Source organism: Panulirus ornatus, chromosome 17 (genome assembly GCF_036320965.1).
Source record: "Panulirus ornatus isolate Po-2019 chromosome 17, ASM3632096v1, whole genome shotgun sequence".
In the NCBI taxonomy this organism is placed as follows: domain Eukaryota; kingdom Metazoa; phylum Arthropoda; class Malacostraca; order Decapoda; family Palinuridae; genus Panulirus; species Panulirus ornatus.
In genome coordinates this window covers 19,096,947-19,157,894 of record NC_092240.1, presented here as the reverse complement: position 1 = coordinate 19,157,894, position 60,948 = coordinate 19,096,947, and the positions used below count along the sequence as shown (strand labels likewise).

Sequence of the window (60,948 nt, the reverse complement as noted above, 5' to 3'; positions counted from 1 at the left end):
CCACCTCTGGCCAAATTAACAATTGTTTCTAGTTAAACCAGCTTCTTTCTACAGAAAATGGAAAAGATTTACCCTCTTTATGCAATATCTAGCAAGGAATCTATAAATATACTTACACATGAGTCAAGATGTACACGCAGCAGGCAGAAATCACCAGAACCAAATAGCGTGATAACAGGCTACGTACAATACCAACCATAAACATTAAAGATACTGCCTTAGGCAAGTCGCAAGAATCGTCCTGGAATGTAGCTAAAAATATTACGAATACGCAAGTGCTTACATACTGAACCACAAGCTGAACTACTAAACACAATGTCCAACTTCGACGACGCCGAATGCGAGGCATTCTTTTTGTCAGCGATATTGGTCACAATGCGGGGATTTATTTCTTGGTGGGACAGCGGGAAACAGCTGATTGCGTTGTCCCCCGCCCAATGCCGGAGATATGTGGCATGTGTATAAGGTCGTAAGTTGTCGGTGTAGTGTGTATACGATAAGGACTTCATATTTGTGTTCGTTTTTTTTTTTTCTTACAAAATAATGAAATATTTTCCAAGGTTCACCCGTCAATCTGCACAAGAAATGAACATTCATCTGCATATGCAGTACATTCTCTCTCTCTCTCTCTCTCTCTCTCTCTCTCTCTCTCTCTCTCTCTCTCTCTATATATATATATATATATATATATATATATATATATATATATATATATATATATATATATTGTTACGAATCCTACTGGGAAGGGCCGTCAATTATATTTATTACGCACACTGGATAACGCTATCTTAACGTTACGGGATGAAAGCAAATACCAGGGTTAAATCTACATATAAAACAAGACCTAAAAATACAAGATAACAAAGCCCATAAATCGGGTACGGACACTTTCGTTAACACTTAACATTCAATATTCCACACTCTACAGTCCAGGTAAGATTTCAGACCAGATCTCTTTTCTTTATTACAAGTTGAATATAAAAGCATGATACAAGAAACTTATTCGTTGGGCAATTCTATGACAAGTTATGATACATCGTTACACTCAGACCTGACATGACACAGTATAACATCTTACAATCTAGGGCAGCGATGCTACGGGGTTCGAAACAAGGAAAGCCTACATTACCTTTCTGGGCACGGGTCTGCTGAAGGAATAGCAAGGCAGGAACAGCTAGCCATGCCTTGACCCGCCACCTATGACTACGATAGGCCGCAATGACCACAACTGCCCTTGATTGGTCAAAAGACTTATTGTCACGCCCTCATCCAGACGTGATTCGCTGGAGAAGGCCTAAGGTCCGGCCCTCATACTGTCTAACGTCCCAGCGTTGCAACTCTGATGACACAACCAGTATGGGTGGACGAACTTTCCCAGGCATGACCTGGTGTCACTAGACTATGAGACCTGAGAAGTAATTAGCTGTTGCTTGCGACATGACCTCCCAGGTCACCACGTGGCTTAAATAAGCATACAATCTCTATCATAGACGGAAATTACCCGTTTAAGATACTATTTTTATTCGGCAGCATTGGTTCTTCCCCTTCCATTTCTACACAAGCCAGCTTTGCCTGCTTCTCTGTATATGAAGAATTAGTTGACTCTGTAATCTGAAGTTTCAATGTACTTTAATCACATCACAACTCAGTAGCTGTTAATTATACTTATTTTCATCATCAAACAGTTGCCATCTGGCCCTGTCGCTGGCATTAAAGAATATACCACGCAAGAACTCTCATTCCACTTCGCACTTTTTTATTCCTCAGTGATCACAGTAGTTTCGTTCTATATGAAATGTCGCTCCCCAAAACTGTAATTTGTAAAATCTGATTTGTTGTAACTATCAGAACTGTTTGAAATTTTGAAATGGTTATTATCAAGTCTCACAAATCAGCCCATGGCATCATATTTTGCGCACTTGCCCAGATAAGCGGTTTAGTAAGCTGAATTCGATACCTGGGCGAAAAATTATGCAAGTTCCTACTTTTCCTTTAACTTGGAAAATGCGGAGTTAGGAACATCTGCAAACTAGCCTTCCCCATGACAAAAAAAGGCAGTTGATTATCTAACACGTTTAAAAAGGATGAATGTTGAGGAAGTTTTTAACTGTATGTAATTACCTCCTAGGTGATCTACAGTACTGTTTTCAACTCGCTTGGAACCATCTCTGGAACATAATCATAATAGATAATGTTCAAGAGATAATGATTATCATACAGCTTCATTAATCTGTGTGTGCTGTCTACGTTTACAATATCATTGTAGTACATTCATCCACCACTCTTTGTAAAAGTACATTTCTCCATCTCCCTTAATAAGGTTCTTGCTTAATTTCATACAATGTCCTCTGGTTGTCATATACATATATATATATATATATATATATATATATATATATATATATATATATATATATATATACTTACCACGTACCCCCTGCATGTCGTAGGCGATTAAAATAGGAGGGAGCGGAGGGCTGGAAATCCTCCTCTCACGTTTTTAATTTTCCAAAAGAAAGAATAGGGGGTCAAGTGAGGATATACCCTCCAAGGCTCAGCCCTCTGTTCTTAACGCTACCTTTGTATGGCGTGCAAGGGATAGAGTGAATTAGAACGATGTGATATACCTGAGTCTAAGTGCTGTAAATGGATTGAACCAGGGCATGTGAAGCGTCTAGGGTAAACCATGGAAAGGCCTGTGGGGCCTGGATGTGGAAACGGAGCTGTGGTTTCAGTGCATTACACATGACAGCTAGAGACTGAGTGTGAACTAATGTGGCCGTTTTTTCTTTTCCTGGCGCTACCTCGCTGGAAGGTGGGGGGATGTCATTTCATTTAAGGCGGGATGGCGACGAGAATGGATGAAGGCAGCAAGTATGAATATGTACATGTGTATATATGTATATGTCTGTGTATGTATATGTATGCATACGTTGAAATGTATATGTATATATATGTGCGTGTATGGGTGTTTACGTATATACATGTGTATGTGGGTGGGTTGGGCCATTCCTCGTCTGTTTCCTAACGCTACCTCGCTGACGCGGGAGACGGCGATTAATCATAATATATATATATATATATATATATATATATATATATATGTGTGTGTGTGTGTGTGTGTGTGTGTGTGTGTGATCGTTGCTGGCTTTAGGGGTTTGTGGTAAGTTTAACATACAAGCTTAAACCCTAGCATACAATGGCACACACTTTCCTCCTATCATTTCACTAAAATGCCCTGCAAAAAGTCTGTACTCTCTGCTTCGATATAGATTTCGGACAATAAACCTGCATCCGGATACACCCCTCACCTCACTCCCCACTTTTTTTGTGTGTGTGTCAAGCGGATATCCTAGAGAAAAAACGGAGTAGTTTAATCCGTGAAAAACAAATGCAAAAAAAAAAAGCCAAAAAAGTGCCTGGGACTCGAGTCTGTAACCTGATTACCTTGGATAATCTGAGAAGGGCAGGACTCATGTTTACAAAGATCCTTAAAACCAGAATCATGTCTAAGGTACGCTTTTTCTTCTTCTTCGTCCTCTTCTGTTAGGATATATGAAATCTTTAAATAGATCTTAACGAATGCGAAAGGTGTAACGCAGGTATTGTGGCTGGTCCAGTTCTAGCAATCCTCTTTTTGTCATGCTGTAAAGCGACTGTGCAAGATTTAAATTAAAAATGAAAAATCCCGTGAATGAACACTTATAGTTTCCTCATATATTACTCCCCATCGTTGAGGCTAAACTCTGAATAACTGCTTCCTGGTTATCATTCAGTTACCAGTCAAGACAAGATCTGTGTTAGGCTTCATCTCTGAAGAAAAAAATTCTAGACAAGTTTTTGACGTTATAACAAAAATTTGGTCTTTTTTTTTATCCCAATACAAGTGTTTTACATGATTACGTGACAAAATCACAAAAGTATATATCTTATCATTGACAAGAATCAATGATAAAAACATTTCGGAAATGAAGTTTGAGGCCTTGTAACAAAATGATAGATACATGCATTTGACTCGACTGAGGATGGATGACTTCTAAGAATAATATCTTAGAATGATAATTCGTAGTAATAGATCGCAATAAAGGTCCAGAAATGCAACTTTAGAATTACCAGAAATGCAGAAAACAAAGGGTCATCACCAGCTTTTCGTTACCAGCGATATTTGGCTTTATTATATTTTAAAACTATGTAAACTACTGCTAGAAGACTATGATCCCTCACTCCCTGGCTTAGGCCCTATACTTGGATACTTCAACACGTACAACAAACATGATTGAAATTCCGTTATTTGCTCTAGATTTGTGCTTGGCAGCCGGCGGGCTGGGTGTGGAGTTAGTAACTTTTTTTTTATTTAGTAACGGAGGGGAAAACGCGAGCGCACTTTGCCACAGCTCGCCGGCAGGTACTCAGAGAGAGAGAGAGAGAGAGAGAGAGAGAGAGAGAGAGAGAGAGATTCGGCTTTTGTGCCTTGCCAAGGCTCACTGACAGGTGCGTACTGACGGATGATAGGTCAGGCGCACGTTGTCAAGGCTGCGCAACAAGTACTAGCGGATGGTACCCCAGGCCACTTTGTCAAAGTTCAGCGACGTGTAGTGAGGGCGAGAGGGTAGGCTAATCGCATTTTGCCAAGGCCTAGCTCCAGGAAAATTACTAAACATTCCACCAATTGTTAATACCAATAAACACTCGTGTCTTCATATATCAACATTTTACCCGGTTTTCCGCCCAATACATCGTTACACCCCTGCCTTTGGACCTAAAGCTTTTTGTGTTATATGTCAAATATTCTTTTTTGTATGATACTCCCTCATGTGTGAAGTTAACATATGAATATCGATGGACTTGATATCATTTTCAACACCTGAACCTAATGTTACGACCGTTGGCCGTGACCAGCCGCACATCATGCCAGCCTTGATCTTTATCTCAATGTAATGGTATCTTACGGATTATGACCACGTCATTTCCCGTCTGTCATTCTTCTTTTTTACCTCCACCAACACTAATTTCAGAAGTGTCGCTAAGCATGTCTGTCCCCATCTGCCAGTCATTTGCAGGGCGTTTCAACAACCTCCAGTCTATGCTTCTAGTGCCACATCCTTCACATGCAGTGCATCATGACACAATTCTTATATTCTAGTTCAGTCACGTCTATTCAAAAATATCATTTACTGTTCTGATTTCCACGCTCTTAATACTCTACATCAGCACATCCCCAACAGTCGCTTCTAATAACCAGTCACCAGTCACTTTCAGATACATCTCCAACCTCTCATTCCAGCTTTAACTTTCACAGTTGCTTCTAATTTTTCTTTTTCTTCCGCTTAACACTGTCAACTCGTCATCACGTCAGTTCCAGTTTTCATTAACAATACTCAATTCATTACGAACACAGGTGACTTGCAGTCTCCTGGGTGTAGTCACTTTGCACATGACTAACACAAGCCAATCACGGACGAATCAAATTACCCATTTGAACCGGCGAGGGAGTTCTATATTTACGGCGCCGCAGTTCTTGAACTCTCTGCCTACTATCATGTAACCTTTTACACTTTTGTATAATGTCAGCATTTAATTCATCTACCACACCGATGTTGTAAAAGTATTTATTTACGTCTAAGAGGTTCTTTAAACAATTTCATGTTAGAGCCTCTGGTTGTACTATTTTCGGAGAACTATTCACATTATCAAACATTTAAAAACTAAAAGGCTGTGATAAACTCCCCTTACTATTCTCTCTTACACAGTGAGCAAATACATGGGATCATCCATAAGCAAATTAAATAAGTCATGGTGACCAACCTTCATCTCGAACCATTCACTCTCCTCTCTTCTACTAGTACATATGCCTTACACTCAGAAAACCTATCATAGGCTTTCGTCAGATCCGCAAATGCCATATATAAAATCTTTCTCTTTCAAGTATTTCTCACACACATCATTTCAAGCAAACACGTGATCCAAACATCCTCTACAACTCTTAAAACCATACTGTTCTTCCCCCAATCTGATGTTTTGTACATGCCTTCACCCTCTCAGTCAAAATACTCTTCTATGCAACTTACCTGAGCGTCCGAGGAGGATGAGCACTGCCCATTTGGCTCCTTCTGTTTAATCTTTAAGAAATTGAGATACAAGAAGGGGGGAGTCAGCCCCCCCCCTCCCATTCCCACCCTATCTAGTCGCCTTCTAAGACAAACGGGGAATACAGAGGAAGAATTCTTCCTCTCCTACGACACGAAGTGGAACACATGCTGTTCGTGGCCATTAACAAAGGATCCTTACAACATTTGCACTGCATACTATCTAGGGAGTGAAACGTGTCTAAAGAGAGTAACATAAAATAGTCACACAGAAATATCCAGGAACAATATAAAAAATATGGCAAAATAAAGAATTGGACAGCTTTGCTTGCATAAAGTGAATACAGACTGATAGGCGCAAAATGGTGTTGCCCGATTGGGAATAATTATATCTACATTCGCGAAGGTCGCCCCCAAGACACCACAGTTTGATTGACTATCTTACGGAACTAAGAAAAAAAATGAGTAGAAATATGGGGATCAGTCAAGTTCGACGAGAGATTATTAACCCAATGACTGTGGTTGCTCTAAACATTAACTATAACTCCAAAGCAACATTTTCCAAAAAAGTGGTATCAAAGAATTCTACTGTCATTTGCTTTACTATTCGAAAGATTTTTTCAAAGCAATGCAATAAAACTTTACTTACCTATGTGGAGAACTATTCTGTGCCTCTGCCAGCCGTATGATGAATCCCTCCTGAAACCGTTAACTAGCCACATTTCACTAAGCAATATTCCAATTTTCAGTGAAAAATGTTCCACGTTTTACGAGTATTAGTAATATATATATATATATATATATATATATATATATATATATATATATATATATATATATATATATATATATATATCTTCCTTTGCTGCTCTGGCAACGCACACATGAAGTACCACTCACCTCTGCACTGATATGAACACTGAGCAGCCCAGCGGGGAAAATACGAGGAGAGAATACGGAAATGTAGTTTGAGTTGGCAATAACTCTTTTCGGACTGATCACTCGAATACGTACAGCAAGTGTCATACATGCGGTGAGAGCGTGTGCAGTCTCTGAATTATCTTAAGATCAAAAGAATGTATTTCAAATTATTTCGATTGGTGTTTCTAGAATGACGTTGTCGGCTTTAAAGACTACGGCATTCGATACGCCTAAACCGAGAGAACCAACCAATCAACAGCGCCCGAGATCTTGCGCTACTTCATAGTACACTCGCAGTTAATTGTCGAGAGGCACAGAGTACCACAAAAGTCATATCACCAGTCTCTGGGGTAAGAAAGTGTTAGGGTACATAGTAAGTGCTACTCGTCCAAATGCATTGAAATCCCTTGTAGACAGCTCTCTTTTCCAATCTTAAGAGCCCCAATCTGGATTACATGGTATAGAATAAGGTAATTCTGGGCTTCATAACTGTTGCAACTGATTGCCTGCAGTTGCTAATCCTTACTGCTGTTCCTTACTCTCTACAGTAAATTCTGGGATCAACAAGAGATATGATCTAGAAATTCACTCTAATCCTAAGTAGCGTGGAGATGGATGGGGATAAAATAGAGTTGGGATTCAACGTACAGTAACATGGCACGATGATCATTTTGCTCGTTACAAATGTTATATTTGTTAGTGTTTGAATATACTAATGATCCAGGTACCAGGTCTTGATAAGCACTTTGATCAAACGTGTTCAGAAACTACGACACAATATTGGCTTCACCATCAGCACCATGGGAGCACTGCTTTTTCCGTATTTGCTATTTCACCAACGAGAAGACTGCCACTTTTTAAGAGCCTAGTTATGAAAAAGACAAATACTAAGATTTTCCTCATCTGTACATCCATTCGTTTTAATTCCCTGCGATGAGTTAATCGTGGTTATGTATGGCTACTTGTTCCAAGTGATATACCAGTTACATAGTTACGCAATAGTTATCAATGATACCTCTTTTAGATTTGTTTCATAAATAGTTATTCTATGTTCATCAAACCATGTTCTGATGCAATCACATGGATAAAAATGCCCGATCATAATGTAATTGGAAATGTATTTAATTAGATTCTCAAAGTTATGAATTCTACATTCAATTACGTTCGTTTTTGGCTTACTGTAATGTGTATTCAATTACAATCCTCACTACTATTTAGTATCTAAATATATTCACAAGTAAGTATACCCATAGCTGATGAAATTATGTGGTGTCAGCGAGTGGTACACAGCCAACGACCAAGGAGTTTTGGTGCGGATTGAGGCGGCGTTAGTCACGGACCGCTTGTTTTTTCATCACCCATATGTGGATTGTAGGTCTTCGTCCCCAAATCCCACAACCTCCTATTCTCATATACAACACATGACTACACATAACTCACATATATCTTTATTTTCTTAACTTATTCGCTCAAGATCTATGGCAGCACACCCTACCGATTTCTCCAGCGCCAATTAAGAGCGGCGCCATCATTCGAGAGCGGATAGCGAATTCCAGACCCCAATTGACCGCCAACATGCGACACCGATCTATCCCACTTCCATAGATATAGCCCCAGGACATTTCTATCCATTTCGGTAACATTCGCGGCCTAAATTCAAACCTTCCCATTGTTGAATACCACCAACAATCATTCCAGCTAGAAAAAAAAAGACTGACTTCTTTCCTCGAATTTCTGCTTCCTCCACACCCTCACACTGAGATCCTCTATGCAAGATATTTCAATGTAACACTTTAAGTATTGGTTAGGCTCTATCTGGGACGATCCTGGTGGTGCTGAGGCATTTCCTCTTTCCTCCTTCACTATTTGAAAAATTAACACCAAACCAACCCGTTCCCAACAGCCACTCTTTTAACGCACGACCTTTTTTTTTCTACCTTTGACCATTTTTACTCCCAAATGATTTTTTTGGCTAAAATCTTATTTCTGTTACTTCTAATTAAGCACACCCACCCACCTTCCCCCATTAAGACATTTATGGCACACTGTCTCCATAGTGCTTAACCATTCTCCTTATGTACTTTCTCTATTAACTTTTTCTGGGATGCATACTTCTTTGGCGGCTGGAAAGCCTTGTTTTGTGATGAACACAGCATATGTTGCCATGGCTAGGATGGAGTCCTACATCCCACCTTCTAAATCTCTTTTCCTCTCTCTCTCTGGCCTGACATAGTTTGATTAAACCTGATTTGATGCCTGTGACATCAAGGACAGTGCATACCAGGCCATGATATTCTTCTCTACCCCTGAAACCAACTCCATCTCAGTGGAGAAGCTGTAACCTGATTATATTTAATAATGCAGTAACTCAATATCTTCCAATATCCATCTAAGATTTATTAATTTCCCACAGTTCAATTTTAATAAATCAAGATTCAACCATAGGCACAAACATATCCTCCAATGTACCATGATAATCCTACAAATTCAATAACATATTATGGGTGCCGTAATCATTTTTCTTGTCACGAGCTATTTCATACTTACAGGGGTGTTCTGACATGGTTTGTACATATGGAGAGAATGAGTGAGGAGAGGTTGACAATGAGGGTATAAGTGTCAAAAGTGGAAGAGACAAGGAAAGGAGAAAGACCAAACTAGAGGTGGATGAATACAGTGAAAAAGATTTTGAGTGCTCAGGGCCTGAGCATGCAAGAGCAACAAGGTCATCCATGGGATAGAGTGACTTGGAGCATCATGGTATAGAGGGGGCAACATGCTGTCGGTGGGCTGAATGGGACATACGAAACAGTTAGGGGAGACCACGGAAAGGTACATGATGCCTGGCTGTGAATATGGGACAGAGGTTTCATTCATTACATATGACAGCTAGAGAATGGATGTAAGTGAACGAGGACTATTCTTCATCTGTTCCTGGCACTACCTCACGAACATGGGGAATAGTGAACCAGTATGAAAAAATATATGTATATGGATGAGGCACTGGCTTTTGCAAAAATGTAAAGAGGAGGGTGGAAGAGTTGGAAATTAAAAAGAGACAATAGATGATGGCATGAGGAGGGTTGACTGAACAAGAAGTGATATGGAAAGAGAGAGGTGTGGGAGTATGAGGAGTATGTATGCGAGAGCTGAAAATAGTGTGCTGAAACTGTTTGGACATATGGAGAAGATAATCAAGAGGGTATATTTGTTAGAAATGGAGGGAAAAAGGAAAAGGGGGAAACTGTAGAGGAGCTGGAGGATGGAGTGAAAGATACTTTGAAGGTTCAAAAACATGAACATACTGAAGGATGTGAGGTAAGCAAGGGATAAAGTGAATTAGAGCAAGGGTTAGCATGCTGTCAGTGGGCTGAACCAGGGCACATGAAGCAATCAGGGGAAACTAATGAAAGGTCTGTAGGGTATGGTTGTAGATAGTGGTTTTGGTTTCAGTGCATTATACATGAGAGCTAGTATGTTCATTTTTCTCCAGATATACTCATATATGAGGACAGATGTTATTTCAAACACATTGTGTTAAAGACTAATTCACGTTTGTTGTATTTACTAAATAATAAGTTTAGTTTTGAATAAGTGTACTGCTTACAACAGTGTATTGATTTATACTCATACTTTGTACTGTGTTATACTGGCTGATAATGAGATATGTATCTTGAAAAATACAAAATTATCAAGAATGAATAACCATGGAAAATAAAACTGGAAGCTAAAGTTAGAATCTTTCAGTGTCTGTGAAAACCACTATAAGGAAAAGAGAAAAAACAATCAAAAGCTAGTAAATACCATGCATGCTTCTTTTTTAACAGAACATTTATGTTTTTTGTGTATATTACAAAAATTTTCCATTCAGGATCTTTTACTTTCACTAATGAATTTGAAAATTAATGTACAAACACTTTCTCTTAGAATATCTCAGTGCTGAAGTGCAACTGTGATCTCTAAACCTTATGGTCAGCCACAGTTCTGTGTATCACAGATCAGCAGGGTAAGGCACTGCTGAGAGGGTGGTTGTTAGTAATGCTAGTGTATAATGACACTGTACATTCACATTAACTTGGTATGCAATTAGCACAATATTAATGGCTAGCCGCTGATGAGGTGATCACTCTGTAGGTAGTTCTGACATAGTGTTCAGTAAAGTCTATTTTATTTTTTGGAAGACAGGTCTAACAGGACTGGTCTGCAAGGTTCACTTTATAACAAAAAAAATGTAGATCTATCTATTAAACATTAGAATAGAATAACATACAGCTTTATAACAGCACAGCACCATACTATTAAACTAGGACAGTTGTCTGTATAAATCCACAACTTCTGGTGGTAGTTCACTTCGATCAGCTCCAGTGATCTGTTGGGGTAAGAATACAAAAACTAATAACCATGTTCATCAAATACATAATCAGCCTATTTTCATCAATCTACAACAATTTTTCCTCTCCTGCATTTACAATAGGATGAAGTATGCACAACCTTTCCATGATAATTTAGCCATAACACTGAACTTACGGCACTTTTCTCCAAGGTATTAAAACAAATAGTTTATGAAAGTCTAACTCACTTTTTTCATTATATAAATACAAAATATTTATATACAATGGCTGGGAGAAAACTCGAAATAATCCACAATGTTCTAATTGTAAAATAAAAGAACTTGACTAAAGGAAGATAAATACCAGATGCCATACCTTGATAGATGCCAAGTCAGGTGTGGGTGCAATAATTCTTACAGATGATTGCTGATGCGCCAGTGCCAACCATATGTGATGTGGATGACTTTTTGCTATCTGCTTCACAAGGGTGATTCCTTCACTGCAGAGCTCAACTGGTTGTCTTGTGTCCAAGTACAGCATCAGCACATTCACAAGTTCTGCCATTTCCACTACACCCAGCACTAATGATGGAACTAAGCTTGTAAATTTCCTAAGTATTACATTTTGGGCACGATATGCAGCTGTCATGTAGTATCCACTCCTCTTTGTTTTCCCTAAGCTTGTATGGCTTTGATTTTTGAGAAAGGACAAGAGAGGTGGGAACACCTGACTCAAAGTGCGATGACGAAGAAACTCACCACTGGTAACAAGCATTGTTGACAAAACTTCTAAGGAACGGATCATTACCACAAAATCAGAATCTTTCAACCTCAGAGTTAATGGTTTCCATAACTTGTGCAGTACTGGGAGTCTTTGATCTTCCCAATGAGTTAAGGCTTCACAACCTGCTTTAACTATTTCCATGATTAACAACTTAATTTTTCTGTCATGGGAATACAATAAATGGGAGCATCTTTCTAGGATATCAACAACAAGTTCAATGTATTTAGGTATCTCTTTCTTCTCTTCACTTTTCTCAGTGATGTCATCAACTGCACTATCAGTGTCTTGCTGATTCACAGGTGTCTCGGAATTTTCTTTACCACTGGCTTCCTCAGGTTCTATCAAATCACCCCCTTCAAGTCCTAGTTTGACATTTGTGATGTTTTTATGGTAGTTCTCTAAAAACCGAGCAATCTCTCCATGATCATTATACAATGCATCATAATCAAATTCACCTTCCTGTCTTATTTCACTTTTTCCTCCATCATTCTTGTCATCTAAACATTCATCATTATCATTACCTGCATTGGTAACCTCTTTTGACACTTTAGTTTCTGACTCATACCTGATAACTGCTGTGACATATACCAGTAATACTCTTAACAAAGGCAAAGCTTGGTCACTGTGATAAGTATCAAGGCATGCCAGTACATCTTCTACCAATTCCTCTGTGAAAGCCAAAACATCAATGTTGGTATATTCAAGAGAAACTTGAAGAACTAATGGTGCTGTGGGATACTGGGGTAATCTTTTCAATCTCATGGAAAGAGGATACCAAAACTGAGGAACACTTTTTTCTATCAATTCACTAACACTTTTATATTCACAAGATTCTGCAATTTCAATTAAAGTGTTCTTGGCAGTATGACCAACTAACACATTAGACTCACCAGCTTTTTCCATAACTGAACACAGAACTTTACTAAGAAACATCTTAAAATCAGTTGCCATCATTCGAGCACATGCACTGATCAACCTCAGAGTATTAGCAACAAGCACTACATTACTTTTCACTAAGTCAACAGAAATATTTTCCTGTTTTTTCACAGGAACTACAGACATAAACAAATCTTCGGTGTTACTGGTAGAATCTTGAGTGACAATACAGACTTGAGCATTAAAAACTTCTTGACATATGATAATATCCAGCACATTCTGCACCACTTGTTCATTCTCTTCAGGTGGAATGTTACTTCTGTCTTTCTCTTTCAATTTTCTTTGATCTCTTCCTACAAAAAAGAAACATTCAATGTAAATATAAATAAATAGACAAAAATATCAAATAAAGCTACTATATACTATAAAGTGTGGGGAAAAGCTGCTGGAAGCAGGGGAGAAGTTTTTATCAAGGGTGTAAAGGAATGTGCATGAGTAGGAAGAGAGTGAATGGTTCCATGTGAAGTTTGGTCTGAGGGGGGGATGTGTGATGTCATCAGGGTGGTTTAATTTGTTTATGGATAAGGTGGTGTATGTAAATGCAAGTCTTGGAGAGAGGGGCAAGTATGCAGTTTGTAAAGGATGAGAGGGCCAGGGAAGTGAGTCAGTTGTTTGCTAATGATACAGCACTCATAGTATATTTGAGTGAGAAACTGCAGCAGTCAGTGACTGAATTTATAAGAATATGTGAAAGGAAGTTGAGGGTAATTGTGAATAAAAGCAAAGTTATTTAGCATAGCAGGGCTGAGGGACAGGTTAGTTGGGGTGCACATTTGAATGGAGAAAACTTGGAGGAAGTGAAGTATTTTAGATACATGGGAGTGGACATGACAGCGAATGGAACTATGGAAGTGGAAGTGAGTCATAAGGTGGGTGAGGAGGTGAAGGATCTAGGAGTGCTGAAGAATGTGTGGAAAGAGAGATTGTCATCTGGAAGGGCAAAAATGGGTATGTTTGAAAGTATAGCAGTCCCAACAATATTGAATTGATGTGAGGCATGGAATATGGATAAAGCTGTACAGAAAAGGGTGGGTGTATTTGAAATGAAATGTCTGAGGACAGTATGAGGTGTGAAATAGTTTGATCAAGCAGTAATGAAAAGGCAAGAGAGAGAGAGGTTTCATAATAAAGAGTGCAATAGAGAGCTGAAGAGTGTGGTCTGGATATATGGAGGAAATGAGTGAGGAAAGGTTAACAAAGAAGATATATGTGTCAAAAGTGAACATGGTGAATGGATGGACTAAACTGGAGATGGAAGGATGGAGTGACACAACTTTCAAGTGACAGGGGCCAGCATCTGGGGTAATCCATGGAAAGATCTGTGGGGCCCAGCTGTGGATAGGGAGCTGTGGCTTTAGTACATAATTTATGACAGCTAGAGAATGGATGTGAGCGGATGTGGCTTTTCTTTGTCTAATCCTGGTGCTACCTTGCTAATGTACGAAACAGCAATCAACTATGAAAAAAGAAATAATCATTTTGATTAAGTAATCATTAATCACACAAGTTTTTCACCATAATAATAATTAATCAATGTATTGTACCATAACAGAGTCTGTAACTAAAAACATTATTGCTTTTATAATACTAGCTTAACCTATTCACTGCCACAGAACTTCTGTAATCAAGAAATTCATCATCTTCCTGTGGTGCATTTGGCTTTTGCAATGTTTTTCTTCCACTAAGCCTCACACATCCCTCTCTTCTAGCTAACTAAAGAAACAGGCTCATCCACCTTACTATAATCACTCATTATGCACAATGTAAAGATGTTAAATAACTATAAATCATTAAAATAATACACCACAACAAGTATTACTTACAGCATAGGCATAAAGCAAAAACAAACTGCTATTCATCATGGCTGCATAGTTAGCAGGAAAGAATGCTCTGCACAAACTGGTTTGTGAAAAATGTCTTAAAGGCAGCCAGTGATTGACAGGTGCAGAACTTGCCTAAGCGGTATGCAAGGTATCATGTGGCTGGCAAACTGCCTCTTATTGGTGCTGAAAAATATACCTATTTTTTGCAGAGCATCAGAGTATTTTCACTCATGCAAGCAACTATGTCAAAATAGCTAAACATTTTTAACAGAACACTTTCAGTTTATAACACAACTTGATAACTACCCTATCCAAACCTTGCACCCTCCTACATGTTTAGACCTAAGGCACTCAAAACCTTTTTCACTCCATCCTCCCAACTTCAATTCTGTCTACCCCTTTTCCTTGTCCCCTCTACTTCTGAAACATATACCCTCTTAGACAACTTCTCACTCATTTTCTCCATATGTCTAAACCATTTTAGAACACCCTCTTCAGTTCTCTCAAACATGCTTTTCTTTTCATCACACATCTCTTTTACCCTGTCATTTCTTAATCAACCCTCTTCACGCCACGTACTGTCCTCAAAAATTTAATTTCTAACAATTTCGCACTCATATAAATTTTCATCGATAACCCACGTCGCATTCAAACAACACCAAATGGAATACTGTGCCTTCAAACATGCTCATCTTTCCCCTCCCAAATAATGACCTCTCTTTCCACACATTCTTCAACATTCCTAGGACCTTTGCCCCCTCATCCACCGTATGACTCATTTCAGTTCCCAAGGCTCCTTTTGCTGCAATGTCCACTCCCAGGTATCTAGAACATTTGACTTACTCCAAGTTTTCTCTCAAACTCGAACCCCAACTAACTTTTCTTACGTTTGATATTATTTCACATCTTTGAATATATTCCACACAGACAAATTGCAATCATAAATCTAAAATGTCTATACTTGATTAATCCTAGAATGAATACAAAACATTTGTTTTAAAAAGTTTTCTAACCTTGAATGATAAAGGTGAGCATAATAAGCATTTCTTTTTGATGATGAGTTGTTTGTTGCAAAAGGTCTATGCACAGGTCTGTCAGTACCATTATGCTGCCATGGTACCCTATCAGTTGACAGACAGATCCCAGAGCTTCCAAGATTCGAACGTCTTGGAAATATCTAAAGCACCTCCCCAGTGATGGCTTGACAGTTAGCACTTCAAATGGATCTGAAAGGTATAAGTACTTTGTTAACTTGATTACTTTTCCATAGAATTATATGAGCAGTGCTACACTTTTAATAACATTTCTATCCCTCCACTCAAAAGAAAAATCAATATGAAATATGACTGCATCCTTTCTTCCTTACAGTACTTGTGGTTATGATGATTATATCAGTCCTTCCATAGAAAAGCAAGCCGGACAAAAATATGATGGCAAGAGAATAACTGGAAATAATCCAAGCAAGTGAATTAACAGTCTCGCTGTTGCTGGTAAAAATCAAGTCACCATAACATACCCCATACTATCAAGCCATATATCTAGGTACATGCAAATAAAGCTATTCAATTTTCAGACTTGCCATGAAAAACCTGCTTTCATACTGAGAATATCTTCCCAAGATTTTATATATCTCTCTTATTTTGTGAACTGCAAGTTTCAAGCAAGTCAAAGTCCAACATGACATAACAGGAGAGAGAGAGAGAGAGAGAGAGAGAGAGAGAGAGAGAGAGAGAGAGATTACTTTTGTAACTATGACAAGATTTAGCCATACTGACACAGTAAAGGCGGGCATGAAGCACTCACCAAACATTTTGTTTGATGAACAAGACTTCTTAACTGCCACCTCTATTACTTAATTATCTATTCTTTGTTCATCTGGGACTGATTTCAACCAAATGTCATGTCTCTTTTTAAATGTTTTTTTTTTTTTTTTTTCATACTATTCGCCATTTCCCGCGATAGCGAGGTAGCGTTAAGAACAGCGGACTGGACCTTTGAGGGAATATCCTCACCTGGCCCCCTTCTCTGTTCCTTCTTTTGGAAAATTAAAAAAAAAACGAGAGGGGAGGATTTCCAGCCCCCCGCTCCCTTCCCTTTTAGTCGCCTTCTACAACACGCAGGGAATACGTGGGAAGTATTCTTTCTCCCCTATCCCCAGGGATAATGTGTCTGTAGTTATTCCTAGCAGACCATTATATAATCACTCTAGCTTCCTGATTAGGCTGCTGTGTGCTTTAGTCTTCCTTCTAGTTGCAGTTCTTTCAGCCTTTCATGGTTGTCCATCTGTTTCATCCCTTCGATTCTGCTCATGGAGTGCTTCTGAATTCTCTCTAAAATGTGTTCAGCTATTGCTTTGTTGAGACCATAGAACATGGCTTTGCAACTGTTGTTTCTATATTTTACAGGAATATGGATGGGATTCCATCTAGTCCTAGAGCCAAATTTTCTTCGAGATGATTCATCACACTGATAATATCATCTTCCAATACTTCAATATCCGTGAGTGAATTTTCATATTAGGTAAACAATACTGTTCAATTTTTCCTCACATTTTGAGCTGAATACTAATTTACATTGCTCAATCAACATGTGACACATTCCCTTAGGGTAATTTTTGTCTTCATCTCCTATCTTAAAGTGTCCAACCTCTTTTCCTGTTTCTGATTTGTTCAAGTATTGAATAACATCTTTCTATATTAATTCGTTTTCTTTTCTCTCCATTGGGATTTTTTTATCTATACACTGCTCTATTCCCATTTCTACTAGAATTTTCCTTATTTGGTTCTCTAACAAAAAGAATTCCATTGGTCTACTGGGTTTCCTGCTAATGTTCCTGCTGACTACTTCCACCTACTACTTCTATCTAATGTTTATACCTAATGTTCCTATCTAAATGTTCCTGTGTACTCTTGTACCAACTGCTCCTACAATTTTGCCAAAAGGTAAGGCTAGCACACAGTGCTCATTGCGAGAAAATCTGGAATTCATAAAAATGAGCTGTGTGAGTTAAGTGTTGTCATGTGCAATGTAAAAGAAGGAGAGATTGTAAGTCTGGGGACATAATACTATTAGTCCATGTAAGGATGAGGCAGAAAGAAAGACAGCCACCTGGGTCAAAGGAGTGCAACTTGACAACCAGTGAAGTGCTGGCTCACTACACAGCCGTCACTAACCCTCCCGAATCACAGGTGGGTAGTATTGGTAATATACACCCTTGGTTGCTGGCTGCCTACCAGATATAAATATGATTGGATGGACGGACTTTCCATATCTTATTCTGTAGCAGTCATAATCTAAGCAGTAACGGCTCAAGTTCTCATTTCATCTTTTTCACCTGTTTTGATTTCTCCTGTGTGTCATGTTCTTGCCAATAATGATCATATCATCATACCATTCTGCTTTTAGGATATACGGTGATATGTATTTTCCATTATCACATTTTCACCTTTCTTGACTTCATTTTTGCATTGCAAGTCTACTGATTTCTCTATTTCTCAAATTGTTTTTTGGCCTGCAACTACTGTAGTATTTTCATCTCTAGCATTCATTAAATGGTCTCCATCTCTGTTTAAATCCTTCTGTACATCTATCACCATTATTATACATTTATTATTTCATTTTATATCATACATAATTGCTGTTTCCCAAGTTGGTGAGGTAGCACCAGGAAACAGAAGAATGGCCCATCCACTCATATACACATATGAATACATATACTCCCACATATGCACATATATATATATAGACACACATATATATATACACATACACAGACATGACAAACATACACATGTACATATTCATACTTGCTTGCCTTCAGTCCATTCCTGTCGCTACCCCATCCCACAGGAAAACAGCATCGCTATCCCCTACTTCAGCGAGGCAGCTTCAGGAATACAGGAATACATTCATTCACACTCAGTCTCTAGCTGTCATGTGTAATGCTCTGAAACAGCAACTTCCTATCCACATCTGGCTCCACAGACCTTTCCATGGTTTACCCCAGATGCTTCACATGCCCTGGTTCAGTCCACTAACAACACGTCAACCATGGTATATCACAACATTCCAATTCACTCCATTCCTTGCACGCCTCTCATCCTCCTGTATGTTCAGGCCCCGATTGATTTATCACTATATCTATGGTAATTACCATTTCCTTTCCATCTTGCATTTTCATTGTTTCCATACTTTTTCTAAACCAGATCTTGAATACTTGAATTTTCATCATATTCCACTGCTACTGGGTGTTTAAGTCTACATTTATTCTTCTTCTTACACCCCTGATTGTTCACAGAATAAAAGCTAGGCATTATGGGTGCTGGACCAATTTTCATCTCCATATTTGCAAACTGTCTAAGAAATCTGTCATACTCAAATTAGATTTCTAAGTGTGAGTATTATCATTTTCATTTATAATTACATACTTTAGCATCAAATGATCCAAAAAGGAGTGCTGTCATACACATTTTGGGGTAATTATAATCACATTTGTCAGTATGTCTGCACCTGCCTCTTAAACAATACCTGCATATAAACTGCCTTTCGTCCTACTCAACGGTGTTTTTTGTTTGTTTATCAGTTTCCTCCAATTCTTTGAATAAATTCCTGTGTTTTTACTTCTTACATCAGTCTGATCTGTATACTTTTTTGGATTTCATCTGACTCATTAACATTTTCTCCATAATTCTCCTGTATAGTGTTAAATATCACTTAAACATTCTTCCTCTAAATCAGTTTCATCATACCTTCTTTTTTGTCTAAAGCTTACTCCTTGTCTATCTTTTTCTGCGTGCATGAATCAGTGCCACTGCATTCATCAATGAAAAAGGGAAGACCCAACTGGATACAGAAGGATGAAGTGATTGAATTTTGTGTGATCAGGGTCTGAACATGTAGGAGGGTGTCAGATGTGCACGAGATAGAGTGAAATCGGTTAATGTGGTATACATGGGGCATCGTACTGAAAGCACTGATCCAATGATTGGAGAAAACTAGAGAGGGCTCTGTAAGACCTGGTTGTGGATTGGGGTCTGTGGTTTCAATGCATAGTACATGATAGCTCCAGAGTGGATATGAGCAAATTAAACCATTTCTTCACCTGTTCCTGGAACAATATCACCAACACAACAACAGCAAACAAGTCTGAATTAAAATCTTAAATCCTAAATACCAGTAGGAAAAGGATTACGAAGGTAATTACTTACCCTCAGAATTAGTTCTCTCTAACAAAAGGTCTGGGTCTGTTGTATCTTGGGTAATGGCAAAGGAAAGAGCTTGCAGGAGACGATGAGAGTGACTAGGCCATGTCACTAGTTGTGCTATCCTTTCTCCTAACACTTCTAAACAGCCCAAAAGCTGCCGCACACTTGCCAAAGTCTTAGCATCATCTGAAAGGAATTGAGAAATAAAACAAGTTGAAGAGTGTTCATAAGGAGTAATTTCAAGCAAAAGTATGGGATTTTTATCTGATATGTAGAAAGTAGGATGAGTGCTTATGAGATATGGAAATGAGTGGCAAGATGAAGAACTTAACCCCTTAACTCTCCTAGACAGATATTTACTCAACTCCTGTGGAAGTATATTCATGTGAGCTGAGCAACTCCTAAACATCAATTTACATTCTGAGTTTTGTGCCTCTACAGTATTTCAAGGCTGCCTGCTGAGTCTGGGTGGTTGCCAAAGTGGCAGTGTGCAATAATTTTTTGCCACGCTCAGCCATCCTCCAACCACACCAATGAAAACACATCCTTGTGAGTTTTCTGGGAAGGAAAATGATTGAGTTTTAGAAAGTTTTAGAGGACCTATCAGATAATCCTGAATCACTACATCAGACTGTGTGGATAGTGATTTCAGGACACTGACTCTTCCAACATAAAGTTGTCCAATACAAGACAAGAGGTATTTTTAGCACAAAAGGAAGCAGCACCGCAAGCACATGCCTGACCTTGAGAATATTGTGAATGACTGCTGTAGCTGGCAATTTAACACTCTTATAATTTCCTTGCGCTACCTCGCAAACGCGGGAGACAGCGACAAAGCAAAATAAATAAAATAAATAATAATTCTATATGAAAAATCATCAATGAATTATACTAATTATAACATGAAAAGATTCACCACGTCATATAAAACATAATGATAATTAGTATTAAATTTTTTGTTGTGGGTAAAGATTTGATAAATCATGCACAGTGGCAACTCATGAGACACTCAAGCCTTACTACTACACTATTTAATGCAATGTGCTGAAACATCAATTAAACTTCTATACATTGCCAATGAAAGTGAATTTTTTTACTGCATGAACATCTCTGAAACTGTAAGATTCAATACATCTTTGAAATAATTTGAAAACTGATATTCAATGGGTTGCAAAGGAAATACTAGTGAGGAGCTAAGATGTTAAACTGATTTTAAAAGAAAAACAAGATGGATAGTAAATGCAGGGAAGAGCTGCAAATGATTGGGAAGTGTACATGAGAAAGTGGCAGTAGGTTAAGATAAAGACACATGAGCTGGAGGAGGAGATATATGAGAGATGCAGTGAAAAAGAGTATCAATGAGCATCAGAGAGAATGAAAAAAAAATATTTTGGAGGTGAGAATTTTGAGAAAAACAAGAGAAAAAATGGGAGGGACAGTGAGAAGAAGCAGATGGGAAATGATAAAAGGTACAGATGAAAAAAAGACTATTTCTAAGACTGCTAAAAGTGTTATATTTGATGAGAGTGGTAAATGTGATGTGTTTAGTATGAGGTGGAATGGGGAGTAAGAGTCATGGTTAATGGTACAGTGAAAAGGGGGGAGGTAGAGAAAACCTAGTGTAAGATGAAGTATGGCAAAGAGGCAGGAGGATAAGACTCAAGCTTGAAACACTCAGGATAAATGCAGATCTGGTGAAGCTGTGACATTCCCTGAAGCTAATGAATCTGCAGGCAACATTTTTTGGGTACTTTTGAAATGTGCTAGTAAATTTTTGATAACTGGGGCAAAAATAAGGAAAATACTGATAACCTATTCATGGCTTATGATCACTCTTCATTTCATAAAAATGGAATGTAACAATAAATCTTCCATATCAAATCACAGTAACTTTCTGCTTGTCCATACCTGACATACTATCTTAAAAGATAAGTGGGAGTGAAAATCCAGCTAATCTGCTACCTGCAAATGAGTGTGCTACCGAGTACGGAGAGGTTAAACAATAATGAGCTGACCTTTTTTTTTTTTTTTGCCGCTGTCTCCCGCATTTGCGAGGTAGCGCAAGGAAACAGACGAAAGAAATGGTCCAACCCACCCCCATACACATGTATATACATACACGTCCACACACGCAAATATACATACCTACACAGCTTTCCATGGTTTACCCCAGACGCTTCACATGTCCTGATTCAATCCACTGACAGCACGTCAACCCCGGGAAACCACATCGATCCAATTCACTCTATTCCTTGCCTTCCTTTCACCCCCCTGCATGTTCAGGCCCCGATCACACAAAATCTTTTTCACTCCATCTTTCCACCTCCAATTTGGTCACCCACTTCTCCTCGTTCCCTCCACCTCCGACACATATATCCTCTTGGTCAATCTTTCCTCACTCATTCTCTCCATGTGCCCAAACCATTTCAAAACACCCTCTTCTGCTCTCTCAACCACACTCTTTTTATTTCCACACATCTCTCTTACCCTTACGTTACTAACTCGATCAAACCACCTCACACCACACATTGTCCTCAAACATCTCATTTCCAGCACATCCACCCTCCTGCGCACAACTCTATCCATATCCACGCCTCGCAACCATACAACATTGTTGAAACCACTATTCCTTCAAACATACCCATTTTTGCTTTCCGAGATAATGTTCTCGACTTCCACACATTCTTCAAGGCTCCCAGGATTTTCGTCCCCTCCCCCACCCTATGATCCACTTCCGCTTCCATGGTTCAATCCGCTGCCAGATCCACTCTCAGATATCTAAAACACTTTACTTCCTCCAGTTTTTCTCCATTCAAACTTACCTCCCAACTGACTTGACCCTCAACCCTACTGTACCTAATAACCTTGCTCTTATTCACATTTACTCTTAACTTTCTTCTTTCACACACTTTACCAAACTCAGTCACCAGCTTCTGCAGTTTCTCACATGAATCAGCCACCAGCGCTGTATCATCAGCGAACAACAACTGACTCACTTCCCAAGCTCTCTCATCCACAACAGACTTCATACTTGCCCCCTTTCCAAAACTCTTGCATTCACCTCCCTAACAACCCCATCCATAAACAAATTAAACAACCTGAAATTAAACAAGCTGAACTGGTGGACTGAAATCACTTAGCCTGTCATTAACATGCACTTAATGACTGAGTGTTGAGGAGGTGTCACTCTTCAGGTAATACAACTTTCAAATTCATTCTACATAATGGGAAAGCAGTTCATAGGTAAATGTCTCCTAGGAATAGTGTCCATAATAAAAAGCTTGTTGTGATGTACACAATATTGAAAGTGATCTACAAGCAAAATCCAATCCTGTTGGTTTTGGTGCTCTACCCAGGATTATGTCAGGACTTCTTTTGCAGTAGAGGTAGATTACCTTGTTGCCTGCAGTGTGTGGGCAGCTTTGTAGAAAGAGCAAATACACGTTCCTCAAGCATTTCTAGTAAGCTTTGTTTAGATTGTGTGTGCTGACCATTCCTTTCAAGAATTTGAGTAACTGCCAGCAGAGCATACTGTGCAGATGATCCCACATCAGCAACATCATCACTACGAAGTGTCACTATAACTTCAACTGCCATAACCACAGCTCCTGATAAAGACCTGTTATACGGGTACATTATTTATTTATCACTTTGAATAATGTTGACAAAACAGTTTTTACAAACTGCACATCTTACGACCTCAACATATGCAAAGATATAACCAAATTGTGATGAACTGTCACAATAATGTTGAAAAATATACTATGAAGAAAATTTAAGCACAGGAAGAAATTGTGAAATTTATTACTCCTACAGGCATTCCACATATGTACACCTGTCAAACATATCAAACTGGATTAAAAATAGTTATGAGATACATGACACTAAATATCTTAGTTATACATATGAGAGATATATGAAAAAATGAGGCACATGTCTATACATCAAAACATCTAAGAGAACCAAGTCAGTAAAGTGCTGAAAAATATTCTTCAAGTAAAAAGATCAAATAAGCAATGGAGAACAGTGTTTGCAATAATATCTATGAATGGGGAAGTGTTAACAAGCAGTGATGAGGTAAAGAGGAGATGGAATGAGTACTCTGAAGGATTGCTGAATGTGTTTGATGATGGGATGGCGCATGAAAGTTTTTAGGTCAGGGAAGTATGTGAAGTAAGAGAGTCATGGCAAGTGGTTTGGTGAAGAGAGAAGAGGTGGTGAAAGCCTTGCATACGATGAAATGTGGCAAGGCAGCTTATGTGGATGGTACTGCAGATGGTATTGTTGACTGTTTCATTAGGATTTTCAGTGTATGTATAGATCAAGAGGAAACAGAAGAGGGAGCCAAGCAGGGAGTGCTCATTCTTCTCAAAGGCTCAGACTGTGATGTCTGAATGGGTGTGCATGTAACCATGATGAGAAGATAAGAGAGAGAGAGAGGGGCCCATAGCAAAAGTGCATGCAAGAATATAAATTGAGAGAGTAATGGAAATGATTGAATGCAGAATAAATGAAGAGCAAGGGAGTTTTAGGAAAGGTAGGGATGTGTGGATCAGATTTTTGTAATAAACATGACTGTGGAAAAGTATTTAGCGAAAGGTAAGGAGTTGTATGCAGTTTTTATGGATCTGGAGAAAGATTATGACAGTCGAGTGGAATGCTTTATAGGATTTGTTAAGGATATATGGTACAGGGGACAACTGCTAGATGATGTAAGAGTGGATGGAGAGCTGAGTAAAAGTTTTGGGATACATGTAGGTGTGATGCTGGGCTGTGTGATGTCACCATGGCTTTTTAATATATATATTATGGGAGTGATAAGAGAGACAAAAGCAAAACTAGTGAAAAGGGGTGCAGAGATGGAGTGTGGTCATGAGGTATGGTGGCTAGTGGTAAGCGTGTTTGTGGATAATACTGTGTTGTATACGGAGAGTGAAAAGGAGTTGCAGAGGGTTGTAAGTGTGATTCATGATGTGTAAGCGTACGAGATTGAAGGTAAATGCAAGTAAAAGTAAAGTAATGGTGTCTAAAAGGAAACAGAGTGAAAGTATAGATTTTGTTAAACCATACAGAGTGGAAGAAGAAAGTGTACTAAACTGTGCTGTGAATATGGGAGGAAAAAGACTGGAAAAAGTGAAGGGATTTAAGAATCTGGGAGCTGTCTTGGGTAAGTGTGGTGATATGGAAGGAGAGATAAGGGAGAGAGCAGTACAGGGTAGAAGAGTCATTGGGTCCCTTAATAGAATAATGAAGGGTAGAGGTTTAAGTTTGGAAGTGAAGAGAGGATCAAGGTACAGCATAGTCCTCCCAACCCTGACCTATACAGCTGACACATGGATGTGGAAAAAGGCACAGAGGTCAAGAATCCAGGCTGTGGAAATGAACTACTTGAGAAGAGCATGTGGTGTGACTAAATGGAATGAAGAAAGAAAAGAAAAGTTGTATGCAAGATGTAGTATGGCAAAGAATGGAAAGGGAGTGAATTGTGGAGTGGTAGAATGAGTAACACAATATTTTGAGGTGGTTTGGGCGTGTGGAAAGAATCCAAGACTCAGAGTTCACAAGGAGAGTGTATGATATTACAATCAAAGGGGCTGTTGTGAGTGGAAGACCACCTGTAACATGAGAAAATATGGTGGAGGAATACTGGAGGGAGAGAAACAGAGGGAGAATGCGAAAAATGGTGTATGAGAGGGAGGTATGAAAGGACAGGGATAAGTGGAGACTCTTTTTCCATGGCCATCCTTTGATGGGAGTTTCTGAAGGGAGCAGGTGTCAGATATATAAATAGATGGGTAGTATCTTTGAGGAAAGAAACCTGGATGACCTGGCTTGAGTGAAACAAGGCTCAAGGGTAAGGGGAACACAGGGTTTGGAAATGGCTTAGGAGTAAAGTCAGAGGTTGGTGAGAGGACAAGGGATAAGGAAGAAGAAGCACTACCCTAGAGCAGGAGTTGTGGGAGTGTGTGATAAAATGTAAGGAAGTAAATCCGAGAATGATGTCGGTAAAACTGAAGGTGGATGATGAGAGATGGGTGATTAATGGTGCTTAAGCACCTGGCCATGAGAATAAAGTTCATAAGAGGAAAATATTTTGAGAACATCTGAGAGAGTGAGTATGCAGTTTTGATGTAAAAGACTGGGTATTAGTAATGAGTGATCTAAATACATAGGTATGTAATATGACAGTTGAGAGTATAAATGGGGTGCATGGGATATTCAGTGTTATGAATGGAAATGGTGAAGAGCTTGTGGAGTTGTTACTGAAAATGACTGGTGATTGGGAATACCTGACTCAAAAAGAGGAATAAACTTATGTATACATATGTGAGTAGTATGGTCACTGGACATTATTAGATTAAATATTCATTGATAAATAAGTAAAAAGGAGACTTTTAGGTGTAAGTGCTGAGAGGGACAGATGGTGGGAAGTCTGATTCTGATCACCATCTTGTGGAGGCGAGGGTGAAGGTTTGTAGATGTTTTCAAAAAAGAGGAAACAATGTCAAGGAGAAGAGAGTGGTGAGGGAAAGTGAGCTTGGAAAGGAGATTTGTGTCAAGAAATTCCAGGAGAGATTGAGCATAGAATGGCAAAAGGTGACAGTAAATGAAGCAAGTGGGCACACTGTTCAGTGGTCAGCCAACAGGACAATGAAATCATCTCTGGGAGGGTAATGCTATTTGCTAGATGACAGACCTGCTGTGAATTAAGCCACTACTGTTGAATGGATGGTTAGTGAAGGATGGAGGATTATCAACGTCATCAGCAGGAAAGGGGTTAGAAGATTATGAACCCTGGGGATCAAGAGATCTCTCCACTTGTGGGACAGACAGACCCTAGGGAGAAACATGTAATCATGAAAAAGGTAAAAGTACACACGTTTAGTACAAAAAAATCGAAACATATAAAGAACTATACTTTATATCATTATGTACAGGTAATATCATCTACCTGCAACAACTGGAAATTAGTTGTTGTGCCCACTGTACAAGACTAAGTCGTACCCTCCAGTGTGAGTGAGTAACCAGCTTGGTTATTGACTGTACCAATAGTAAGAGGTTGTCTCCCGTTTTTTGTGCCCACTCTTCAGTGATCTGTATATTTGGCATCTTTGGAGGTATGGCCTGTAAAATGAAAGAATGATATTAAGAAAAAAATTTCAACTATGAAAAACAAAAAACAAAAAGGTACATAACATCATTAATGCTTCCCATGGCACAATATTACAATAAAGCCATGGTCCTCTGAAAGGGAAAATATCACTGTTAAGCAAGTAGATATCTCAAGAGAGAAGAGAGACATATCATAAAAAAATGCTGGTGATCTAAGCGGAGGATCAGAAACAGAAACAGACGCATTTAAGTTCTGGTATGATCCATTCAAAGGTTCTATATGTAATGTTTCTACAAAACTGGTTTGTACACTTTCTTCCACATCAAAAGTTAATGAAAGGCGGACTGGGTGTCAGGAATCCATCCTGGTTTTTCTTATATGCTATTATGTTGACTTTGTGTAGATACACTGTTCATGCATCTTTCCAGAAACATATCTGTGCATACTGGGGTAAAGGTGTCCCCCCCCCAAGAAAAAAAATTAAGTATCTATAGTACACAATAAACCTCATGGAGCAGTTTAGGATAAAAGAATTTCATCAAAACTTCTCATACCTCTTGTTCCAGTTCATTTTGTTGAGATGACTGCTTCCTTTTCTTGCTACCTTCAAGGGCTTCTTCACCAAACAACTGTTTCTGAAGCTGGATTTCTGTCTTGCTTTCCCCAAGTCCAAATGTATGCTCCTCTAGAAAGTTATCTCGCATCACCAACATAACAAAGTAACTCCAGGTATCAATAGCAGCCTGTAAATAGTTAAAGCAAGAAGCAATAGCACACAGTGAGCTCAGTAACATAAAAACAAGACAACTGTCTCTACAATATATGGTGTTTGAAAGAAAGACACTTCATTTACCTCCATCAGTTTATCAAGAGTCACCATTTCCATTAATATTACTGAATGGCCCATGACTGCTCCCCATTATACCCACAACAACCACATTACTTACCTTCACATTTAAATTACCCATAACTAATGCCCAGTCTCTTACATCAAAACAGATGACACTCATTCAGCTGCTCCCAAAACACTCGCCTCTCATCATCTTTCTTCTCATGGCCTGGTGCCATCCACTTCCAGTTTTACCCACATTAATCTAGAATTTACTTCCTTACACTCTTTCATACACTTACATAACTCCTGCTTCAGGATTAGTACTAATCTCTCCTTTGCTCCTGTCTTCTCACCAACCCTTTACTTTACTTGAGACATTTCCAAACCATTACTCTTTCGACCCATGAGCTTTGTTTTGCTCAAAACCAAAACATTTACGTTTCTTTCCACAAACATACTACTTATCTCTCCTCTCTTCTCATCTTGGTTACATCCACACACATTTAGAAATGCCACCCCGATCCTTTACACACAAAATAGGCACAAGTAGGTAAAATAGGTAATTCCACGAAGCAAACTGTATACAAAACTGCATTGAAAAAAGTACAATAAAAAAGAAATATGTTCTTCTCAGGGCAGAGAAGCCGCAATTCTATGCTGCAAAACTCGGTCGGTATGTGCTTCTTTAAGTAATTCGCCAAATTTTCACTGCACTTATGGGTGCAGCCAAGCTTTATGCATTCATTGCACTGTTACTAGTTACATTTAATGTTCAGAATTGACTGTCACTTCCCTATATCATCCACTGAATTGTTAAAGATCATACACAAATTTACATTTGGCTTATGTAACCAAGCAGGTAAGCCAAACAATTGAAAACAATCTTCCCATGTCATGTAACCATAACGATGAACAGCTGGGTTGTGGCATTATAGACAGCAAGTATAACCAAGATGATTGTCTAGAGTGACTACAAGGTACTGATGACAATGTAGACTCTTGTAGCTTTAAACATAGGATTTGAAGTTGTTTGCCTTATCGTATGTTGTACCTATGATGACTGGAACTGAGGCCACTAGCACTGAAGTCTTATGCCATTATGACAGCTGGAACTAAATCTGTTAGCACTGTTCTCTAATTTAGTTATGATTGAAACTAAAGCAGCTGGTGTTTTGATCTACTGTAGCCATAATGACTGGAACTGAAGCCACTGGTACTGTAGCCATGATGACAGGAACTGAAGTCACAGGCACTGTCTGGTAGGTTAAAAGTCATTCTGCTGAAATACTAGGTGATCCATTGGGTTAAAAGACTGAAACAGTTATTGGTCTACAAGATGATGTTATCCATAGGGTTAGAAGATAAGAATAACTATTAGACTTGAAAACTATTGTTTGAGGGAAGCACAGCTATATAGTAAAGCTGGGAACAGTCAGCCAATAGTATATTGAGCTGGCTTTCAAGAAAACAAATTGCATTGATGTGATGAAACAGTGAAGTAATTGTGAGTGACTGGCATGGCAGCTGGCTATGAAATTGGCCAACCGCTTTTTCTCATTGCTGTGGAGGGTAGTGTCAAGCATCTTTTGGGTAAAATTATGTAGAGGACATTGTCAAATGCTTTGTTGATGTCTATTGCCACTAGTATTGTGCAGGATGGGGGTTGTGATTGGTTGAAACCATCTGTGTTGTTAGATGTCAGTGTGTGGTAGAGTGGTGGTGGAGTGGTTGGGTCTACAGCCATGTTGTGTTGGTGAGAGGGGAATATTTTTGCCTGTTTCTCTTGTGGATCCGTGTTCCACAGAGGAGGGATACTGAATATAGAAACAATGTAGGGTATCAGGGGAATGTGGAGTTGGTGTGTTTGGGCACTTAAAAATTGGCATTAAGATAAGAGTGGTTGAAAATGTATGTTAGTGCCTGAATTGCAACTGGTCCAAAGAAAGTTTGATGTATTGTCAGGGCCTGTTGCAGGAGAGTTTCTTCAAGGTTTTAATTCCACTGCTTGTATCAGTGATGGTGGGTGTGTACTAATTTCTCGATGGATTATGCGTAGGTTTTCCATGACTTCCCTATTTAGGAATGAGGTTGGTTTGTGGATGATTTTGATTACTATTTCATGAGTATGTTTGTGTGTTCTTTGGGAGTAGAAACTTCACTGGAATGGGTAAGAATTGCTTCAAGAGTTGGGACTGGATTAGTACAGTTAAGGTGGATCTTCTTTAACCCTTCTGTTGCATAGTTTGGCTATAGCTTAACAAACATTTACACCAACTGAATACAAAATTCAGATTTACCTCAAGGCTACAGAAATAAGATTCCCTATACAGCAACACTTGGGAATATCCATGTACTTGAAACACCTGCGAAATCTGCATGCATGTTGCCATCTGTGCTCTATTCTGTGAAACCTGGATTTTGTATGCCCAAAGTGAATGACCTCACTTTATACAGTTTGAAAAATATACATATCTCAGGAAAATTGTTGAGCAGTATTTTACAATTTGTACAGTACTTTGGATATGACTACCACACAAAAATGTGCAGTGAATGATTAGCTATAAAATAAAAATCAAGTGAAAATAAAAACTTATTTTTCTTTAAAGAATTGCCAATTTTGCAGGTACATACAGAGAATCTATATAAACACAACTTTTTTTATATCTCAGATATTCTTATCTTAGATACATGAGAGTGAATATGGCAACTACAGAACATTGGATACAGAAGTGAATCATAGGGTGGGTGAGGGGAGTGAAGGTTTTGGGAACACTGAAGACTGTGTGGAGAAAACTATCTAGGAAGGCAAAAAAATGGGTATGTTTGAGGGAATAGTAGTCCCATCAGCATTACATGGCTGTGAAGCATGGGCTATAGATAAAGCTATGCAGAGGATGGATATGTTAGAGTTGGAAATGAAAAGTTTGAGATCAATGTGTTGTGTGAGGTGGTTTGATCAAGAACATAATGAAAGGGTAGGAGAGAAGTGTGGTAATAAAAAGAGTGAGGTTGTGTGAGCTGAAAATGGTGTGCTGAAATGGTTTGGACATACGGAGAGAATGAGAGAGGAAAGGGTGACTAAGATGATAAATGAGTCAGAAGTGGAGTGAACAAGGAGAATGGGAAGACAAACGTGGAGATGGAAGGATGGAGTGAAAAAGATATTGAGCAATCGAAGCCTAAACATGCAGGAGGGTGAAAGGCATGCACAGGATAGAGTGAATTACCCAATGCCGCAATGTTGGTTTCATATCCCTCTTGTATAGGTATTACTTTGATTTTTCCTCTCAAGAGCTGGATGCTTGTATGCTCCCACTGCTAGCTAGACCATGCAATACTCTGCAAGCTGTTGCATCATGTAATTACTGTGTGGCAGTTGGCAACTCAAGGATGGGCCATTTTGACAACTCTTTCTTTCCATACACCTTAAAGATTTGGAACTCTCTACTTTCTCATGTCTTACCCAATAACTATGACCTAGCATATTTCAAAAGATAGGTTTTTCACTTCCTCCAAAATTTGTAAATACTTTCTGTCATATCTACTTTTTTCCTTTCATAATCCTCTCTATAAGTCAATTAAGGCCCAGCCTTGATGTGGACTTTTGTCCGAGACTGGAGCCTCCAACGTAAGAAAAAAAGAAATACTGGGGTCAATGAACTGTCAATGGATTAAACCTGCTCAATAGGAGTAACAAATGAAGAAAAGTAGAACAGTAAGTAACAGAAGAATAGAATCAAATGAAAGTAGCAACACTGGGAAGAGCAATGATCGTAATTATGTGATTTGAAAACACATCAATGTGACAGACTGCTAAATTTCTCTTATCATTACCCAAGTCATTCATAAATGGGAGTAAGAAGTAAATTATCTAATAAGATGTGAATATTTAGCAGGAAAATTGATGAAAGTAAGGCAGCAGCACATGAGTGATGTATCTGTGAAACACAGCTTAGTGGATGTAATACTCCAAACATTACAGTTTCTACTAAGTAATGTTGCTGATACTCACTGCAGTAACCTTGTGACCCTGTTTTTCATCAGCAGTGGCAACTTTTGTTAAACCAATGACAATGCCAGGCAGGAAATTGGCAAATGTACAACTAAGGATATTCTGCTGCTCTGCGGTGAGGGTGCTAAATGATTTCTGTAGGCCCAAGGCTGACAAAGTTTCCAAGGCTTGTAATCTGAAACAACAATAATTAGCAAATTATTGCTGCATAAATTCTAGAAAGTATCAAAACAAGAAAGGTGTATAGTAGCAAATCACTTCTTTATCATATCACATTGCTCATGGGAGAAACCAAAGACATTAGTTTTTTTCCCTTGAACTAAGAGATATAGTATGATTTAGATTTCATGGCAATATGTTGACAGAAGGCAACTCAGTACAAACATTTCAGATAATGAAGTTATCTAAATTTTCCTTCCCTTTATCATGATAGTGGACACTGGTAGATAATTTCAAAATAACTTCATAATTAGATGTCAGGGTACTCTGCACAGTGAGAACCTTATGATGTTGCAATGGCTTGGCAAGTATTAGTCAGTAATTTGGACAGTGTGTTGGATGTGTAATAGAAAGCAGAGAAAAATAAAGATTTTTATGATGTGATCATCTAATCATAATGTTATGATCATTGAAAGGTTAGCTCTTTACATGTGCGCATCTGTTGTAAATATCTATATTCATTGTCATTCCAAAGGTAATGAGACATGTTATTGACAAAATGGATCAGAGGGTTGCTGCTAAGACCTAATGTAATTCTTTGATATATCTAAGTCCATTTATTGATTATGGAAATAAAATGATCAGTATATAATAACACTGGAACATGGGAATAGTTAACAATCATGTAAGAGCAAGCAAGTTCAAGTCATGATCCACAAAATTCACTTCTAATGTATGAAAGCTATTTTTACAGTCAAAAGAGAAGTAACTTTTCTGTTTTCTGGTTCAAGAATATGTTTGAATACAAGGTTACAGCTCTCATATTTCATCTATACCCAAGTCCTCAGTATGAATAATTCCCAGATTCTCCTGAAATTCATACAGTCAAACTCCATTTACTATATTGTAGAAGCAATCATGGCCTGAACATGCAGGAGGGTGAAAAGCGTGCAAGGAATAGAGGGAATTGGAATGATGTGGTATACTGGGGTCGGCGTGCTGTCAGTGGATTGAACCATGGCATGTGAAGCGTCTGGGGTAAACCATGGAAAGTTTTGTGGGGCCTGGATGTGGAGAAGAAGCTGTGATTTCAGTGCATTAGACATGACAGCTAAAGACTGAGTGTGAAAAAATTGGCCTTTTGTCTTTTCCTAATGGAACCTTGCATGCACGAGGGGAAGGGGGGGGTACCATTTCACGTGTGGCGGAGTGGTGACAGGAATGGTTGACGGCACCAAGTATGAATATGTACATGTGTATATATGTATGTCTGTGTATGTATACGTTGTAATGTATAGGTATGTATATGTGCGTGTGGGCGTTTATGTATTATACATGTGTATTGGGGTGGTTTGGGCCATTCTTTCATCTGTTTCCTTTTGCTACCTCACTAATGTGGGAGACAGCAACAAAGTATATAAAAAAAAATCTTGGTTAGCACTGTTTTATTTAATAGTTTCATTGTAACATTCTCTCCTGTCAGCATTTTTTCTTTTTTTCTACAAAACAACAAATCAAAATTATCAAAAGCCATCAAGTAATTCAAAAGTCCCACCCAGGAACACACAACCTGCATTAATTTCTTCAGCTTTGAGCACTCTCCTCTTGGTCAGGTGTACAACAGCCTTAAGGATTTATTTCTTGTACTTCTACTTACATTTGTGCAAGACACCCCTAGTATCTAGAAAAAACGTGCACACATTAGCGCTGGTAATGCAGACATTAGCTTGGATATGAAAAAGCAGGTTATAAGGTATAATAAGGCTCTTTAAATTCATGTTCAAACCACCATGGTAGGTTTATTTCTCATATTTTTACTTTTTTATGTGCACAACTGACCCACAATATTTGGTAAAAGACCTGCAAGTGCTTTCGCATACTGTGAGCTGTATTCAAGGAATGTAGTTGGCAGTAGTTGGGAGGCAGCCATCGAACAGGAAGGTATATTACTGGTACTACCCACCTAGGTATCAGGAGAGTTAGTGACAAATGCATAGTGAGCCAGCACTGTACAGGTTGTCAAGTTGCACTCCTCTGACCCACTTAGCTATCTTTTCTTTCTGCCTCACCTATATGTGGACTGCTGGCATTCTGTCCACAAACATGCAATCTCTCCTAGTAACATGTATAACTTTACAACACTTAACTCACACAACTCATTCTTCATAAGTCTAGATTTTCCTGCAGTAAGCACTATATGCTAACCCTGTCTTTTGGCAAACAAAGTAGGATAAAATAGATAAAAGTTGTAGGAAGGAACATTAGACAGGAGCATTAAGTAAAAGTAGTAGGTAGGAACATTTATGCGTGAGCATTAGGCAGAAGTAGTACAATGAAACATTAGGTAGAAGTGCTCGACAGGAACATAATGTAAGATCCTCTGCAAATACTGCGCAGGAGTTGCCTTCTTCCTGATGCCCTGTTATGGGTGAGGCACTAAAAGACTTAGAAGCAGTCCACCAATTATGGAGACTCTTGCCATGGTCATCCCCTTGAGGGAGTTCCTGAAGGCAAAGGGCATCAGAGATACAGATGAATAGATAGCACTTAAGGAAAAGTATCAGGTTGGATGTGGAAATACAGTTCATAAGGTGTACAGACAGTGCTTACCTTATCCTGCTCTGATCTAATACAGTATTAGTGAGTACTGTACCACAGTGAAGATCTCATATATAACTTATAGGTGAGCAATGGTGCTATCTGTGTGCATCTCCATTGGAGCCATTATAACTGCCTTGTTTAGTGCTCATTCTGACTTGTGTGCTAATAAAGCTATTTCTGTACTGTCTTGCTCTTACTAAGGATGGCTGGCTGGCTGGTTGGTGAGAGGAACTTCAAACAAAAGGAACCAAAATAGATTTTTATATTATACACAGAGGCAGCATGAATGTATTCCCTTGCTAAAGAATACTGTGCACTTGTTTGGCTAATCATAAGGGTCAACACCACAGGACAACAGTGAATCTTGGCCTGGAGTAACCATATCCTTGTTCATGGTAGCTGCTGTACCAGGTATGTAATATTTTGCCGTTACTAATGGTCCACACATCTTAACAAAATGTCATGGATGCTTCCACTTTCATCATTCCAACTTTTGTTGATAAATTTGGTTATAAAATTCAAAACATAGAAAATCAAGTCAAAGAAAAACACACAACACAAACAAAAAATAGCTTTGCTAACCAAAAAAAATCCCTATCAAAGCTGGTTATGATAGTTGACCTGTCTCCAGGCATGGCATTCCATAAAAAAATAACAAAGGTATAGTCAGTTTGTGTCCAGTAAACCAAGAACAAAGGAAAATAACACTGAACAGACAATGAGATGGGCATAAACCAAAAAGGGGACATTATCAAACATGTCATTTCATTGTCAACCAAACAAAGGGGACATTATCAAACATGTCATTTCATTGTCAACCAAACAAGTGAAATAAATGATGATGGCTTGCTACACCCGCCTTGTCACCCTCGCTCAGTAACATTATAGGCCTAGGATTGTTACTGTAAGGCCATTTAGCCACTATGAATGAACATCAGCCAACCATTTATATATTACGGTGGTTGTTGTGGGTCAATTCTCATTAAATATCTTTTTTTCGGGTGGGGCTTAAATTGCGTTTTAACTCCCTATGAGCAAGCGCTACAAATACTGTACATGGTTCTGCCCAAACGGGAGAAATCAGCAGAACTCGGGCTTAATATGTGTAATTTTATAATCGGTTATTTCAACAATGAAAAATTGAATAAAGGGAATGAATTACAGTTATCACATACAAGAACAATAAAAGTAGGTAGTAGCTGGTAGGCAACCACCCATCAGGAAGACATATTACCAGTACTACTTGCCTAGGTATTGGGAGGGTTAATGATGGCTGTGTAGTTAGCCACCACTTCAGTGGTGGCCAAGTTGCACTCCTCTGACCCACATAACAGTCTTTTCTTTCCACCTCACCTGCACATGACTGCTGGTATTCTGTCCACAAGCATATAATCTCTCCTAGTCACAAATAACACTTGACAACACATAACTCACACAATTAATTCATTGCAACTCTAGATTTTTCTGCTGTCAGTGCTTTACTTTACCCATGCCTTTTGGCAAAATGGAAGGAGCAATAGACAAAATTAGCAGGTAGGAACATTAAACGGGAGCTTTAAATAATAACATTGGGTAAAAGTAGTAGATAGGAGCATTAGCTGGGAGTACTAAGGAGTAGTAGTAGGTTGTAACACTAAACAGGAACAGTAGGTAGACACATTTGGTAGGAGCCTATGAAAACATTGCACTTGAGTTGCCCTCTACCAGAGGCCTGTTAAGGGCAAGGCATTAAAGGCTTAAAAGCAGCACTAGAGTTCAACAGATATGGAGACTCTTTAGCCATGAACATCCCCAAGAGGGAGTTCCAAAAGGGAACTGGCATTAGAGATATAGACATAAAAGAAAAATAAAGTAATCTGAACATAATCATTATCAATTTGTTACCATTATCATCAACAACATTATCATTATCATATAACAATAGACACATATTCTTTTTCAAAAACAAACTACGATCCAACCTCACCAAAGGTGACTTTTCACTTGTGGTGTAACCTCAAACAAGAAGAGTTCTGCAAACCCTGAACATATTGATAATGATTTGAAAAAATCTTAAAATCATGAAGATACTTGATCTCTAATGACCTTGACCCATTGGGTCTTACATGGGGCTACTTACTTCAAACTGCGATTCTTTTCCTCCTGTGACAGTTTAAGACACAAGAAGACTGCATGACCAAGTTGTGGCCTAAAAGCATCCCCACACATTTTCTCCTTAACAGAATTTGCACTATTCTTGGCCAGTAAAGACACTGCTTCTAAGGCTGTCTGCTTGCATTCCTCACTTGAATCACCCACTTTAAAAAGACAAATTTTGAAAGTTTTAATATACAAATAAAGATTTTCAGTCTAATGATATAAAGTCAAGAGTTTATCCTCACATTCAGGCTAAAACTTTACAAAACTGTAGCCCTTCCCAGCAAAATTTTCATAAAGTAAGGGTAAGTACCCAACTTGTCTATGACTTAGCAAAGTCTATTTTGTGAAGTGTTCTGTGTAATGAGAAACTAAGGGTATGATAGATAAAAAGCAGCAAGTTTGGTTGAGACACTTGCTTTTCCTTAATAAGGTGAGCATAAGCTATATCAGCTATCACATCATGTTTTGATATCAAACTGATTCTAAAGTACAAAGTAAGCGAAAAAGTCAACAAAAAAGTTACCCAAAAATCATCCAAAATTTCTTAAAACTGATGGTTGACATAAGAATTACACATAAAAAGATTCTCCCTGTTACCTAAGCTCACTATGTGGCTGCAGTTCACATTACTGTTTATCAGGAGTCTGGGTATACTTCTCCAGAATAAACAAAACAAAGAGGTAGGTCATATGGCAATGTCTTCCCTAACTATGAGGCATAGAAAAGTATTTCAGTATAAAAGTTATTCTAGGCTGAGAAGCATGATAAGGGCAGCATCTTTCTTAAATGGTGAATCACCCTCAAATAGCCACTCACGCACCATCCTTCCAGATACTGTTCAGCAAAGGTTATTGATTTCAGAACAGAGACTAAATGTTGCCTGTCTCTAGGATAATCTCTTCATTCAATTCTTGGTTTGATCACTCCTGTTCTGAGGCTATTTGGGAAAGAGACCAAGTATAACAGGGTTGGAAAACTTTCCTTCCTCTATCCCTCATTCAACTTTCATCTCTGCTTGAAATCACAGCAAATGAGTCATTCACAAAGGGAGGTATTTTATCAAAAGGAAGAGTTTTAACTTATATTCTTCCCTTTCATTTCTGACTAAAAGATCTCTCACAACTTCAAGCAATTTTCACTTATCAGCCTTTTCTAAGGTGACATTATATCATTTATTTTATCATGCTTAATCGCCGTCTCCTGTGTTGGCGAGGTAGCGCAAGGAAACAGACGAAAGAAATGGTCCAACCCACCCACATACACATGTATATACATAAACACACACACACACACACACACACACACACACACACACACACACACACACACACACATACCTATACATTTCAACATATACATACACAGACATATATATATATATATATATATATATATATATATATATATATATATATATATATATATATATATATATATATGTCTGTGTATGTATATATATATATATATATACACATGTACATATTCATACTTGCTGCCTTCATCCATTCCTGTTGCCATGCCGCCACACATGAAATAGCGAGGCACATGCCTTGCAACCATATAACATTGCTGGAACCACTATTCCTTCAAACATACCCAATGTTGCTTTCTGAGATAACATTCTCGCCTTCCACACATTCTTTAACGATTCCAGAACCTTTGCCCCCTCTTCCACCCTGTGACTCACTTCCACGGTTCCATTCACTGCTAAATCCACTCCCAGATATCTAAAACACTTCCCTTACTCCAGTTTTTCTCCATTCAAACTTACCTCCCGATTAACTTGTCCCTCATCCCACTGAACTTAATAACCTTGCTCTTATTCACATTTACTCTCAGCTTTCTTCTTTCACACACTTTACCAAACTCAGTCACCAACTTCTGCAGTTTCTCACCCGAATCAGCCACCAGCGCTGTATCATCAGCGAACAACAACTGACTCACTTTCCAGCCCTCTCATCCACAACAGATGCATACTTGCCCCTCTCCAAAACTCTTGCATTCACCTCCTTAGCAACCCCATCCATAAACAAATTAAACAACCATGGAGACATCACGCACCCCTGCCACAAACCGACATTCACTGGGAACCAATCACCTTCCTCTCTTCCTACTTGTACACATGCCTTACATCCTCGATAAAAACTTTTCACTGCTTCTAGTAACTTACCTACCACACCATATACTATTAATACCTTCCACAAAGCATCTCTATCAACCCTATCATATGCCTTCTCCAGATCCATAAATACTACATACAAATCCATCTGTTTTTCTAAGTATTTCTCACATACATTTTTCAAAGCAAACACCTGATCCACACATCCTCTACCACTTCTAAAACCACACTGCTCTTCCCCAATTTGATGCTCTGTACATGCCTTTACCCTCTCAATCAATACCCTCCCATATAATTTCCCAGGGATACGCAACAAACTTATACCTCTGTAATTTGAACAATCACCTTTTTCTCCTTTGCCTTTGAAAATGGCACTATGCATGCATTCCACCAATCCTCAGGCACTTCACCATGAACCATATATATATGAATATCCTTACCAACCAATGAACAACACAGTCACCCCCTTTTTTTATAAATTCCACTGCAATACCATCCAAACCCACTGCCTTGCCGGCTTTCATCTTCCGCAAAGCTTTCAATACCTCTTCTCTGTTTACCAAACCATTCTCCCTGACCCTCTCACTTTACGCACCATCTCAACCAAAACACCCTATAGCTGCCACTCTATCATCAAAGACATTCAACAAACCTTCAAATTACTCACTCCATCTCCCTCTCCCCACTACTTGTTATTACCCCCCATTAGCCCCCTTCACCGATGTTCCCAGTTGTTCTCTTGTCTTACGCACTTTATTTACCTCCTTCCAAAACATCTTTTTATCCTCCCTATTATATAATGATACTCTCTCACCTCAACTCTCATTTGCACTCATGCACTTTTCTCTTGACCTCTTGCCTCTTTCTTTTATACATCTCCCAGCCATTTGCACTACTTCCGTGCAAAAATTGTCCAAATGCCTCTCTGTTCTGTTTCAATAACAATCTTACTTTTTCAACCCTATACTCACTACACTTTCTAATCTGCCCACCTCCCACCTATTTTTCTAGCTGATTAAGTCACTGTTCCAGGTAGCCTTATTTCCTCTAACTCCAGCATGGATGCATCAAACATTCTTCTGCCCCTACTAGCCTGCTAACTAATCTTTTGTCCCATCTTATCCTTCCAGTAATATCTTTCCACACTGTCCAAAAAGTACTCTTTCTTTGGACACATGCAAGGCCTTTGGGCCAGTTGGTGTCCTTTCTCATGTTATGAAGGAATGTCCTCCACAGGAGCCCATCCTTGTTAAACTGGTTATCTTTTGCCTAAAAATCAGCACTTTTCCTAGAACTTAAAAACAAGCAATGGTACAGCCTAATGCAAAAATATGAGTGTTAAAGAATGAAACTGTTTCTCTCATGCCCAGTGTGTCATGAGACATGAGAGAATCTTCATAATCTCAGGGATTTAAAAGACTCTAACTCCCTATTTTCTGGTAAAGGTAATACCTTTTAACTTCACAAAAAACACTCAGTTCAGAGGAAGTGGCTACAGCTCACTCCAGGTATGCTCCGAGCAATCAGCTGTCGCTTTCCAGTATTGAAGTGTTCATTCCACAGGCTAACCACCTAATAATTCTTTGGAACAAGGATGTTGCCCTATTGATGACTATGATCAGTAAATAAAACAACTTCTCAAAAGAGGATGGATGATAAAGTGCAAAAGAATGACTGGAAAAGTTCAGGGAACAATGTCCCAAAGAAAACAGATTTTCATTCTTTGAAACCCATTACTCACTTCAGGGTCATTTGAACCCACATGTCTGTAAGGTCATTTGCAAATGACATGACTTTCACACTGCAGTATTCAGAGGTAATGAAGGGTCATGTAGGAAGAGACAGAAGAGATTTTGAGAAGAGCTGCTCCTTGAGAATGCAATTGTAAAGCTTGACCCCTTTACTCCTCTCGACACTTATGTGAGCCAGGTGACTCATCTAGATGAACATTTCTGCATCAAGATTCTACCTATATTTCAAGGCTGTGTATCAAGCCTAGGTGATGGCTGACATGGCAGTGTTCAAAAATTTCTTCCCACAGTCAGTCACCATTTAGCCATGCCAATGACAGCATATTTTCATCATTTTTCTACAAAGAAAACTGACCAGCTTATAGCTTGATCTAGAGGACCAGGCAGAAAATTACTCTGAATTACTAGATGATGATCCGTCTTCAGCTCATGTGAAGTGTGATTTCTTTGGACACTAGCTCTTCCAGCATGGAAAACTGATCTATATGAAGCACGAGAGAGTGTTTTAGAAAGAAGTGGAGGCAGTGCTGTCAGCAAACACCTAACCTTGACAAGACTGCCTCAGACTGGTGTGGCTAGTAATTTTACATACTTTTGTTATTTTGCTGTTATGAAAAAAAATCATCAACAAGTCAGATTTCATTTGAGAATCTTATAACTGGTTCTCACAGTCTTCTGTGATACAAATGAGATTGTCAGAATACTGAATCAGTGGACTGAACTCACTCATGTTGAGCATGCCAGGAGAGAACAATGTTATGCTGCAGAACTTCTCCATTCAATGCTATCTGATAAGAAAAACTGTTCTATTATTTCTAAAACAATTCTAGATGTTCAGTTTTCTTGCTCTCTGGTGATCATCTCTCATAAACATGATGATGTAATCACTTTAGATTATGAAAATGCACTAGCACTATTTTTTAACAAATTACAATGAGGTTATAATGCCATTACCTTGGAAAGTCTTTGATAACAATCTTAGACTATCTGTCTGATATCCAAAAATATTAGAATTATCTTATATAAAATAAGAGAAATTAATTCATAATATACAATATATTCTTTTCATTTATTCAATAAACATTTATCAAAACAAATATCAATGCTAATATCGTTAAAATATTACATATACAACAGCAATTTTCATCTTTAAACAACATTATTCACATTTTAGTGACTAATCAGAGACAGGAGATTATTTGTGAAGAATTACAAGTGCAGTGTACATTAGAACAATTGAACAGGAAGTCAAAAGGTACTGAGAAGTATTGCTGATGAGGTTAAAAGGTCAATTACTGAGATCGTTTGGAAAGGCAGGAGAGTATAGGTGAGGACAACGACAAAAACAATATACTTTAGTGAAGCAGGGGTGAGCAGGTATATAAAAGTTTAAAGGTATAATGTTAGAGGGAAGCCTCAATCTCCAATGTGACTGAATCATGGTGAATGAACAAGGTTCACTGAAGACCATATGACTAAGAGTATCTATGGGATACCAAGATGAAAAAATTTATATATGTATGCATTTCATGATTTCATTACCTTTCTGAGGGTTTGTTTTGTCTGTAAGAATAAGAAAGAGCCTCAAAAAGAGTTCTTGGAAGAGCGTAAAGTCTTCAATGATGGAGCATCTAAGGACAACATGCAACACTCCAACTAATTCCTCCTGCAGAGTCCATGAACTGAAAAGAAAAGAGTGAGAGAAATCAAAATCACTTATTGAAAGACTTAAAATATCAAGGTTGCACTATGTCCTTACTCCCTTACACTTCTTTCCCACTCACTCTACCCCTCACTTACTAGCTCTTTCAGTCTGTGGGCTACTTCTATTCCTGATCTATGCAAATGACTTGCTAGGAGAATTTGAATCATACTACATTAGGTATGCAAATAATGTTAAATGGACAAGAGAAATAAGAGGTGCTAAGGGCTGTGACAACCTACAAGGAAATAATGACAGATATCTGTTTGTAAAAGGGAATTATGAGCTGACATCCAGCCACTCACCAGAAAACAACAGAGAGGTAAACTGTATACTGGTCAGTATCAATATTTACATACTTGGGAGCAAGATTAATTAAGATAGCACTGTCGTAGGAGACAAACTGGGTATAAAATGAATACTAGGATGAAAGGAGAGAACTGAGGAGCAAATTGTGCAATGAGCTTGTCTGATGGCATACTCATCCCAACTCTGAAGTAAAATAAATTCTAGCTTATGTAGACCAAGATAGATGAAGAATAAGAGCAATACTGATGAATAACAATATGCTGTAGAGCTGAAATTAGCAGACCACATAATGAAGATGAAAGGATATTAGATGTATAAAAACGATCAAAAAAGCACACAGATGGAAGCCTTTGAAGATATCACGTCATAAACAATGTATGATGGTCAAAAGATAAACAGAAGTGCAGTGAAAATACAATAGAAAAAGTCTGAATGTAGGAAGAATGTATGGATGTAGTGCGGGAAATAATTTGGGGACAGAAATGTTTCATATAAAGAAGAATGATTTGTGATTGGGGTGCAAGGAAACTGGTTTGTTTTTGGAGTAAATGGAAACTTCAGTCTTGAGTGATGAATCAACAAATGTTATGTAAAGACGTGTGAAGAGCTTATGTTAGCTTGAAAGAGCATGGTTCACTTAACACACAATACAAAGTTTTAAGATGAGGACATGAGGAGAGGCTGTATGTACCTAAACCACCCTGTATAAATAGGAATGGATTCAAAACTTTAATCAGACCTCTTTTAGGTCTATATTGATCAGTAATGTGAAGCTTGTGTAGATGTACAATCCATGCTTTTGCACCAGTAATCGAATTTCAGCTGATCTTTGATAGGACCTGTATACAACAATTACACAAGTTCTTCATTAACCCTTCAGCCATGGCGTCTAGAAGATATCATGGTATACAGAAGAGTGCAAATGAAATTCAGCAGTATTTGTAATGTAGCAAAGGGAGGGGGGGGGGGGGGGTTCAGCAATATAGTTGATGATCTATTTCAAAATAACACATATGGAACTGATATTGGAAAAGTGGAGATGGCACAATCGTGTAATGATTCTTGAAGCTGTGTTATTCTTAAAAGAGATATCACTGATGAAAACCCTTACTTATCATATTCATTTATACCATAAACACCTCTAAAAATGTCACATCTCTCAAAAGGTATGCCTGAAAAATTACTCCTGAAGTAGCTACCTCATATGCCTGATAGCTGGGCTGTATAAGTGAACAGGGTGCACAGTAAACTTAAATGATATTTCACCAGCTTAAGTTGTACAGAATATCATAGCATTCAAAAAAATGTATTCTAGGTAATAATTATAATGGTCAAGTTGTACAGAATAACATAACATTTTAAAAAGTGCATTCTAGGTAATAATAATACTATACTTATGGATATTCTTAGAATATCTGAGTATGTGTTGCACACAAACAATACCTTGGATATTAGGACTGCTTCAGTGAAAGGGTTAATCCAAACTTATCTCTGATCATCATACATTTCTAACCCATAAATGATATTTCACCAGTTTAAGTTGTACAGAATATCATAGCATTTAAAAAAATGTATTCTAGGTAATAATTATAATGGTCAAGTTGTACAGAATAACATAACATTTTAAAAAGTGCATTCTAGTTAATAATAATACTATACTTATGGATATTCTTAGAATATTTGAGTATGTGTTGCACACAAATAATACCTTGGATATTAGGACTGCTTCAGTGAAAGGGTTAATCCAAATTTATCTCTGATCATCATACATTTCTAACCCATACTTCCTATGACCTTAATATCCCTCCCCACTGATGACTTATTTGACACCAAAATATGCATCAAAACCAGATTTGGAAAATGGCTATTTATGTTTGAAATTCTTTATCTTCATGGTGATTACACAACTAATTATAGAGGACGAATCTATATTATCTTTTGAGCTTAATATCAAATCAGGGAAAATAAGGGGTTAATTAATGTGAAAGTAATACATCTTTACTGAAAAAATATGAAAACCACCTAACCTCCAGAACACTCAAGATTTATCTTGATCTTTAACATTCTAATCGAAACGTACCACTTAGACCCAGTTCTACCACGAAAAAGGCGTCAGATGTCAAAACACACATGATGTCAAGTGAACATGCACATGCAAACCCCAGCAGCAGAAAAATTTAATAAAATTGAATAGAAGCAGTGAGTAAACAGATGTTTTAGACTTCTCCTAAAGGAGATTAGTTAGGTCAATTAAAGTATGTTAAACTAGTGAGGTCAGGTTGGACTAGTTTAGAAATTTATATAAATAAAATATAAAAAGCAATATGTTCAAATGCTCTACTGGTCTGCAGGCACTTATTCAGTACTTACCAAATTAATGACCTTTGTATTTCACCATCATTTCGTTAACTAGGTGAGGTTCTTCTCAGTTCTGTTAATTTCTAAACATTAATCAACTCAACATTTCCTATAATATACATAACCATCCCTACTATCACCATCTTTAACACCATTCTATAAAATATAATGCTCAGATTCATGCTCTGCAACTGCATTCTCTACATGGTAAAATCATCATTTCGCATATCCACTAGTATGATAGAATTGAAAGTCAGAACTGTTCAAAAGATATCAAAAATCATTGGAAAAAATTTAACCAAACCAAACCTAACCTAACCTAGCAATTCTCTAGATATTTGACACGGTAATAATAACCTTTACAAAATACATTAACACAGCAAAACAAAACCATTCAATATCCAAAGCAAATAATGTAGTAGAGTTAACCTAAACTCACAACTACAAACTAATGTCCCGCATGTCGCTCCACCTACACCAATAATATTAAGTGTAAGGAATACCTTTATTTCGGTTTACAGTAATTCTACAAAGAAAAGGGAAAAAAAGGAGGACAAACTCCATACCTTGCTTTTCCACTTTTAAGGAGCAGGGTAACAGGAAATAAGAGGTACTCCTTCAGGTCATTGATGGAGCTAGTGCAGCAGTCTCCACCAGAACTGTCCTCCTTAGCAATCACCCTCTCTACCTCCTGTCTCAGTGCCCTCACACTCTCCACACTTCCTTCTTTCGCCAGACGCACACTGGCGGGCTGGAGCAGAGCAAATGCCTCTTGACGATCCATTTCTGACCAGTCAGGACACAGTTGCTCTTGCCCCAACTAACACTAACATTTGTTTGGACTCACAACCAGGTTTGTTTACCTCGTCAGCTGATGTCATCCGGCGCGATTTTTCGAACCCCACTGGTGGGTGGCATCCTGCAGTACTATGATAGTGCAGAATGAATGGTTTATAATTACAGCAGGATAGAACATTGTATATAATGGGTATAACTGTTCGTTGTCTCTTACCTTAGCACCAGGAATAGAGGAGAATTTGGCCTCGTTGGTTCACATCCACTCTTTAGATGTCATGTATTGTAATGTAACGCACCTAAACCGAAGACACCTATTCCTAACCAGGCCCTGCAGGTCTTTCTTGGATTCCTCTAACTGCTTCAGATGCTATGGTTCAGTCCATTTACATCACATCGACTCCCGCACACATCTTTCCAATCTACTATCCCGTGTATACGTTGTATGAGAGATAAGTGCAGATTCACTAGACAGACTTCTTGAAATATTGTTCAAGATGTCTCTGGGTTAGGGTGCTAATGGAATGTAAAAGGAAAGTCATAACCACATATGGGGAAGGAGACAGGAAAGAGGCACTGAACTGCAGACGAGTATGTTTTGTAAGGTATTGGAAGACAGAGAGCAAATTGATATTTCTCTACAGAGGCTGGATCACCCAAGTTACATAGAGTTACGTAGACACACAGACCCAAGGTCCAAGCTAAGTGGTCTGGTCTTAACACTACTTAGAAATAAAGATAAAATGCAGTCACTTGTAAAGCATTAAAAGAAAATAACAGCAAAGCAAAGGCTCTCTCCCTACCCTCCACTCCCTACGTCAACATGCTGGACAGAATAAGACAGATAGAAAAAATACCTTGCAGGATTAATATACCCGAGGAAGATTTTCACAGGAAAGTCATAAAGTAGAACTAACATGAGTATGTCTTTAATTCCATCACCAACGAAATGTTTCTCTTCACTTTTGTAATAAAGACAATAGTAAGGATAAACTTGAACCCCAGCGTCTCGACTTACTATGTCTATATTATTCCTGATGTTGAAGGACGATACAGCAAATTTTACTCTAGAAGCGGGTGACACGGGTTATCAATGTTATGCTACCGCTGCATGGCCAAGGAGAGCTCAGTGGTTCAGAAGGCAGCATAATACCACTACGTTACGATTACATGATTAAATGAATTATTCAATATCGGGGAGTGACAAATGATGATCAAGCCTAATTTTGAAGATATTAAGGGTGTTACTCTGAACAACATTTTTTAGGAGTTTATTCCACTCGCCAGTAATGGTGCTGGTAAATATTTCGTACACCCAGATTTACTGGATGACCCCCAAGTTTTGTCCATTTCTTCTTGTTGGTAGGTGCTGTCACTGCTTTAAAGAAATTTTCAGCGTCGATGTTGTTGTTATTCAAATATTTCAAAACATCTTATTGGTTTGCCTAGGAGACGCCTCTTACTTATGGAGAACACGTTGATTCTCGCATTCTGTACACATATGGTTTGTTACGCAAGGAAGGATTCAGTCTAGTTGTCCTTCGCTGCACTGCTTGAGTGAGAAGTAACACGGTTTTACGCACAGAAAGTCATATGTAACGAACCTCTCAGATTGCTGTAAGAGACTGAGATCTATTTTATATAAAGGAGAAGGCTGGGTGGATTGTCCTTAGCGGAACGTGGATTGCATTAGTGAAGCGTTGTTGGCTGAGCAGTGGATAAGCAAACTCACTAGTGGAGCGTGGTTGGCTGGTTAGTGAACAGGAAAACTCACGTTAGTGATGTACGGTTGACTAGGCAGTGAACAAAGTCATACTAGTGGAATATGGATGGCTGGACGGTGAACAGACAACCTTACGCCAGAGCGTGGATGGCTGGGAAGTGGACAGGTAAACTCGCACTAGTGGAGCGTGGATGGGTGGGAAGTGGACAAGTAAACTCGCACTAGTGGAACATGGGTGTCTTGGGAGTGGACAGGCAGTCACACTAGTGGAAATTCGTTGGCTGGGCAGAAGACAGGCAAACTTACACTGGTGGAGAGCGGTTCACTGGGCAGTGGACAAGCAAACTCGCACTAGTAAAGCGTGGGTGGCTGGTTATTGAATAAGCGTCATACTAGTGGGGCATAGTTGGCTGAGCAGTGTACAGGCAAACACACTAGCGGAGCAGTGGTTGGCTGGTCAGGGATCAGGCAAACCACAACGCGAGTATTCTCACGGCAACTTCCATGCTTGACCTAAGCTCATCCTTTGAACCCCTCTTGAGCAATATTACTGACAGGGTTACGTGGGGGTATCTATAGGCTAGACTAATCCATCTTAAAGGAGTAGGTCATGGTGCATAAGGTGTTAAGTCACGTTACTCAATGGCGTAAGTCACCGTACTCAAGGGTGTACGACACTTTACTAAAGGGTTTAAGACACAGTATCAGTTGGGTTGTCACCGTGTTCATGGGGTTTCTCTTCGTCGGTATACACTCAAGGCTTCAAGCACTGGATTCACACATGGAAGTACGACGTTACAACGTATTTTCTTTTTCCTTGATGGTGGAAGTTGCAAAGATAATCTGACTGGTGAATGAGTGACGTTTATAATGACCCTCAGCCTGTTCCTGTAATAGCTGTGAGAAGGACGTGTACCTTGAGAGAAAGTGAACTAGAAAAGCTGTTATACAAGATTCAGCACACACACACACACAGACAGGAGAAGCAAAGACCTTGGAGAACGATAGTGTGACGTTATCTGGTAGTATATCAACGGTCAGGCAGACACATGGCAGGTAGGACGATATAATGTGATACGCTGGTCCATCCTTTAAACAACCTTGGTATACATCTGGCAGGTTCAACAAGAAAGGAAAAGAATAAGTCAACGGAGTATTGCCACTCATTTTGACGGGTGTTCCCATCATCTAACACGTCTGATGGGGCTTCGTACACATGCGCAGTTTGGCTGGACACTCCATCCAGTCACATTTGGGTAAACTATCCTTTCCTGCCTACAATATACTATTATTCTAGTTTTTTCACTGAAAGATACTCTGATGAACATACTGTAGGTTTCCCCTCTAGAGTCCTCTTCTGTTAGCCACATCTCATCTTCAGTAATGGTTACTTGGTCGATGAGATTGATAATTTTCTATTTATAGGCATATTGGTTAGTCTGAATGCCTAGAAATGTATTTAGTGTTTTTTCTTTAAGGATTTTGTAGTTGGTGTAACAACTAAAGGGCATTCCATACTTCAGCTGATCTTTGTGGGAAAGAATATTTCTTGACATTCAATCTTTTTAATGTTTTGTATACCTTGAAATAAGATGAGGACCACGGGTGCTGGAATAATCTTTCGTAGATATGAAATCAGAAGCATAATCGTATTTACCAGCAAGGACTTCATACAACTCTTTCATAGCCTCCCTTGATGTTCTGCAAGTAAATGTTCATAATTTCAGCTTTTATTAATGCTCTTCCTATGGCAGTGTCGATAGCTCTAACATTTGTAGCTTGAATTCCTTATACACATTGCGGTTTTACTTTAACTCCAAGAGAAGTTGCACAGGTTGCGAACATGAAATGAATTATTAGCTGTGCTTCACTTCCATATATTTATCAAGCCACCGGACCTGCCAAGTGGCCGAGAACTTATAGAAAAAATATAGAAACTGCAGTGCTTGTTGACTTTTGAAATGAAATAGTATTGTCCTATGAGGAAGAAAACCTGAGCGCACACACATTCACACAAAAGTGTGTTACAAAACAAAATTCTTAGGGTAAATGTGTGAAAGAAATCATAACACCTGCCAGATACAGTTGGCAAGAGTGAGGGAGAAGGGTAAGAGGACCAGTGCGCCACGGGCCTGCTCACACTGAGTACAGCCTAACCCACTATCCACCCCAACAGGGTGAAGCGGCTGTCTTTAGGTAATACAGGTGTCGCGAAACTTCCCTGGAAACTCATCGCGACCTCCGACAACCTTTCTTGCAAGAAACGGAAAAAGACAATCTGGAAAGAGAGGGTCGAAATACAACTATTAATAATCCCACTTTTGAAAATGTTGAGGTTGGTGACATGTGGAAGTGTTCCGTGTTGCCAAATTCACTCTTCAGCAATTACACTCAGTAGGTTGGTGTAGTAAGGTGAATCAACAGTATGAAGTCTAAATGTATTAAATTTCATGATCGTATAGGCCCATATATTTAAGACAGTCATGTTTTTCATCCTTGAAAATTATTTCTACACATATGTAGATAAAATCAATGCGTCCGTTGTTCAAATTCCAGCTGATCTGTAATCCTCTGCGACTTTAAATCACAAATTGTGACGCAAGTGCACTGCAAGACGCTGTTGGTTCTGTTATCTACTCCATGCTTATTGAAGCCTACAGTTAGGCCCTAGATGTCCTATTTCTAAGGATACCGTCGCGTGTTTGACATGAGCGTTATGGTCATGCTGACAACATTGTTAATGATGCTTGTGTGCTCTCAGGTCCTTCCACTAAAGCTGGTCTTATTGGAGCCCTACTCTGCAGTCTTCATCGCCATGGCTCGCGAGGACTTTGATTAAGAGATATGCCAAAAGACTTGGTAGCTTCAGTATTGAAGATCATGATCTCTTCCCGCGTATGGGAAACAGAATTGTACACGTATGATATTGTGAATGCCACAAAAATCCTCGGTTATAAGTACGTATGGCAAGTGCGAGAAATTATGACCCTGAACATTCCGTCAGCTCTGTTCTACACTTGATAGACTCAAACTTAGACATAACAATGACTATTGCGCGAAAATCAGTGATTTCAGGCCTCAGGCCTGGCTTGCTAGTTCAAGAACCTTGTGACTATTACTGACTGTCTAATAATTTCCATGTCCTGAGTTATACATACGTTTTCTTACATGGTATTCATGCAACCATCATTACCTTTCTATATTTTATGAATAATGATTCCGATTTAATATACCCTTATTCTCCCTGTTGATAGTTTTGCTTATTTCCTCGTATATTGCCAGGGTTGTACCTGCGTATATGTGTTCCCTCTGTGATCTCACTGTATCATACCAATATCATCAACACTGAATCCCTTCCCACCCCCATTTAAATAAGGAACCCCCTGGGTCTCATGGCTTAACATGAGCCCACCTGTCACCCTTCTTTATCGATGTAGTATAAAACCCATTATTCGCTGTGCTCGCCTCCGTATGTCTTCAGCTGTGTGCATTTCGCCCATAATCTCAGATGTGATTTGTCTGTGTACGTACTGCAACCGTCAAAATAACAACGTGTATAAGCTGCAGAGTATTCGAGAGGCTTATTATAAGCCCGAGCATTCCAACTATCGACGCTACTCCGTATCTTATTAGCTATCTAAGCTAAATACCAGAATCATAACTTGTGTAACTGGCAGTGCCATGTCCCGTCTTGTCAGTTATGCACCATGTATATTTGATTTATCCTAAACCTCCTCTGTATAGTTTCCAGTCCGTGTATATTCTGTAAGTCGTATGTTTTATATGTGAAGTGATGCATCTTCCCTTATATTGCTATACACATCAACCATACCTTTTGTACATTTTCAATGGCCTCCAAATACTCACTGATACTCGTCCCGTTGGAAGGATGACCCTTTGGGTCTACATGGGACAACCTGTCATCTCCTACATCGATGTATTGTACCCACTTGTTTACCTCCTCCTGTCTGCTTTTTATCCATATATATATATATATATATATATATATATATATATATATATATATATATATTATACATGACATCTGTAGAGTGGCTGTGAATGAAAGAGGCCTTTCTTCCTCTATTCCTGGCGCTACCTTGCAAACACAGGAAACAGCCCCGGGAGTTCCTTTGATCTTCATGTGGCTTTCAAAGTGTAGTTGTTAAGTGTGCGTCTATGTGCAAAGATTGCAGGATGATTAAGTAGTATGTGCTCGGTGTCTTCGCTGTGGCTGTTCATCGTTGGCATGAGGGTCTTGGGATTTGTTGAAACGGTGTTTGTAGTGTTGTAATGATGGGTGATGTCGGGAGCGTAGAAGGGAGTGTGGCTTGTGTTTGTCTAGGGAGTGTCGCTTCTGATGGATGTACGTTTAGTGAAGTTAAGACTTAAGAGTGGGGCGATCTTTGAACAGAAGTTGCTGAAGTGTGAGGCAGGGGGTAATCTTTATATTTGCACTTGGGGCTGTTGGTTAGTTCAGGAGTGGTTTGGGTTGGAGAACAGTCCAGTCTGTTATATAGAACTGAGTGATGAGCATGTTGAGGTGGGAATATACCGGGAGGATCTTTGTTTCACCGTATAGCTGTCGAATGTTTGTGGTTACTAGGCAGTCAGTGACTGTTTTAAGTGCAATTTTCGTGTGATTTGCAAATCTGTAATATTTGCTTTTGATTGGGTAGAAGATCAAGCGGGTGGGCGTAGTTTAGAGTGGAGTGGATTAATTGTTTGTACAGGATGTTCACTGGATTAATTTTCTCTTCCAAAGCTTATGCCTTATATATATATATATATATATATATATATATATATATATATATATATATATATATATATATATATATATATATCCCTGGGGATAGGGGAGAAAGAATACTTCCCACGGATTCCATGCGTGTCGCAGAAGGCGACTAAAAGGGGAGGGAGCGAGGGGCTGAAAATCCTCCCCTCTCGTTTTTAATTTTCCAGAGGGAACAGAGAAAGGGGCCAAGTGAGGATTTCCTCAAAGGCTCAGTCCTCTGTTCTTAACGCTACCACTCTACCTTGCTAACGCGGGAAATGGCGAATATATATATATATATATATATATATATATATATATATATATATATATATATATATATATATATATATATATATATATATATATTCCTATGAGTCCATGGGGAAAATGAAACACGAAAAGTTCCCAAGTGCACTTTCGTGTAATAATCGCATCATCAGGGGAGACACAAGAGAGAAATATAACAGACTGTTATATTTCTCTCTTGTGTCTCCCCTGATGATGTGATTATTACACGAAAGTGCACTTGGGAACTTTTCGTGTTTCATTTTCCCCGTGGACTCATAGGAATATCTTGATCAAGCGCAAAATTTTGATCCATTCCATATATATATATATATATATATATATATATATATATATATATATATATATATATATATATATATATATATATATATATACAAGAAGAGAGAGAGAGAGGTGCTCCCTATCTCGTCTGTATGAGGCTATGCCGAGAGTAAAAAGTCACCTTCGGCGAGATTGTTCCATCGTTGATGACCGTAAAAGTGTACAACTTGCTAAGAACTCACTCAAAAGGAATCTCCTTTCCTTATCATTAATTGTAGTGCAGGCAGCCATGAAGCTGTAGCAGCTCCGTAAAATCGATCCTGAAGTTGTGAAATAAAACATGTATACATATCATATACATCCATATATGTATGTGTATTACATTATTTCTCAACCAAGGCAAACCAGATTATGGCTACAGAGTACCACATCGTGAGACAAAGTCACACGACCTTCCCACGTCTGGCCCGTCATGCTCACACAGCAGCCACTACTGACGGCGTCGACAACTGCAGTGGGAACGTCTTTTGTCCCAGTACTGGGCGTGCGGCCAGCCCGACCCTGCGGCGGCAGCTGATGCGCCCGGGGAGCGGAGGGAGGGATGGTCGGTCGAGGTCGGCCTTCATGCCTCGCCTCCTGTGATGGGAACCGGGTTAACTACACAAAAATTCTTAGTTCACATGATACTTTTTACCTCTCTATCTGTTTTTCAAAGATTTTAGTAGTGACTTGTGTTACTTAACACTTATCACACCAATATTTGACTAACCATTGTGCGTTATTCTTCTTCCTATTATTTTTAAGAGGTAAGGACTAATACATTTTCCTTTTAACAGTAAGATAAGAATTTCATTTTTCTTCAAAAGTTTTCGTAATACTATTTTCAAATGTGTTATTCGCATTTTCTCATTAAGTTTTCATGTTTCGAATACGTCAGGTCTGGTCTGCATCGGAGGTTAGGGTGAGGCTGTTCTTGTAGATGTGTTCTCATGAGGTTGATTTCACAAGTATCTTATCGTCATTGTTGGGTAAAACTAGTACTTTCCGCAAGTGGTCTTGGAAAAGCCAAATACAAGTATCAAGGCTTCCTTTTACAGATAATTCCCTTTGACATCGTCATACCTACATGTCCATCAAAGAAATTAATTACTCAATCTTCACCGTCAACATTTGGCCAGAGCCAATACTCTTGAACACACACAGTAATTCCAGGCTCGAGATAACATCACACAATGTATATGAGTAGACTTGCTGGAAAAGTAAAAGCAGGAGCTTATATCTTATGTCTGTATTTCAAGCCATTTTCAAGGATACAGAATCAACATGGACAACAGAATATATACAAAAGCAGCCAACACCACAACTGAGGAAACAAGGAACGATTGATGTGAGAAACAGAAAGGTAAAGGACGTCAGGTCAGCTACTGCCTTCTTTATTTTGACACATTTCAAAGATGTCATGAAGATATTACTTAATGTATACTTGATCTCATTCATGTTTATGTTGCTGTTAACTCTGATAAGAGAAGACTCAACAATAATCCTTTTTATAAATGACACAAAGGTAAACAATTTTTAAGTCATTGGATGTGAATAATATTCGAATATGACTGAATATCGCGTTTGATTCCGAGGGAGTCCTTGCAGAATATTTTTGCTGTTGAATCCTGTCCTTTAAAGATTTACCCGTTTGGCCAAAATATTTCTCATTACAGACTTTGCATGGAGCAGAGAAGACACTGGTTTTACATTAGGTGATGATCCGTTCCTCATTAAGGAATTCCGTATGGTGTTTTCATATTTGAAAACAACACTACTATTGTAATATTTAGTGTTTTCAAAATACTGGCAAGAGGTGAAAATTCCTTGTGATAAGGTAAAAGGCAAATATTTTTGTGTTGAATTTGTCTTCCTTCTCATTACAATAGTACTAAGTCTGCCTTGCTTTTTATATGCATTTGTCCATAATTCTCAACATGTTTCTCAGATCAATTGTTCCGTGTTTTCTCAGCTGTGGTGAAGTCTGGTTTTGTATGTATTCTCTTGTTCATATGGACTCCGTATCCTTGAAAATGGCTTGAAAAACAGTCGGAAGTTTTGAGCTTCGGTGTTTATTTTCCAGCGAGTTTACTCATAGCAGTGCTTCATGTGTGTGATCTATCACAGGAACAGTGCATCTCTATAGATGGATGTCTCATCTCTGCCACTGGAACGGCTGGAAGTGCCACCATTGTGATTTCACTCTATGGCATTTGAGAAAAAAATTTGGAATTAACAACTAGGCATCTTTTCTCTGGAGATGACAATGTGAACCGTAAAGTTTGTGGTCAGAGATACGGACACACACTAGAACATTATGGCTCAGTGTTTAAGGAATGGAATCCTTTAAGAATAAGCCCAAGCAAACCCTGCGATAAGTAACACACCTTTACAACAACAAGGTACTTAAAATTCTAAAAGCTCTTCTTGCATCTAGTGGGTGAAGCTATTATATGAAAAACAGTAAACTTATGTACTGAAGCAATTTTGTAACAATCTAGGGCATATATCTGGCCACTAAGGTCTGTAAGCCTTTTCTCTTTTTTACTACAGATCACAGGATGAACATAGGGTGCACAGTAACTAACCACTAATAACAAAAAATAGAAACAAAATAAGTTTACTTGTCTGTACGAGTTCGAATGAAGTTCCATTCCGTTGTAGTGCCGAACAGCAACTCAGGGACGAGGGATCTCAGATGGAAGGAGGCGACGTTGACTGGAATGGTGAGGTAGTTTTATCTATCTATCTATCTATCTATCTATCTATCTATATATATATATATATATATATATATATATATATATATATATATATATATATATATATATATTCTTTCAAACTATTCGCCATTTCCCGCATTAGCAAGGTAGCGTTAAGAACAGAGGACTGGGCCTCTGAGGGAATATCCTCACCTGGCCCCCTTCTCTGTTCCTTCTTTTGGAAAATTAAAAAAAAAAAACAAGAGGGGAGGATTTCCAGCCCCCCCGCTCCCTCCCCTTTTAGTCGCCTTCTACGACACGCAGGGAATACGTGGGAAGTATTCTTTCTCCCCTATCCCCAGGGGATATATATATATATATATATATATATATATATATATATATATATATATATATATATATATATATATTTTTTTTTTTTTTTTTTTTTTTTTTTATACTTTGTCGCTGTCTCCCGCGTTTGCGAGGTAGCGCAAGGAAACAGACGAAAGAAATGGCCCAACCCCCCCCCCCCCATACACATGTACATACACACGTCCACACACGCAAATATACATACCTACACAGCTTTCCATGGTTTACCCCAGACGCTTCACATGCCTTGCTTCAATCCACTGACAGCACGTCAACCCCTGTATACCACATGACTCCAATTCACTCTATTTCTTGCCCTCCTTTCACCCTCCTGCATGTTCAGGCCCCGATCACACAAAATCTTTTTCACTCCATCTTTCCACCTCCAATTTGGTCTCCCTCTTCTCCTCGTTCCCTCCACCTCCGACACATATATCCTCTTGGTCAATCTCTCCTCACTCATTCTCTCCATGTGCCCAAACCATTTCAAAACACCCTCTTCTGCTCTCTCAACCACGCTCTTTTTATTTCCACACATCTCTCTTACCCTTACGTTACTTACTCGATCAAACCACCTCACACCACACATTGTCCTCAAACATCTCATTTCCAGCACATCCATCCTCCTGCGCACATCTCTATCCATAGCCCACGCCTCGCAACCATACAACATTGTTGGAACCACTATTCCCTCAAACATACCCATTTTTGCTTTCCGAGATAATGTTCTCGACTTCCACACATTTTTCAAGGCTCCCAAAATTTTCGCCCCCTCCCCCACCCTATGATCCACTTCCGCTTCCATGGTTCCATCCGCTGACAGATCCACTCCCAGATATCTAAAACACTTCACTTCCTCCAGTTTTTCTCCATTCAAACTCACCTCCCAATTGACTTGACCCTCACCCCTACTGTACCTAATAACCTTGCTCTTATTCACATTTACTCTCAACTTTCTTCTTCCACACACTTTACCAAACTCAGTCACCAGCTTCTGCAGTTTCTCACATGAATCAGCCACCAGCGCTGTATCATCAGCGAACAACAACTGACTCACTTCCCAAGCTCTCTCATCCCCAACAGACTTCATACTTGCCCCTCTTTCCAGGACTCTTGCATTTACCTCCCTTACAACCCCATCCATAAACAAATTAAACAACCATGGAGACATCACACACCCCTGCCGCAAACCTACATTCACTGAGAACCAATCACTTTCTCTCTTCCTACACGTACACATGCCTTACATCCTCGATAAAAACTTTTCACTGCTTCTAACAACTTGCCTCCCACACCATATATTCTTAATACCTTCCACAGAGCATCTCTATCAACTCTATCATATGCCTTCTCCAGATCCATAAATGCTACATACAAATCCATTTGCTTTTCTAAGTATTTCTCACATACATTCTTCAAAGCAAACACCTGATCCACACATCCTCTACCACTTCTGAAACCGCACTGCTCTTCCCCAATCTGATGCTCTGTACATGCCTTCACCCTCTCAATCAATACCCTCCCATATAATTTACCAGGAATACTCAACAAACTTATACCTCTGTAATTTGAGCACTCACTCTTATCCCCTTTGCCTTTGTACAATGGCACTACGCACGCATTCCGCCAATCCTCAGGCACCTCACCATGAGTCATACATACATTAAATAACCTTACCAACCAGTCAACAATACAGTCACCCCCTTTCTTAATAAATTCCACTGAATGAGTGTGTTAGTGGTTTTGATGCACGAGACCGGGTTATAGTGATGGGTGATTTGAATGCAAAGGTGAGTAATGTGGCAGTTGAGGGAATAATTGGTATACATGGGGTGTTCAGTGTCGTAAATGGAAATGGTGAAGAGCTTGTAGATTTATGTGCTGAAAAAGGACTGATGATTGGGAATACCTGGTTTAAAAAGCGAGATATACATAAGTATACTTATGTAAGTAGGAGAGATGGCCAGAGAGCGTTATTGGATTACGTGTTAATTGACAGGCGCGCGAAAGAGAGACTTTTGGATGTTAATGTGCTGAGAGGTGCAACTGGAGGGATGTCTGATCATTATCTTGTGGAGGTTAAGGTGAAGAATTTGTATGGGTTTTCAGAAAAGAAGAGTGAATGTTGGGGTGAAGAGGGTGGTGAGAGTAAGTGAGCTTGGGAAGAAGACTTGTGTGAGAAAGTACCAGGAGAGACTGAGTACAGAATGGAAAAAGGTGAGAACAATGGAAGTAAGGGGAGTGGGGGAGGAATGGGATGTATTCAGGGAATCAGTGATGGATTGCGCAAAAGATGCTTGTGGCATGAGAAGAGTGGGAGGTGGGTTGATTAGAAAGGGTAGTGAGTGGTGGGATGAAGAAGTAAGAGTATTAGTGAAAGAGAAGAGAGAGGCATTTGGACGATTTTTGCAGGGAAAAAATGCAATTGAGTGGGAGATGTATAAAAGAAAGAGACAGGAGGTCAAGAGAAAGGTGCAAGAGGTGAAAAAAAGGGCAAATGAGAGTTGGGGTGAGAGAGTATCATTAAATTTTAGGGAGAATAAAAAGATGTTCTGGAAGGAGGTAAATAAAGTGCGTAAGACAAGGGAGCAAATGGGAACTTCAGTGAAGGGCGCAAATGGGGAGGTGATAACAAGTAGTGGTGATGTGAGAAGGAGATGGAGTGAGTATTTTGAAGGTTTGTTGAATGTGTTTGATGATAGAGTGGCAGATATAGGGTGTTTTGGTAGAGGTGGTGTGCAAAGTGAGAGGGTTAGGGAAAATGATTTGGTAAACAGAGAAGAGGTAGTAAAAGCTTTGCGGAAGATGAAAGCCGGCAAGGCAGCAGGTTTGGATGGTATTGCAGTGGAATTTATTAAAAAAGGGGGTGACTGTATTGTTGACTGGTTGGTAAGGTTATTTAATGTATGTATGACTCATGGTGAGGTGCCTGAGGATTGGCGGAATGCGTGCATAGTGCCATTGTACAAAGGCAAAGGGGATAAGAGTGAGTGCTCAAATTACAGAGTTATAAGTTTGTTGAATATTCCTGGTAAATTATATGGGAGGATATTGATTGAGAGGGTGAAGGCATGTACAGAGCATCAGATTGGGGAAGAGCAGTGTGGTTTCAGAAGTGGTAGAGGATGTGTGGATCAGGTGTTTGCTTTGAAGAATGTATGTGAGAAATACTTAGAAAAGCAAATGGATTTGTATGTAGCATTTATGGATCTGGAGAAGGCATATGATAGAGTTGATAGAGATGCTCTGTGGAAGGTATTAAGAATATATGGTGTGGGAGGCAAGTTGTTAGAAGCAGTGAAAAGTTTTTATCGAGGATGTAAGGCATGTGTGCGTGTAGGAAGAGAGGAAAGTGATTGGTTCTCAGTGAATGTAGGTTTGCGGCAGGGGTGTGTGATGTCTCCATGGTTGTTTAATTTGTTTATGGATGGGGTTGTTAGGGAGGTGAATGCAAGAGTTTTGGAAAGAGGGGCAAGTATGAAGTCTGTTGGGGATGAGAGAGCTTGGGAAGTGAGTCAGTTGTTGTTCGCTGATGATACAGCGCTGGTGGCTGATTCATGTGAGAAACTGCAGAAGCTGGTGACTGAGTTTGGTAAAGTGTGTGAAAGAAGAAAGTTGAGTAAATGTGAATAAGAGCAAGGTAATTAGGTACAGTAGGGTTGAGGGTCAAGTCAATTGGGAGGTAAGTTTGAATGGAGAAAAACTGGAGGAAGTAAAGTGTTTTAGATATCTGGGAGTGGATCTGGCAGCGGATGGAACCATGGAAGCGGAAGTGGATCATAGGGTGGGGGAGGGGGCGAAAATCCTGGGAGCCTTGAAGAATGTGTGGAAGTCGAGAACATTATCTCGGAAAGCAAAAATGGGTATGTTAGAAGGAATAGTGGTTCCAACAATGTTGTATGGTTGCAAGGCGTGGGCTATGGATAGAGTTGTGCGCAGGAGGATGGATGTGCTGGAAATGAGATGTTTGAGGACAATGTGTGGTGTGAGGTGGTTTGATCGAGTAAGTAACGTAAGGGTAAGAGAGATGTGTGGAAATAAAAAGAGCGTGGTTGAGAGAGCAGAAGGTGTTTTGAAATGGTTTGGGCACATGGAGAGAATGAGTGAGGAAAGATTGACCAAGAGGATATATGTGTCGGAGGTGGAGGGTACGAGGAGAAGAGGGAGACCAAATTGGAGGTGGAAAGATGGAGTGAAAAAGATTTTGTGTGATCGGGGCCTGAACGTGCAGGAGGGTGAAAGGAGGGCAAGGAATAGAGTGAATTGGATCGATGTGGTATACCGGGGTTGACGTGCTGTCAGTGGATTGAATCAGGGCATGTGAAGCGTCTGGGGTAAACCATGGAAAGCTGTGTAGGTATGTATATTTGCGTGTGTGGACGTATGTATATACATGTGTATGGGGGTGGGTTGGGCCATTTCTTTCGTCTGTTTCCTTTTTTTTTTTTTTTTTTTTTTCAAAAGAAGGAACAGAGAATTGGGCCAGGTGAGGGTATTCCCTCAAAGGCCCAGTCCTCTGTTCTTAACGCTACCTTGCTAATGCGGGAAATGGCGAATAGTTTGAAAGAAAAATATATATATATATATATATATATATATATATATATATATATATATATATATATATATATATATATATGAACAGTTTATAAGAGATAAGAGGCCTTTATTCAGTATTTTCATTTGAGTTCACATGAAGGTGAGTAAAGAGATCGAAAAATTTTCAAAAAGTATCAACCAGTTCCCCACTACTAGACACAAATGACTACTTCAAAATCTAT

General features: G+C 39.0%; 1 protein-coding gene across 3 annotated transcripts; it reads right to left on the bottom strand.

Annotated features, from left to right (window-relative positions):
• Positions 1–10,798: 10,798 nt before the first annotated feature.
• On the bottom strand, positions 10,799–46,327 carry Tti1 (Telo2 interacting protein 1). Of its 3 annotated transcripts, none has more exons than XM_071672015.1 (11): positions 46,196–46,327; positions 42,357–42,496; positions 36,925–37,102; positions 32,046–32,220; positions 27,756–27,944; positions 27,040–27,212; positions 23,483–23,706; positions 20,091–20,273; positions 15,897–16,109; positions 11,717–13,353; positions 10,799–11,379 (listed from the first exon to the last, which is right to left on the bottom strand). In XM_071672015.1, exons 3-11 carry the CDS (start codon positions 37,011–37,013, stop codon positions 11,314–11,316), a joined length of 2,949 nt encoding a protein of 982 aa, XP_071528116.1. In that variant the 5' UTR covers positions 37,014–37,102; positions 42,357–42,496; positions 46,196–46,327; the 3' UTR covers positions 10,799–11,313. The 3 variants fall into 3 exon arrangements, with proteins under 3 accessions (XP_071528116.1, XP_071528115.1, XP_071528117.1); XM_071672014.1 differs by lacking the exon at positions 46,196–46,327 and adding an exon at positions 45,750–46,038; XM_071672016.1 differs by lacking the exons at positions 42,357–42,496; positions 46,196–46,327 and adding an exon at positions 45,750–45,874.
• Between the last annotated feature and the right edge of the window lie 14,621 nt (positions 46,328–60,948).

Bases quoted from the DNA above. Each gene is read 5' to 3' on its own strand.
- Tti1 (XM_071672014.1), bottom strand. From the start codon at position 45,967: ATGGATCGTCAAGAGGCATTTGCTCTGCTCCAGCCCGCCAGTGTGCGT. The intron at 23,707-27,039 runs GTAGATGATATT...CCCGTATAACAG, and splicing joins CTAATTTCCAGTTGTTGCAG to GTCTTTATCAGGAGCTGTGG. The intron at 16,110-20,090 runs GTAAGTAATTAC...TATACCTTTCAG, and splicing joins AGAGAGAACTAATTCTGAGG to ATCCATTTGAAGTGCTAACT.